We start from the raw sequence: 72,089 nt of genomic DNA, 5'->3' as shown, positions 1-72,089 counted from the left end.
TGTAAACTAACTCAAAGGGGGACATACCAATGGATTTCTTTTGACTCACTCGATCTACCCAAAGTGCATGGACTAGCTTCTTATGCCAACTTTTCTTGTTTATTTCCAGCATCTTCTTAATGATATTAACCAAGGACTTGTTAGAAGACTCCGTCAATCCATTGCCTTGTGGATGATAAGCGGTTGAGTGCCCCAACGTAATATGATATTTACTACAAAACTCAGCCATCCGCTTTGACTTGAAAGCTGCTGCATTATCAGTGGTTAACTTATTCGGGCAACCAAAACGAGACAAAATATTGTTCTCAAGGAATGAAATTATTACCGCATCCGCAGTTTGACTAGTGGGAATTGCTTCAATCCACTTCGTGAAGTAATCTGTCGTTGTGAGGATCCATCTATGCTGACCTGAAGAAGAAGGATGAATTTCACCAATGAAATCCAACTCCCACTATTGAAAAGGGGCACTCACCTCAATGGGCTTAAGCGGCAAAGGCTGTAATTTCTGTTTTCCTTCAAAAATCTGGCAGTTATGACAGCTCTTGACAGTCTTGAACACATCAGCAAACAATGTCGGCCAATAGTATCCAGCCCTCAGAATTTTGTTTGTCGTTGTTTTCCAAAAAAGGTGACCGCCACAATCTCCTTTATGAAAATCCTCCATGACCTGCTTCGCTTCTTCCTCCACCAAACAATTTAACAAAACACCATCGAGATCTTTCCAATAAAGTGCAGAATTTAAAATACAAAACTTAGCAGCCTTTAACTTAAGAGTTCTAGCTTTGTTTCTAGCCATACTAGGCAGCGCAGACAAATTCTGAAGGACATATATGATATCTGGATACCATGGAGAAAGAACAAACATTTCTGATACCTAAAGTGACGAACTGTCCTCATTTTCATCGGACATAGCAGCGATCAGATTTATGTCTAAGATGTGCAGATTTGATTTAGCCATCAACTTTGCCAATCCCTAACCTTTAACAAGCTTTGTGGGACTTATCTCCACATCATACTCCAACAAAGTTGCTATCCACTTGCCACGTCTTCCTTCAAGATTGGTCTGGACCAAAACATCTTTGGGAACATCATTAGAAACATAAGATAAAATATGGGAATGCAGAATGTACACACGGAAATCTTTCAGTGCTTTTACAAGTACAAGGGCTTGCTTCTCGATAATGTTGTATTTCAACACAGCATCTCTTATAGTCCAGCTGAAGAAAGCAATGGGTCTCTCATGCTCATCTTTTTTCTGCATTAATACAGCTGCCATAGTATGCTCCGAAGCAAAAGAAAACAATATAAAATCCTGAGTATAGTCCAGGATGATTAGAACTGGAGCTGAAGAAAGAGCCAATTTTACTAAATTGAAAGATTTTATAGCCTCTTCCGTCCACGAAACTTGGTTGTCCTTCTTAAGCACGTTTGTAATTTCCCTAAGATGTTCAGGAAGATTAGGAACAAAGCGGCGCAGAAAATTCATCTTACCATTAAATGATTGAATCTCCTTCTTATTCCGGGGCAGGTCGATTTGTTGAATTGCTTCCACATGAGCTAGATCAGTACGGATGCCATCTTTTGAGATAATGTGCCCAAGTAGTTTGCCTTCATCCATGGCAAACAAGCTCTTCTTAGGATTCAACGACACACCATATTTTCTGCACTTTTCAAAGACGATTTTCAAATGATACAAGTGTTCTTCATCTGATTTGGAAAACACGGTCAAATCATCAAGGTACACAACCAAGAAGATATCCTTCTCATTTGCGAAAGCCAAGTCCATTACCCACTGAAAAGTGGCAACCACATTCTTCAAACCGAAAGGCATTTTTGCATAATCAAATGTTCCCCACAGAGTGGTGAACGCTGCTTTGTCTCGGTCGTCTTCATGGACTAAAATTTAGTTATATCCGGAATAACCATCGAGTAGTGACATGCGAGATGCTCCAACTACTCGCTGAAGTATGTGATCCATTTTTGGCAGCGGATAATTATCCTTCAATGAAACTTTGTTGAGATTCCGAAAATCAATGCACGAACGAATTTCACGGTCTTCTTTCACACGGGCACCAAATTAGATATCCAATCAGAAAAACGGATGGGAACAATGATTCCTGATTTGTACAACCGATTGATCTCCTTCTCAATTGATGGCAGCAATTTTGGATTAAGCCTTCTTAACTTCTGTCTGAAAGGTTTTTGATTAGGCTTAATAGGAATAGTGTGCTGAATTATATTTGTATCATATGTCTTCAAATCAGAATAGTCCCAAGCAAACACATTGGCAAAAGATGACAAAAAACTGATATATTTGTCCTTTACCTTCGGTGGCAATGTTTTGGACAGCTTTACCATCTTCGGATGCTCGGCTGTTCCAATATTCACGTCTTCGACTCCCTTCTCTGTTGGCTGCAATGTTGGTTTGCGGGCTACGTCATCATGATCAAAGAGTTCTTCTAAAGGTATCAAGCCTTTAGGAATCACATTATCCTTGAGCTGCAACACTTCCATTTGATTGATCTGCACATCATCTTTTCCGTCATCATGCTGTACATCAATTGAGGTATCTTTGAATTTACCTTTATTTTGTGGAAAATCATTAATCTCCTCATCATCTTGGAAAACTTGTCAATATCTTTGATTGTCCGGGACAGTCGGACGATGCTTCACATGGATTTCAAATTTATTGCTTGAGTTCATAGGAATCTTCAAATTACTTGCTGCCTTAGCAAGTGCATCAGCAATACTATTCTGAATACGAGGCACACATGTCAAAGTGTAATCTGAAAACAACTTCAAAATGTCTAGAACAGCATTCCGGTATGCCCGCATCTGAGGATGCTTTGCTTGATATTCGCCTTTAACTTGCTTAATCACTAATTCCAAGTCGCCATATACAACAATCCTCTTAGCATTCAGCTTTCTTAGGATCTTTAGGCCAGCAATCAAAGCCTCATACTCAGCTTCATTGTTTGAGCAATCAAAAGCAAGTTTGTAAGAACATACCCGCACATTGCTCGGCACTTTGTTTGGAGCAGAAAAAGGACTGCGTACCCAAATTCCAATTCCAGCACCATCATTTACCACTGCGCCATCGAAATCCATGGTCCACAGACCATCTTCCTCTTCTTCTAAGTGCTAATACTCTTTTTCCTCTGTTTTTTCTGCTTGCTGTCCATCATCTTTTTCTGATTGCTGAAAGGTATTTCCATGTTCTTGTCCTTCTCTCTTCAAAACTTCTCTGAAATTTTTTGCTATTTTTGGAATATCATCTGCTACAACTAACTGGATATCAATATCATTGAAACTATCTGAATACAAAACAGAATACTCTAGATCTATATGTACATAATTAATCGGATGATTAATTGATTTCTCCTTGCTTGTAATCATGTATTTCATTTTCTGTTCATGATACAATTTTCTCATTTGGCCAAACACTGGAATCGTTGCATAGGGGAAATCAAGCTGCATAGTTCCTTTGATCTTTGCTCCCCAAGACCTTGAAAGAAGCATACTGTATCGGGGAGGAATGTCTGCCACAACAACATCCATCAAAATATTCTTAGCCGGAATCTGATCCAAACTAACCACCAAGTCTTTAATAAGCCCAATACATCTCACCCTGCTGGAATCAAATGAATACAGATCATGATATTTCCTTGTGATATCTAAACCCAAATTCTCCATGATGGCTTTCGGCATAAGATTGTGGGAAGCGCCAGAATCAAACATAGCATTGTGCAACACAAACTCATGCACTCTCAAACTGATATAAAAAGGAGGCACATCATTGTCTGGAGACTCACCATTCAATGCTGGTCCAAAAATCAGTTCAGGTTTATCATCTTCCACACTCACCATATCAGATATTGGATCAAAATTCAAAATTTTGGAAACCTGACCTCTATAACTGCTGTTCTTCATCATCTCTGTCAAGGGAATGGATACCTTCAATTTAGAAATTTCATTTTCTAAACTAAAAGTGGAAGTCTTCTCTACCTCTTTCGCTAGAACCTCTTTCTTCTCAACTTTGTCTTTCGGTACAATGGGCTGATTGACTCATTCACTTGCTGATGGAGATTTGTTAGGCATAGGGTCAGCAACTTCTTTGCCTTTATTTGGTGCAACTAGTGACTCATTCTTTGATGTTGGACCTTCCTTTCTCTTTTGGATTGGATTGATGGGTACATTTCTATTTCTTAATGAATATTGATGCTGCTGGGTGGACAAAGCATGCATATACCCTCTTTGATACTCATCTAACTCTTCTTCAAGAGCTGTGTCATTCGACAAGATAAAATCTGCATCATGATGTACAACTGAACTTTCTGCATACTCATCATCTTCAGTGAAAAATGTGGGCATATCATGAGGAGTAAAGAAGTGATTTTCTTCTCCTATTACATGGTCTTCATCATTAGATTCAGGGCCAAAAAAATTATGCTGAAGAGGTGTCTTTATTTGCTGCTGTTGTGATGCCATTTCTTGTGCTCGCTCCTCACGCTGTTTGATCTTGAATTGTGGCTGCTGCTGGCCACGGAAATTAGGATTCTAGATCTACGGTTCCGGCTTATCAAGTGTCAACCTTTCAATCATTTTTTCTACCTTGCGTAGCACCTGATCTGAGGTAGAGGCTTCTTCTTTTATTGAGACTTTCTTTTCATCTTTCATTCTAGCTCTCTTGTCATTCAGATTTGCCTCAACACTAACAACAATTTTCTGAATTTCTTCTAAGGTAGCTGGATCCTCTCCCTTAATTGATAAGCCATGTCTGGATCAAAACCATTCGGGAACTTAAGCAAAGCTGATCTTCTAGTTGGCTTTAAGTCATCCGGAATTGCATTATATACTACATTGAATCTAATACAATAGTCTTGAATGGACTCACCAGCATTTCGCTTGATCTTGGTATATTCAGAAGTGATTTGCAGAGGATCTTTCTTTACTTCCCAGCGTTCCAAAAACTGTCTTTTAAGCTCTTCTAATGTAGGAATACTTCTGGATGGAAAAGCTCTGAACCATTTACTTACCTCGCCACCGAAAGTCTGCACGAGTAACCTCATGGTCACGTTTTCCTCATCGATCTCATGGAGATCAAAGAAATCTGTCATTTTGTCGACATGTTGCTGAGTTGTGATACCCTGAGGCGTGCCATCAAATAAAGGAATTTTTCTCTGATAATCTGTGGGCATGTCATTCAAAACTTGAGGCAGCGCGAGAGGTGCAAACCGAGCAGCCATTACTCTTGGTGGATTTCGTCTAGGGGATGATGGAGGAGTGGGAGCATCTGATGTGTGAGGTGTATGAGGAGGTGTGTGAGGAGGTGAAGCAATTTTGGATGTATAAGGAGTAGACGGAGGTGAATTTACAACAGACTTTTGATCAGAAATGTTAGGCTGTGGAGGAAGGGTGGGAATGAAAGGCGGCTCCGTGGGAACACTTGAGCTAGGTGGGGTTGAGACAGCTCCAAGAGTTGCAGATGCAGCTTCTAGGAAATCAATAATATTTGCACCCTCAATGTTAGTTTGGAGTTGTCTTAGAATGAAATTTTCAATGGACTTATTAGATTTTTCAATGTTTAGAGCAGCCAGAAAGTCCAGATTCGGGACAATAGACTCAAGAGCGCTTTCAGACTTGGTTTTAAACAATGATAATTCAAACTTTTCATCAAAATCAAGCTCTTCAAGATACTTAAAAATGGCCGGGCATGAACGAGATCTAAACACGAGAGTGACAGAGCTCTCTTGGTGAATAATTCTTGAAATCAGATTAAGATTTTCATAGAAAGGGGGAGGATTTGGATCTGGGTTAGCTCTTGTATATCTCTTTGAAGCCAGCGTGTTATTTTCAAGAAATCAAAGGAACAAAAACAACTTGATCAGCCTATCAAATTTTAAACTTATCATCCAAAGCTTAGGATTCTCAGATGTACTGGGGTGATTTGCAAATCAAGTGTCACGATTACAAGCTAGACCGGAGATTGACTGAAGCAGCGTTTATCTACTTGCGCCAATCCAAAGCAAAAGCATTTCGAAGGCTACCTGGCATAACTTCAGGCTCTGTCTGTAGCTTAGAAAACCAATGACATCAATAAGCAAGCCATTTTCTTCCCCAGTACGGTCGCCACTATGTTAGAGCCTAGATTTGTCTCAGGCTGAAAAGACAAGGTTCTAGGTCCACATCAAACCATGCTCAGCCTCGTAGCCAGCCCTACGAGGACAGGAGAGGGCTCTCTCCGGTTCAATATCAGCAAAAGATACTCAATGGGCTGCAGATGACTGATTTAGAAATTGATTTTAGGCTAGGTATTAAGTGCAAAGGATTTGATTTGAGTTTTTTACGGTTTTGTTGAAAAGATGGCAAAGGCAAATTTGGGCTCGGGGATGAGGCACAGTTTTCTGTAGAGGTCTGATTGGGGCAAGGAAGGCGATCATTTTGGTGCTTTAAAGTGAGTGAGATGGATAGATCAGGTTGGTGAGGAGCTAAGGAGAGCAAGTGAGTCTCAAGAATTCTCCTTAAATAGATGAAAACATGAAAATTTAAACAAATTCAAAGGCAGAGCATAACAGTTATGGATTCTACCTTAATAACTCATTTGTTCAAATTCAGAAGAAAAGAGAGGAAAATGATACACATAACACTAATGAACTTACAATTACTGAGAGAAGCACACCATCAAAAAATAAAGCCACATGGATCCCAAACAGTTCTGCAATACCCTGGTCTTTCCTTAGCCAAAAATGCAGAGATAGAATGTACAATGATATGCCAAAGCAATCCCAAGTGTCCAACCTTGAAAATGACTTAGAAATTACATAATATAGGCAAGCCAACCTATTCCCTTGCCTCTAGGGGTCGATCTCATCATTCTAGGAGCTGTTTCAACGAATTCTAAACAAAGCTCTAAAATCTAGGCAGTCAAAACAACTTGCCTCTATAAGGTAGGAAACTGATTCATTCATTAAATTTTCACCTTTTAGAGAATGAATCCTCTAGAACAAGTAACTAAGTGCCAAAATTACATCATGTTCACTCAATTACATCAAGATAAGTCAAGAACTACATCACAAAGCAAAACTAGTCAAACTGGCCGAATTTCTGAGCTGGAAGGTGAAAAACTGGGCAAAAAACCTTTGTGTGCCGCGCTAATTTCTGTATGCGTCTCCCACTTTGGTGCTGATTTTGAGGCACTTGATGAAGTCCAAATTGAGCCCAAGTGTGCTTCTGGGAAAGCCCTGCCTGTCTACTTTCCAACCCAAGTGGAATTTCTGAATTGGGTGCCCATTTGCCCCTCCAAAACTTCAATCTCCCAAGACTGCTTCCTGTGTGTGAAAATAGGGGCAGAGAGGTCATTTTTAGGGTGTTTTTGACCTCCTGAGGACTCAAAACTTTCCCAAACTTCTTGGCCATGTACCAACAGTCATGATTTTTCATGAAAAATCTAAAACTATAAACGTTTTTGCATTTGGAGCCTCCTATCGTAAGCGCGCGCCATGTGGCACGGCTCACAGGGAGAAAAAACCCTGTTTTTTGCACAAAAATTTACAAAAGTACCAAAAATGCCCCAAATTTCTTGAAATTTGGGCTGGAGCTTCTTTATCAAGTGTTATGCTGGGCTAAAGAGGCCTTGACCAATATCTGAAGATGATCGAGCTCCCTTTGCCTCTTTTGCTTCTTTATTGCCTTTTTCAATTTCGCCTTCAAATTCCTGATTTGGGCCTTGCACACCTTGTTTCGTGCCATGTAGTGGAAAGCCATGTGTCTAAGCAAAGCATGGTATTTGTTAGCCTTGTCCAACAGCCTCTCTAAGTGCTTGTTAACTCTCTTGAGATTGGTCTCCCGATCCTCATTAATCTCTTGCTCCAATGATGTGAGCTCAACTCTTCTCCTTTGTGCAGCTTGGCGATGCTCACGAATGTTTTGTAGCTCCATGATTGCCTACTGATCTTCAAGTTGTTTGTTCCTCTGCTCCAAGTACTTCATGGTCCACTTAGCCCTCTCCAAGTCAAGGGATAAGGCTTCGATCTCTGTTTGCTACCCCTAGATAATCTCTCTAAGTTTAGCGCTTTGTGGACCTGTATCTGTATCTGTATCATGAATGAGAATGAAGTCGGTCTCTTGTTCACCTGATGGCTCACCTGAAGGCCCCTCATCCTGCATTGGCCTCTTGCCTTTGTCCTGTACCTGTGATGCTGATGGAGGAAGCGAGGCCCCTTCCACCCCAGGTGGAGATAACACTCGCTTTGCCGCTGCAAACAAATGTCTAGTGCCTCTCTGATATGTGATGAAAACTGGCACACTAGCAGTCTCATGGCGCTCATACTGATGAGAAGGTTCACCTTCATGCTTAACCTCTGATAATCTCTGTGAAGCTCTGAAGAAGTCACGAGAGATGAAATCATCCCAAGTGATGCCCTGCAATCCAAGTTGATGAACCACCAAAATCTTAATAAGAGCAAAATGATAGACACTGTTAAGTTGTTGCTGAGGGGTTTTATGCTTTATAAAGGTGGTCATCCTCTCTATGTTCTAGCAAATGAAATACGGAATGTTCATCATCCGTACCCTGGTGAAATGCATGAGCAACCTGATGTGATAAGCATAAAGACAAGAGAACCTTCCCTCACAGCTGAAATATTTCATGATCAATCTCATTAGTGGAGCATATTCATCTTTCAGATACTGGAATGGGAACACTCTCTTGAGCTGCCTCAAGAAATTGGTTTTAATGTACGGCTCATAATGCTGCCGGTCAATCTTCTGTTTCTTGTGCCATGGTTCACCAATGTTCGATATACCGGTTGCTAATGAGGCAAATTCTGGTGTAAGTGTGAAGGTGACACCAGCCAAGATAGCTTGATCTCCATGCAGGTGCAGCACAAAAAGACGAGCCAACTCATAATGAAATTGGACACTAGCCACCTTTTGACAAAACTCATAGCATGACTGATGCTGAAAACACTGCATAGCAAGAGGGCATGCCTGCAATTTTGTAAGGGTGGTTGGTTCTTCCCTAAGATGTCTGCCACTTTTATGAGGCCTCCGAGGTGCCTGCTCTTCCAAGGGAGAGTCACTTTGGGTTTCCACCTCATAGTCCGATGAATGATCAGATGCCATGACTGTTGTACAATATACCTTGAAGAAAAGATGCTACTGTATATGAACTATGTTTGGACTGCTCTTTAGGATGCAAAGTCTGCCACCAAAGGGAAAAAAAAACCAAATGCAACAGGGACTGTTAGGAAGGGGAAACAATAGTGAGGAATGGGAATTATTGGGAGAAATTTAATAGGGAAATATGGGAGAGGGTTTGAGGGTTTGATGTATGGGAATAGGGTTTAGGGTTTGGGATTATTGTATAGGTTTTGAGGTGTGAGGTTGGGGGATTTAGGACAGAGCATATAGGAGAAAGGAATAATGAATTTAGGTGATAGGGAATTAGGGATTGATGAAGACAATGGGAACAATGGGAAGGAGAAATGATTTGGTGACAAAAGTGTGAGTTCTGAAACCCTGGCAGCAAGTTTGCTTGTGTTTATAGAAAGAGGGTTTCATATGTGTGTTCACCCATTGTTACCCATAAATCACCATCACTGATTACAAAATTTGATGAAACATCAAGAAGAAGACCCTACCTGGCAAATCCACGCAAGAAATGAGCAATTTGAAAAGATTTGAAACAATTTCGGGCTTTGGGCTATATGCGTCGCGCTAAGAGCCCAGTGCGCTGCGCGCTCCCTATGCGTCGCGCCCGTTCAGAATAACACTGGGCAAGAACTCCCAGTGCGCCGCACGCTTTCAGTGCGCTGCGCCACCTTCTCTGTGCGTTGCATCGATTAGCTGCAAGCAATTCCTCTCCAAAACACGCACTTGCTCACCCAATTCGCCTTGAAACACTTTTCTCCAACCTTGGCATGCAGAATGACATTCATCTTCATGGAAAAACCTTTATAAAGACATCAATTTGATTTTTGGTTCTCCAAAACCCATTTTTGTAGTGTTTTGCAATTGGTACTTTTTCACAATTAATAAAACTTTGACTTTTTGTTTCCTCCTTGATTTTTGGTTGAAATGAGGAATTTTTTGGCAACTTTTTGCAGGAATAGCTGACATGGAATTTGGCAAAGGAGACCAGGGATGCACCTGAAGAATTCCAGAACTAAAAATTTTGGAAAATTATTACAAAAAACAAAATGTCGACTTGTCTTCAAAACAGAGTTTTGAAGAAAAGTCATAATCCATCCATATGACGATAAAAACCTTTGAAATAACAACTTATCAAGGACCTCCCTCTAGCCAGCTGGCTTTATTAGACTTTGTGAAGACACAACTTGACTAACCCCAGACCTAATGACTAAAATCACTGTTATGACCTAAAAACTGAAACAGGACTGCAAATGATTTTTAAGACTTGATTTTGATGAACAAACTTGAGCCAGCAGTGTAAAGCATGAGGGGGATGAATGACAAAAGCCCTTCTAACATATTTATGGCATGCTCCTAATGGAATGCAATTGATCGAGCGAGATGGGACACCTAAACATGAAATGCCAAAAGAGTTTTGATCTCTGACGGAGGGATGACCAGACCGACTCTAACAGATATGTTATGATATAGAGAACCATGTTCCACAGCTCCCTCAATAGATTACCTTTCTTATTCATGTAATCATTAACAAGAATACCATCCACCGCATTGTCATTGATGAAGGTTCTTCTACCTACATCATGTAAACTACATGTCGGGAGGCTATTGGTTCCCCTACATTGAACCAGTCTCCAAACACTTTGGAAGCTTTCGATGGGCGTGATTCATGACCCTTCGGTGTCTTACCCAACCTTGCCATCACCCTGGAAGGCAAGATAGTGCAAGTTGAAGTAGAGATTGTTGATGCCAATCTCAATTATAATCTTCTACTTGGCCAAAGTTGGACTCATGCCATGCATGCCATGGCCTCCTCTTTGTTTCACATGATCCGTTTTCCCCATCAAGGGAAAATTGTCACCGTCAATCAACTGTATTTCTTTGCCTCTTCCTCCTCAGATGGCAATGTTCCATACATCAAGCACTCTGGTGCTCCCTATGAGATTGTGGGGGTGGGTCTCTTAAAATATTCTACCTTAATGGGAATTTTTCCACTCCCACCTCCTCATGGCCTCTGTCAACATGGTCTCGGTAAAATCTAATCCTTGGGTCATACCTACACCAGACCCTGTTGATTCTTGGGGCGAGGTCATGCCACTTAGTCTCGCCGAAGTCAATTATGGGGAAATTGTTTTGGCTTTGAATTCTCCATCCTCTAATTCCCATAGGTCAAAGACCTCTCTCAATATGTATTCTCAATCCCCTTGGTTTGGCACTTTGGAATCATCCGATCCCTTAGCTGAGACCTTCTTCGGTGATGAAGGTATCATGGAAATCATGTCTCTCGAGGAACCACCATGGATCGATGCTCATCATCGCTCCTCGTTCCTGCCTCGCTCGACAGTCATGTCTACCACTTTCGAAGAGTCCTCTTCTCCATTTCCGCCATTGACTATTACTCATGAAGTATGGTCGGAAGGAAATTTGGGTAATATTACCCAAACGATGCCGATTGACATTTCTATCAAACCCAGTGTCATTGAACACATTCATATTGGTGTATCTTGTTCTCCGGATGAGATCAAGACATATACTTGTCTATTTCAAGAATTTCGTGATGTGTTTGCATTGTCTTATGAATAAATGCCTGGCATCGATCCTAGCATTGTGTTGCATGAAATACCAATGTATCTGCACGTGAAGCCCATTCGCTAACAGCTTCATCCAGTGCACCCTAGGAAGGCCGCTGCTATTATGGGTGAATTCAGAAAGCTTCTCACAGCTAGGTTCATTTACCCATCCCCTTTATAGATTGGGTGTCCAATATTGTCTTGTTGACTAAAAAGCAAGGCACGATCCGTGTTTGCGTAGATTATCGAGACCTTAATCATGCCTATCCTAATGATAACTATCCTACTCCCTTGATTGATCAAATCATTGATGAATGTGTCGAGAGCGAGATCTTTTCCTTTATGGACTGTTTTTATGGTTATAACTAGATTAACATTGTGCTAGCTGACCAAGAAAAGATAGCCTTTATCTTCCCATGGGGTACGTTCATGTACAAGAAGCTCCCTTTCGACCTCAAAAATGCTAGAGCCACATTTCAACGGGCAATGTCCTATGCATTTCATCATATTCACAACATTGTCCAGCCTTACTTGGATTACCTTCCTGCCCATTCTCGTAAGCATCAAGATCACCCAAACCATCTTTAGCAGATTTTTCTACGCTACAGACACTATAACATTCGGTTAAATCCACACAAATGTGTTTTCTGCATGGAATCAGGACGACTCCTTGGCTTCATCGTTTCCAAGGATAGGATTCACCTAGATCTGCTAAAAGTCGAGGCCATTGTAAATCTACCCCCTCCATATTCACTACACCAACTCCAGAGCCTCCAAGGAAAGGCCAACTTTCTCCGTCGTTTTATACCCAACTATGCCAAGCTAGCTACAAGATTTACCCGGTTGCTCAAACAAGGAATGCCATTTGCATGGGACGGGGTGGCCCAAAAATCTTTTGATGATCTTAAGGCCATCCACATAAATGATCTTCTATTGCATCCACTAGACTATTATCAAAATTACTTCCTTTACTTAGTCGCAACCCCTAGCACTATTGCTATGGTGTTGGTTCAAGATGACAATGAAGGCAGCCAACATGTGATCTACTACCTTAGTCGGAATCTCCTTGAAACTAAAATGCATTATGAACATGTCGAGAAGCTAGCTTTGGCTGTCGTTTAGGCTGTTCAATGTTTTCCACACTATATTATTTTACGTACGACTACAGTGATTTTTGAATGCAACCTTATGACCTACATCCTGACTTGTTAGTTGCTAGGGGGCAAGTAAATGGATTGTTGTCCTGCAAGAATTCAATTTGGTCTTCACTATGGCCAAATCTAAGAAGTCACTTATTTTCACTGAATTTATTTGTTCCCTTCCCTCCAAATCTCTCCCTACTAGTGCAGATGAACAACTTCCAGATGACACCCTTTTCCTGATTAGCACCCTTGATCCATGGTACGGTGATATCATCGTGTCTCTCCAAACCTCCACATTCCAGTCTGTGTTGACCAAGGATGATCATCAAAGGATTTGACATCATTCCCAACCCTACCATATTATTGGCGATACCTTATACCGTGTCGGCATTTCTTTGCTAATGCCTCACAATCTAGGAAGCTGAAAGAGCTCTCAATGATTGCCACTCTGGGGTATGTGGTGGTCAAATGTCTGGTTATGCTATAGCTCAGAAAATCCTTTGCGCTGGTTATTTATGGCCGTCTATATTGAAAGACTGCATTCTTGCTGTCTGCAAGTGTCGCGAATGCCAAATTTACCAATGCAAGATGCGCGCCCCACCCGCTCACCTACACCACGTCATTGCCATTGGTCCCTTTCCCAAATGGGGCATCGATTATATGACATGTAACCCTCGTTCGACCAAGGGGCATGGCTATATTATCGTCGTTTTGGATTATTTTACCAAATGGGCCGAAGCGATGCCTACATATTCTACAGATGGTAAGATGGCGACTCATTTCCTTTTTAACCATGTTATTTCAGGTTCAGAGTACCCCAAGCCATTGTCACAGACCATGGCTTTGATTTCAAAGATTACATGATGGAAGAACTGACATCTACATTGGGCTTGCGCCACAATGGCTCGACCCCATATTAACCTCAGGCCAATGGCCAAGTTGAAGCCGTGAACAAGGTTTTGGTCACCATGCTTTAGCGTACTATTGGGATGCACAAGTCAAATTGGCATCTCATGCTTTTTTCAGCTTTATAGAGCTACTGAACTTCAACCAAAGACTCAAATGGTTTGACACCATTCTAGCTAGTCTATGGCCTGGAAGAAACATTGCCAATCAAATGTGAGATTCCTTCGCTCAATTTAACTGTTGAACTCCTCCCCGAAACATCACCTCAAGAGTAACACCTCTTATATTTAGAAAAACTGGATGAGACTCGCCGTCTCGCTACCTTGGTTATCAAGGCACAAAAGAAATGGGTCAAATCCCATTTCGACTAGTCGGTCTCCCCTTGCGCTTTCTGTGAGGGTGATTTGATCCTACTATACAAGCAAGCTAACGATAATCTGGGGGCAAGAAAGTTTGAACCTATGTGGCATGGGCCCTATATTGTAAAACTTGTTTTGCAAAAAGGAGCCTATGAGCTTATTGATTATGAAGGAAATCCTCTTGCTAAGCCCCGAAACGGGCTTTACCTAAAAAAGTACTATGTATAGGTCATCTTGCATGGTTACTTATGTACATTAGTATGTGATTCATTTTTGTATAGTGTGGTTTTGTGTGATAGTTTTCAAACAACTTTGCTATTTACTATGCTTTTCTTGCTTTGCATATGTCCACAACTCCTCATGTTGGTTTCGTCGATGGTTCTTGTTGAAGTACCTAGAACATATCATTTGCGACATGGGATATCTATAACCCTAACAGTGAGTTGATTGACCTTAAAGGTATATTCCTAGGTCATACAACCAACAATGTTGTTGAATATAGTGCGGTTATCGAACTGTTGTTAGAAGGCATCACCCTGGGTATTAGGGAATTGGTTATCAACCTAGATTCACAGCTTGTCGTCCTTCAACTCAACGGGCAATATTCCATTAGGAACCCTCAAATATTACGAATGTATCTTTGTATTCATTTGTTGGAAAGACATTTTGATTATATTATATATCATCATATTCCTAGACACATGAATACATTGATAGATGCATTAGCTAATTACGCGTTGGATAGACATTTGCGAAACATGTAAAAGATAAGACAAACCATTTGTACCATAATAGATTAAAAAATACAACATATATATATATATATATATATATATATATATATATATATATATATATATATATATATATATATAGATGTATGTATATATATACATACATATATATATATATACATACATATATATATATATATATATATATATATATATATATATATATATATACATATACATATATATATATATACATACACACACACACACACACACATATATATATATATATATATATATGTGAGAATTTTTGATACATCAGAACCCCAAAAAATAATATGTGTGTCTATAATAACATCTCCGGCTCATAGGCCTCATACATCTGTGGCATGCAGGCCTCAAAAAATATGTAAGTGATGGACCTAGGAACTACTCAGCATGGTGGTCATGATAGCACGAGATAGCTCGTGCGACACAACTCAGTAGTCGGCGGATCCGATTTGAGACTCCCACTGTGTGCCTCTGGTACCGCTGAGGCATGTCTCCTATCCGAGCATACTCCAGGATACCATGAGTCAACCCCTCGAGGTTCCTCGCGATCTCCTCCTCATTATCGCTCCCTTCCTGATAAGGGGTGAAAACATCAATAGGATGGGGATGCACCTAGCTATTAGGGACATCCCGGTTGACCGCTCTAGTCCAACATCTGCATAGACAAGAGAAATTTTATAAGAATGCATATACCAAGACAATTAAAAAAACATCAAAATCAAAAATTTGATTTTTTACCTTCGTCATCGAAGTCCTCTCCATCTGGTAAGGGCATATCTGGGTCTCCACGGAAATCAGTGCCACTGTACGGCCAGTCCTCCATGATGATCTTCTATCATCATAACCATGAGAAGAATGTCAGTTGGTATGACATATGCTGACCCCTAGTGATCCTGGGCATCAGACGACTCCAACAAGCCATCTGCGGATCACGTGGTGCAGGAGGATCGACCTCAGTCAATTGATACTGGAACAGTGGCACTTATTCCAAGAAAAAGGTCACAAGTACTGATCCGAAGCCAAATTGCTTCAGATTCCCCACCTTGGCCTTAGACAACTGGCGCTTGATGTTCATCTTCATGGCCTCTGCCCAGTTGAAGATCATAGGAGCTGTGTAGTCAATAGCATAAAGGAACTTCAACTTGTTAGTCTCATGTTCCACCTGGGACCCCGCCACTTTATTGATAGTCAACATAAGCACCCTAAGTGTTAGATCACACACATTGGAAATATCTATCTTCCCACTCTTGGATTTCAAGGCCTCAGGACAGTGTTCGGAAAGTAGGGAATATATGCTTGCCCTGATCGGACGTGACCAATACAAGTTCACTGGCTCCCCTCTGCGAGACAGTCCATTGATGAAGTAGATATTGGAAGTTCTCAACTCTAGCTCCTAGTCCCCAATGACAAAAAACTCATGATTGATGTCCCAAAGGCTTATCAAGTATCGAAGCAGATCAGGTTGGGCCCGCATCCCTAGTTTAAGGAAAAAAATTGAGAATCCCATAAGCCCTCAAAGCCTCTAGGAAATTTGTATCATTCAATGCTTGGGTTCCAACCTCTTCGTCTTCTCTTTCCTTCCAATCCACCATTTTCAACAATTTCTCTCCTGCAAAAGCCATTTATTTGAGTCAATGATCAATTTTGACACATAAAACTCAAGTTTTGATGGCCAGTTCTTGAGAAAAAATGGTTTTTCACTATCCATGGCGCCAGTGTGCCTGTTTTAGAAATAGTTTCACTGGTCAGCGCAGATGGTTATGCAAATAACCCTCAGTGGTGCGATCTCCTGCTTGAAAATTGCGTCGATCGAGGGCAAAACAATTTATCAAAAACCTCCCTAAAAATCCTAAAAAATGGCTAAAACCAGGAATGAATAGCATGAAAATGGAGCTCAGGGCTTTTGCTATTACCTGGAACTAACAGCTCGTCGATTGACCTCCCGGATCTCCCGTAATCTGCTCCAGAAAAACTAGGGCAAAAGTGGGTAAAATGTCTTCACTGCAAAGGTAAAATGGTAAATGGTAAAAATATATTTACTCTTCCCCTTTTTATTCATTTTTTCATGAAAATATCAGGTTTTGTAAATATTTTAACCTATTTTACTTCAAGGTCTCGATAATACACTTTGCCTTACTTGTGCAGCATCAGGTGATGGATGTTCAACGATGGCGATGAGTCACATTTCAACTCTTTTCTCGACTCGTTAAACTCATATGAAAAATATTGCCGAGTATTTTTTCCTTTTTGACTTGTTAAAGAGAATAAAATGGGGGGTCTACTTTTAGCTCTTTTCTGACCCTTTAAAAGTGAAAATATGACCGAGCCCTTGTCATTTTGAACTTGTTAATGGATGTGAAACGTCGTGTGCCCAATATACGTTTACCCCTTTTTTGGGGCTGGGAGGTACTATTTACGAAAAAGGTACTCCTTGATTGAAATGGCCAAGCGGTTCTCTCAAGTATTGTTTTCTACCTTTCGGGGCTCAAGAGACACAAACATACAAAAAGGGACCATGTGTAGTTTTCTTTTACGTGTCTTTTTCAAAATCTCTAAACATGAAAAAGATACTAAGTTACACCTTTGTTGGACTCATTAAACTATTAAACGACATTAGATTCGACACCCGATGAACATGAGCTTCTCCTTCCTAGGGCTCCTTAAACTTACTAGGTCAGATTCATCCTAAGGATGAACTTACAGTGCAAGAATATGACATCCCCTTCAAGCTTGCGATTAAAAAATAATTGGGGTACTCGCCAGAAATGGTGGGGAGAGGGGGGGGGAATTTGGAAATCTATCAGTCGTGTCAGCAGCTCACTCTTGAACATGACACTATTTGCTTCATGTCGGGTTGGGACATCCTCCTCTGTATCATTGACCTTCCTGGGTTTGGGCCGTTCGTTTTTGCCTTCCATTTGATCTTTGTCACATCATCATGACCACCGATGCCATGTATCCAAAAGCTGCCAAACTTCCAGTTGTGTCGCTGATATGTTCAAGATTTGTCGTTCTGCAGTTACACTTACCTATGATTCTCTGTATCATCCAAAATCATTTTGCATCCTCTCATCTCACATCGATGATGTGGGATTCATTATGGCCCTCCTTTGACATGGTCGATTTCTGTCGACTTCAACTCATTATCTGGGAAGTTAATCGAGAGACTCCCTTCCAATACCTTAGAGCTTGCATGCCTCAACGGCAAGTTCTTCACACTCGACGACAATTTCACATCATTGGATTTCGATTGAGTGGTTTCACGGGTGTTCGACTCCAGTTCCTGTAGTCACATTCCGTGAATTGTGCTAATAGTACCTTGAGGGCCATTGCCATTATTAGTGGTTTCTCTCATGCTTGTTAACATTTTACATCATTGACTGGTAATCAAGCAACTTTCTAGCATGTTTGACGTGAACATATCTATTCACATTCTAGGATCTGTACTTTGATCGGGTCGTGTTGGAGCACAAGACCCTAGACTCAGATCATAAAAGTCCAGGTTGCAAAGTGATGTGACATGGTTATGATGATATGCATGTCTCTTTTAGATGGTTGGTTGCGACCAGACCATGACTTATCATATGTGATCCTTCTCATTATTGGATGGTTGTGACCATACCTTGGTTTCATTGTGATCCTCTCTGATGGATGGTTGCGCCCACACTTGGATCCATTTACATGATCATTCTCTGGATGGCTATGTCCATGCCATGATTCATGTATCATTTGACAGAGATCTCAGTTTATGTATATGTATTTATACTTGCTTGCAGGTTTTTCGATGACAGACTGGTTCCCTGCATTGATTTATAAATAATTTCATCCCTCGCTCTAGCTCGGCCTTCAAACTTTACGAGGCATATGTTACACAATATTTTTTCACTGTCCCTGTACTCCTCATTCCTTGATCTTGGGGGACCTCTACAGCGAACCCCGCATGCTTTGCCTTCATGGAGAAACTCCCATTATGTCCCTCTTCATGACCAAATCATTTCCCTTTTGCACCATTGCCCCTGAAACTTTTGTTTTGCCCAGTTTACAAGACCGATGCTAATGGCCTTTATTTCCCCTGTGCCGATGTGTAGATATTAGCACTATTCCCTGCGCCGAGCGGTGCAACTAAGCTGTGTTACATTTGTGTCGATCCTATTTTGGAAAGTTTTTTAAATTAGAGTTGAAGCTTCCAGCTCTAGAAGCTCTATAACGGAAGTCTGGTAAATGGTTTGGCCAGATGGGGTTGAGGATGACAATTTGGGCTCCTTTTTGCTATAATGATGGAATTACCTCAAGGGATAAGTCCCTCTCCCATGAGAAGAGGATCCATCTCTCATCCATATTCCCTATATAGACCTCCCTTCTTCCCAAGCACAAGATAGTTAGAGTTTTGGCTAAGTGTGAGTATACTATTTTGATTAGACAAGCAAGCTATTACTAGTTGTAGCCATCTGGTTGTGTGAGGGAGAAGTGTGTTTGGTTTGGAGTAAAGTCTAAAGGGAAGATCCTTTAAACTGTTGTTATTTGAAGCCATCATGGAATGCTAGAAGAAGTGTGTGAGAACCTGGTCTTGTCATAGGAAGACTGAGATGTCAAGACGAATGGTTGTAATCTCTCTTTGATATTAATATATGCAACTATCGATTGATTTCCTACATGTTTTGTAATATTACATATTCATGTTTTAATGCTTCCTGACTCATTAAGTAGGTTTAATTGCAATTTGTCTATTATTATGTTTCTGTGTTGTTGTTTTTTACTTGTTTCAGGAACTTGAAGAAGGAAGCGAGACATTACTAGAGCGAGCAAGTGAATACTTCATCAAACAGGATAAGCGATCAAGTGGTAGGCCCTCTTGATTGATTCTAACCTAAGGAAATCTTCCATAGAATGTATTTGTTGTGGCTAGACCCATTATCGGGCTAGAGGAATTTGTTTGTGTCTGCACTTATAATTTTACTTCACCACACAAGGATGAGAAGATAAAAGTTTAAAGGTTCATTAGTGGACTACCAATAACATTCAAGGATCATATTGAGTATGATGAGCCTCGTCCACTCGAAGAAAGCATTGGAAAGTTGAAGCACTATTAGGAGCTATCAAAGTGTAAGTTCGGGTCTAAGAAGGGTTGGAAGGAGAATGAAAAGACTAAGGGAAAGTGGGATAAGAAGCAAGGAAGACCTTAGGACGCAGGTAAAAAGGAGAATGTAGTGTCGTACAAAAAGTTTAATGAAGTTGAAAAAGGACATGGGTCTCAGTCTAAGGAGTAGAACAAAGACAATGGTAGGAAGCCCTTGCAGTGTTGGACTTGTGGTGGAGTTCATTGGAATAGATATTGTACATAATATTAGGGTGGAAGACCTCAATCTATAGTTCTGAGGAGGCATGGATAGTTGGGTTTGTTGGACAAAGCATTCCTCAGATTTATGAAACACTTGATAATAGGCAGGATGATCATCAACAATCTATTATCCAAATGGAAGGTAAGGTTTATGACAAGGTGTTTATATTTTGATTGACCCTAGATCTAAATATAGTTATACTTGTCCTGACCTGGTGGATAAGTGTTGTTTGAATAAAAAAGTGCATGGAAATTCATGGTTTGTGCATTTGGCTATAGGGACCAAGAAGAGAGTTCATCATTGGGTGGGATCTTGTACATTTGAGTTGAATGATATGTATACATCAAAACATCTAAATTTACTTCCGCTGGGATCATACATTATGTTGTTGGGTATGGATTGGTTGTACATTCATAGGACTAAGGTATATTTCTATGACAAGGCTATTGAGTTCCTGGATGATGATGGACATAAAAGAATCTTATAGGGTAGGAAAAATCCTATCTTAGTGAGAATGGTTACAACTATGCATGAGAAGCATAGTTAGAGGAAAGGGTGTGTCTTATTTACAGATCATATTTCCAGTGACAAATGGAATGATGTTGAGGATGTTGAAGTCTTGAAGATATATTTGGTTTTGCAACAATTTCCAGATGTATTTCTAGCATATATTTCAGAGTTACCACCTCAAAGGGAAGTGGATATTTATATTGAGTTGATGTCAGGAGAAACACCAACATCGAAGGCATTGTACAGGATGAGCACTCTAAATTTAGTGGAACTGAAGTTGTAGTTGATCGAAATTCTTGACAAGGTATACATTATGCCAAGTCTGTTGCCTTGGGGTGCACCACAGTTGTTTGTGAAGAAGAAGGATGGTACTCTCAGGTTGTGTATTGATTACAGACAGTTGAACAAGGTGACAATAAAGAAAAAGCATTCTTGCCATGGATTGATGACTTATTTTATCATTTGAAGGGATAAACAATGTTCTCAAAGGTTGACTTGAGATCAAGATATCATCAGGTCTACATCAAAGAATAATACATTTGCAAGACCTCAGATTGTACCAGGTATGGGCATTGTGAGTTTGTTGTGGTTACGTTTTGTTTGACTAATGCTCTAACTACTTTCATGTGTTTGATAAATAGTGTGTTGTGTCCTTATCTGGAAATTTTTGTGATAGTACTCATTGATGAAATATTGATAGATTTTAAGAATGAGGAAGAGCATGTAGAACATCTAGCAACAATGTTAAGATTGTTAAGAGAGCATCAACTATATGACAAACTTAGAAAGAAAAATTTATTTTAGACCGAAGTTCATTACTTGGGACATGTTTCCAAGGAAGGTATAGCAGTGGACACGTTAAAGATCAGAGCTATCATGGAGTGGGAAACTACTAGAAATATGGGTGAGGTTAGATCATTCATGAGATTAGGAGGTTACTATCAAAGGTTCATCAGGAACTTCTCATGGATTACCTATCTTGTTACATATTTCTGATGAAAAGGGAAGAATTTTGAATGGAATGAGGAGTGCGTAAATTATTTTGAGAAGTTGAAGTAGTTGCTTACAAATGATCCAGTGTTGAAGATTACATACCTAGATAAAGAGTTTGTGGTATGTACAGATGCTTGCAAGAGAGGACTTGGTGGATTTTTTATGCAGGAAGGATAAGTGGTATGTTATGAGTCAAGGAAGTGGAATGAGCGTGAGCATAACTATGTGACTCGCGATCTTGAGTTGGCAACTATCATTTATTCCTTGAAGATGTGGAGACATTATCTTCTTGGAAGGTGGTTTATTCTAATGGGAGATCATAGTGGACTGAGATACTTGTTTAACCAAGCTAATTTGAATGTCAAGCAAGCTAGATGGTTGGCTATAACTAGTAAGTTTGATTTTGTGATCAGGTACATCAAGGGGAAGGAGAACAAGGTTGCATATGCTCTTAGTAGAAGAGTGTAGGTGAATCACATTTCAACTATGAGTTCATGTGGGATAGACTTGCAGGAGTAGATCTTATAGGTAGGGCAAGAGGATGACAAGTACCAGTAGCTAAATCATAGGTTATAGTAACATGGTATAGGTGACTAGCATGTGTATTTTCACCTCATAGTAGATGGCTTGGTCAGATTTAGGGACAAGATCTATGTGTTGGAAAACAATGATCTCAAAAAGCTTATGTTGAGGGAATTTGAAGACGTATTTAAGTTAATTAGGATACCAGAAGACATTGACAATGATGAAGAAGTTCTACCATTGCCTGAATCTAAAGAAAGAGGTGGTTGAGTTCATCACTAGGTGTTTATATTTTCAATATGTAAAAGAAGATTGTAAGCATTGAGGTTGTTTATTGCAGCCGATTCCTATCCAAGAGTGGAAATGGGAGGTCATTTCCATGGATTTCATTACAGGTTTGCTGAGTAAATATAGAGAACAAGATTACATCATGGTTGTGGTTAACAGGTTGACAAATGTAGGTCACTTCATTCCAACAAAGTGTACTAATTTAGCTAGTGAGGCAGATCGGGTATTCAACAGAGAGATAGCGAAGTTGCATGGTATTCCTAACAAAATTGTATCTGACAGAGATTCCTAGATCACTTCTAGCTTTTGGAAGGATTTATTTGAGGGTTTGGGGAGAGAGTTGGCTTTTAGCACAACCTATCATCCACAAACAGATGGATAGATAGAGAGGGTTAATAAGATTCTTGAGGACATGTTGAGAATGTGTTTCATGCATTAGCAGAGGAAGCGGGAATAATATCTTCCACTGGTATAGTTTTCATATAATAATGGGTATCAGGAATCCTTGAAGATGATTTTGTTTAAGGCACTTTATGTTAGGGTTTGTAAAAGTCCTATCAGCTAGAGTGATCTAGTGAACAAGGTACTAATTATACCGGGCATGTTGGTAGAGATGGAACAAGAAATATAGATTATAAATAAGAATAAAAAGGTAGCACAAGAAAAGCATAAGAGTTATACATATCAATGCAGGGTATTTAAGGAGTTTCAAGTTGGGGAACATGTGTGCATGTGCATCAATCCCAAGAAGAGATCCTCGAGGATTGGATCATGTGCCAAGATGGCACCTTAGTATTGCTGGCCTTTTGAGATCCTCGAGAGGATTGGACCAGGGCCTACAGACTTGCACTTCTCCCAATAGTGAAATTCCATGATGTTTTCCATGTTTCATTGGTTAAGAAGTATGTCCAAGATTTTTTCATGTGATTGATTGGACTATATTACAGGTGGAACTAGAGGGAGAATTCCATCCAGAACGACAATGCATATTGAAGAAGAAACAAGTCATGCTTCGGAACCAATAAATCAAGAAAGTTAAAGGGAAATGGAAGCACTTTAGTCTCGATGATGTTACATGGGAGATGGATGATCAGATGAGGGCTATGTATCCTGCACTATTCACCACTTGAGCCGACGTATTCTGTCGTTACGTTTGATGTTGCGTGGATTTATGCATATGTATGTTGTAAATACCACATTGAGCTATGTTATAAAGCTCTAATACGAAGTATGGTGTTCATGTTATCATGTTCATGGTTTCAACTAGATGATATGATATAAATGTTACATTGGGTTGTGCTATAAAGCTCCATGGGAAGCATGTGTTTGTTGGATTATATGTGTCATTGAACATCGAGGAAGGTGTTCCCCCAAGGGAGAGGGGTTTGTAACGACCCCTGGTCGATTTTCCATGTAAATAAAAATAATACCAAGTTCATGGGACATGTATTCCAAGCTGAATGTTGGGAAAAACATAGCGATGGGTATCACTGGTGATTAATTAATAGCTATGGAAACTGGCGAAGGAAATGGAAAAGGAAAAGTGGAAATAATTGGAATTTTATTTATGAAATAAAGGAAAATAGGAGAAAAATGAGATGAAAGGTAACATATTTTCATGTGAGGAAAATTGGAGAAAACTGAAGGAAAATGGAGAAAATAGAGGCCTCAATGGTAAAACGGCTTCTAAGGATTAGGTCATGCCTTTTTCCAGTCTAGATTTGAGCTCTCTTCTATTCTCTCATACTCTTGCACACTTAGAGAATTCATGGATCATGCTTGTGGCACTCTAGTATTTGGAGAAAGAATAAAAAGGAAAGAAGGAAAGTGCAAGGGAACATTGGATCAATAACTACAACTAGATTGATTTTCTAGTAACAGGTTGCATCTATGATTTCCTTTATGATATATTGGATGCATGGTATATGCATGTGATTTTTTGTTTCATTGGAATGGAGGATTGCCTAGATTAATATTGGTTTTAGGCTTGCCTTTCCATTTATTGGATAGCCATGGTGTTGAGGGTTTTCCCACTTGATTGATTTATGATTGGTGCTCATAATTCCTTATGTTTGTGGGTTGGAATGAATGATATGGAAGCCATAGAACAACTTCAGTTTAATTACTAGTCCCTAGAGCTGGGTTGGACAAATGCACTAGAAACTCTGGAAGGTTGTGGGTTGAGTTACTAGTTCCTGGAGCCCTAGACAACTAGGGTAGAGACCGATCTAGTGGGTTTTAGTGATGTGAGGCCATGAGGTGGAATAACTCATTGAGGGTTGAGGTGGTTTGGCCTCTGGAAGCCTTGGTTTGGTTTTGTCATGGTTTATTCCATGAGATCCCACATTCATGCTTGGAATATGGCACATGGTGGATTGGCTAAAAGAGAGACTTGGTTCAACCCAATCTATGGTTGAGTGGTACATGGAAGTCTATGACCTGGTTGGTATTCTCACATGTTAATAAGAGACATTTTCCTATGGAGATTAATGAGTACATGCATTGATTATGATCGTAATCTTATGGTTGCTCTTCCATGGCTTATATGTTGGTTATATGATGTGTATCATTTATGGATCTTGTCATGAATCATTTATCTATTGATAGGTTGATGATTATATGGAATAATAAGTGTTTTCACAGCAATGTGGAGAGGGCAGAGAGCCTTGTTGATGATTCTCTCGTGAACTTACTCGATTAGTGAACACATGCGTATTCATAACCCTTGGTACTATGTACACAAAGTGTTTGCATAAATGAGTAATTTGGACCTCCAACTTCTCGAGGTCGTAACTTTGTAATATGATCTTCGTTTGACTATCATAATATCAAAAATTTCCATGAGGAAGTGAAGAAAAATATTTAGGAATTTTTTTGGTCACTCCAGTTTCCCAAAAATGTCATTTAGGCCCTCAAAATGACCTCAAAACTTTAGAACCTAAGAAACTGCCAAAAATAGAGAGTTTTGTTAAATTAAAGGAAATGAAGCTGAAGAAAAATAGTGTTGGGTCAAGTTAGTATTAGGTCCCTATAATAATAGTGTATTCCCCTTGTTGTTATTATTATTGTAGCTTCCTATTGTTATTTTGTACCCATGTATCCCCCATGTTGTTATTGTTGTGCCCCATAGAAGCCCACTATTGTTATTGTTCTGCCTTACATGATTATACTTATGTAGGCTCTTATTATTTTGTGGCCCCTTAGTCCTCCCCCCTTAGGAAGCAATGATCCTCTTTGTGTTGAGCTCCTCCATGAGATGGGGAAGCTTCTGTTGAACTTGATCCCTGGTGTAGGAGTTGGCCAACTTTGACAATCCGATATAGTTAGATTTTTTTCTTGCAATTTTTCTTGATCTCTGTGTCCATGATCTGATCCATTGTGGCTAGTTCCATGTAGTATGGGTTTAGATCTATTGGTGTGAGTTTTTATGCAATGTCAGATGTGTCCAACAATGGTGGAAAGTATGGTCGAAGGTGGTCCACATTGAACACTAGGTGCAAACCAAGGAAAGGTGGAATGTTGAGCTCGAAGTCATTATCCACTACAATGTTGGTGATGGTGTATGTCCCATATCGGAGCGGGAAAATCTTGTGGTGAGGTCCAACAAAGCGCTCCTTTTACAAATGTAGCTAAACTTTGTTGCCCACCTAGGTTTTGTATGACACTCGATGCTGATCATGGCATTGTTTGTACTTAGAATTGGCTTTGTCTAATATATCATGGACCTATTAGAAGATGTGTTGAATGTGCTCAATGAATTTTCTAGCATTGTCTACTTCGGAGTGGACATGAGCCAAATTTTCCTGAGTGGTGGAAAATGGTATGGACACATCTATGGGACATAATGGCTCAAATCCCTGCCCTACTTGAAAGGGGCTATGGCTTGTTGCGCTATTGAGAGCTCTTTTGTAGCTGTGTTAGACATAGGGGAGGCTTTCATTTCATGTGCATAGATTCTTCTAGTTGTACATCCACAAAATGTGTATAATCATCCTATTGACGACCTTTGTTTGGCCATCAATTTGGGAGTGGAAATCCATGGACATATTAAGTTTGGTATCTAGCATCAACCAGAGACTTGACCAAAATGCACTTAGGAATTTGCTGTCATGATTTGTGACAATGGAATGTGGGATCCCAAAGTGTTCCCATGCTCACTCAAAGAAAAGCTTAGCAGTGGCATCTTCTGTGATACTCTTCTTGCAGGATGTAATAATGGCCATATTATAGAATCTATCAATAACCACGAAAAAACACTCATTATTGTGCTTTATAGATGGAAGGCCCAACACGTAATCAATGGATATGGATTCCCAAGGTCGACTAGGAGTAGGAAAATAAGTATATAGGCCTTAATTCTTGATGGTTGGTTTGACGATGAGACAGGAAGTGCATGATCAAATGTACTTCTAAACATCCTAATGAAGGTTTGGCCAATAAAAAAACTTGTGTAGTATTTCCACAGTTTTCTCTACTCTGAAATGTCCAGTGACCCGATCATAGTGCACCTCCAAAATCATCCTGGCACGTTCACTTGAAAGAACACAAATGTGTCCTAGGTGGCCTATCAGTGCATCCTGGAGGTGAAAATTTGGAACTTGCTTACCTTCGAGGAGTGTCAGGTACGTGCTTTCAAATTTTGGATCAGTCTTGTAAAGATGTGTCCACCTTGAAGTCTCATGCCTACAGGAGTCGAACACAATGATGAATGAATGCCATGAATGGTGGTCGACTGAGGTAGTCTACAATAGTATTGGTGTTTCCCTTCTTGTACTTAATGTTCAAATAGAATTATTCTAAGTATGTGGACCATTTATGATGGTGATCATTCTACAACTTCCCTTGTGTCTGTATGGACTACAGGGGTCAGTGGTCTGTGTGGATGATCGTTTCCTTCTCCAAAATGTAATTCTTCCATTGACAGCAACCCTGCACAATGGAATAAATTTCTTTGTCATGGGTGGGATACTTTCAGACTGTGTCTGAAAGTATCTCACCGTGGTAAGCCACTCGATGCCCCTCCTGAGTAAGAACTGCACCAATAACATAGTTAGAGGCATCTATCTCAATCTCAAATGGTTGTGGGGAAATTCATCAATCCAAAAGGCATGACCAACCATTTGAAAAGGCCCTCCTTGGATTTGAAAGCAATGTTACACACATCAGAGGGTTCGATAGGTACCCTGTGATAACTAAACTTCAAATAAATATTGTTGAACTATTTGGCACCTTGAGTTGCTCCAGAAGGTCATCAATCTGTGGGATTGGGTACCTATTCTGTATAGTGATCTTCTTAAGTGCCCGATAGTCAATACAAAGTCTCCAGGTCCCATACTCCTTATGTACCAATACAATCGAGCTCCCACAGGGTGATGAGCTTTGCCTGATGTGCCCTTTATGCAACAACCCCTGAATATGCCTCTTGATCTCATCATTCTCCAGAACAAAGTTTCAATAGATCGGTCCATTGGGTAGAGGTGCGACCAGTGTCAGATTAATGGGGTGCTTGACCTGATAGAGTAGAAGAAACCTCGTAGGTGAGGAGAAAATGTCGCTATACTCCTCCATGACCTCGTCCATCTGTTGTTGTTGTGTGAAGGAGCACTATCTAGAAGGCATGGCCACAATATTCTTCTTTCCCTGAGGATAAATCATAAGGAAAACAAATTTCCTGGTCTATGAAATGATCTTACTTCATTTCTTTGTAGTGATCAAGGAAATGGCAGTAGGCAGGGCTACCTCCAATATCCTGTAAAACTTATTTCCCAAAGTAATAATCACATAGTGATGTCTAGAATCATATACAACATGTCCCTTCCATAGGTATGGTTTTCCTAATAATACATCACAAACTTCTAGAGGGGCAACATCACATAGTACCTCATCCATGAAGGGCATGATGTTGTAGGGAAGAAGGCACTGTTGGCTAATGCAGAGATCTCATCCTTAGTTAAGCCCCCCAATGGTGTACAACTGTGGATCTGCTATAGTCAGTAGGCCCAACCGCTTCATGACCACTGCTAAAATGAAGTTATTTTGGCTCCTACTATTGACAATGAACTGAAGTGGAGAACCCTTCACCCACATCTGTAAGTGGAAGAGGTTTCCCCCTCCTCTGTATCTTTAGGTTCATTCCTCTGGATCTTGGTGGTGGACATGATGGTACTAGGCTCCACATCAATGATTTGCTTCCCTTTGTCATTTCCCTTGTCGGGTTTTGACTCAAAGTTGGAACATGTGTCTAATTTGGAAGCCTTCAGCTCGGCTACCAGTGATTACTTGGCCCGACACTCACTCATGTTGTGAGTAGAGCTCTTATGGAACTTACATTGTTTTCCTATGTCCTTCTTTTCCTTCATCGTGTTGCTCTTTTTTTGCGGCTTTAGCGGGTTGTTATGGGTCGCCCCTCCTTAGCTTTGTCCTTTGCTCTATGGTTTGGGGGCACCTTTCCCTTACCTCAGATTCATAGATCCAAAGTCTCGATTCTTCTATTTGAACTTCTGCTCAATCTTGATAGCATATCAGTACATCATTTTGAGTGAGTGTTGGCTTGTTGGGGCCTGACCCAGGTTCAGAGGTGATTTAACCAAACAAATCCCAGTACTACTGGCCCTTTCGGAAACAATCCATGGAGCGCGCACTAAGGTCTCACCCGGAGTAGTATGGGAGGGTGCTAGAAATAGGTTTCCGCACCCAGGAGATGTCTGATGAGTTCAAGTGGTCCACAGTTCGATCCTATGCATAAGTCTCGATGCGCACTTACCCGATCCTTGCAATCGGAGTGTTGGGTTGTGTTATCTTCTTTCCATGACTAGCCCACGTAGTTTACCAGAGGGTTAGAAGGGGGCTGGAGCCCCCCCTTCATTGCTCTAATTATATAGTGGGGGGAGTCACAGGGGGTTTGAGGGGTGTAGGTAACCCTGCTCTATGGGGTCCGGGGTAGCGCCCCGGAAAATTTTGGTTTTGGACCCTATGTTAGGTTGGGCAGACCTACCTATGGTTTTATGCATGATTTTTCAAACATGGTTTTGGACGTGATGGTTTTTGGTCCATTGTTTTGGACACGATGGTTTTTGGTCCATGGTATTGGATGCTTAGGCATGTATAAATATGTATTGTAACATTGAAAGGAACATAATGAAAAATCAATTTGGTAGTCCTGGTTTTGGGATCCAGGGGAAATCTCTGTGTATATGTGTTTTATGTGTTATTCTCTCACATTGTTTATTTTCTGTGTTTTAGAATTCGTATGCAGGTAATTTATGTACAGGGCTAAAACCTTCATTTGATATCAGAGTTGTTTTGGCTTCAAGGGGACGGCTTTATTGCTGAGGGGTTTCGCTCGGGCCTATTTTAGACCTTGTTCAGTGAGAGATATATGAGATTGATTCTAGTGGTGAAAGAAGATGGAGAGCAATGGAAAGATAGAGATTGATAAATTTAATGGTCAGAGTTTTGAGTTGTGAAAACTCAAGATGGAGGATTTGTTGGTGGATAAAGACCAGTGGATCGCAGTAGATCTAGATACTAAACCAACGGGAGTGTCCAATGAAGAATGGAAGAAGTTGGATCAGAAGGTGTTGTGCTATACAACAACCCTCCCATTTCAAAATTTTCATCCAAAACTTTAATAAGAAATGGGTCCCCTTTTTAAGAATTAGATAAAATCAATAATTCAATAACAATCGCAAACTTTGCAAAATCCATACAACACATGAAAATCTTTATGAAAAGGTCCGATCCAATTTGAATATTAAACAAGACCTTCTCATAAAACAAATATAAAATAATGTGTCGCACCCTTTGTTTAAAGGATAGACTTAAGGCTTCCATTGGCAATTGCCGATGCGATAACGCTATCGGAAAGCACAAATCGCAAGTTATCAAGGAAATATTTCACGGATCTAGGTAAACCCACCGATGTGATAATATGATCGCAATCGGCCATCGCTAAAAACATGAAACACATAATGAATGCCCATTTGGAATCTGATGATGTGATTTCATTATTGGAAAAGTGCGCTTTTCAATAAAAGGTGAAATATCACTATTAAACCAATGTTTGCGGGTCTAAATCTTAAATCAATTATAAATGAAAAAAAAATGATTTATTCATTTCCTAAAGATTACCCCGCCTCCTTATGACAACTCACTATTTATCGCAATCGGAGCTATGTAAGGAAATAGCGAAAACATAAGGTTTGTGCCCCTTGGTCTGCGATATGATAATTTTGCTAATTGTTGATCGGGAAAGTCATGAGATTCACTTTAAAGAACTATTACTAATATGAGTGATGCAACATATCATAATGGTATTTAAGTATCATGATTGGCAGTTACGGAAATCATTAATAGAGTAGTTACGGTTGAATCCTTCGAGGATTTCATTCGTGGTAATATTAGAGTCTGTATTTATTATCACGCTTAAATTACCGTTAATCTTTTGTATTCTACATTGGCTTTGAACATATTTTTTCTTTGTTACGGTCTTCTGTTTCTTTTGCAGAACAAGTCTGAGTTTATGAATCCAGTGAAAATGATGAAGAAATCAAATAAACTAAAGGCCCCCGTCATAGCCAAAGATGAACCAGTTAAAAAGGTCTTGACAGCTAATACTACCTGCCTCGGTCTGGGCAAGGTTTCATGGGAAAGTATATACAATTCATTGGAAGCCGAGAACCTGGAAGAGCTTGAAGAAGTAAAGGCAAAAACAGATTCCAATGACAGGTCAAAGAATACTCTTAAGGATTTGGCCAGCTCTTACCTTCACAGAATAATAGCCCATGCCAAAGAATTACCCTACAATGACTTGGTCAGATGGGTGATTGAAAGTATCAACATAATAGATAGAACATTCTTTACCGCTGATGGAAGGATGTTTGGGTCGTTCAGAGCGGAAGATATAAAAAAGATGTACCATTTGCGTGAACCATAGAAGAAATACAACAAAGCATTTTTGGAAGCCTTTGCCAAGGAAAATGTTGTGGAGTCAAACCCTATCAGATAGTGGAGGCATTACCCAAACAAATAGAAGCATGAATCATTGGTTATGTACTCCATAGACTCATTAGCATCTCCTTACTGTTATGTTGGTGCTATGATATGCAGACTCTTTGGAGTCCATGATTTAGGCAGGTTTTCTATAGAGATGGAACCTTTAATGGAGGCTTCAGTTAACTCTTATATCATGGATTGGGCAACCATTTTGTTTGATAAAATGGCTAACCAAATCCTTGATTATAGGGAAAACAGGTTTGTGACTACCTGGGTAATACCCCCATTTTATATGAGTGCCTACATTTTGGACACTATCTATTTCAATTATGATTATCCAATTTTAGGTTGGAAATGGACTCCACAGGACCCCAACCCAATTCATATCTATCATAAGGAATTGTGGAAAGCCCATTATAAAAATCATCTTTATAGAATCTATCATGGTTTCATCCTGCCCGTTCATTATGCTATATTCAATAGACCCGCTCCTAGGTTGTCAAATGAAGCCAGTGTCAATTTAACATCAATTGGTAGTTGGTTTGGTGAAGAGAAGTTCACCTACATCAGAATTTTTGGTAGCACTACTGACCCTCATGTCCTTCCCTTATACATCCTTGATAAGTTATTTGCCAGAGAAATAGCATATCAGATAACAGTACAAGGGATGCCAAGGAATCTAAAGGAGTCCAAAAAATAGATGTGGCCTTCATTCCCCCTCCGATGTGGTACTTTGATGCTGCATGACTTCAAACATGCAAAGAAGGAAGGTGAGAAAATTAAAATGTTAAAGTTAGCAGTCATCCCAACGAGGCAGTATGATCGAAAATTTGTTGCCTACAATTTCACTTCTCATGTCAAAATTGCCAAGTTTGAACATGAGAAGGATAATTATGATGACTTGTTTGCTTCAGCCGAGTTATTCTCTCAGTGAAACAACTAGAAAAAAATAAAATTGGGAGCAGAGGGATTAGAGGAATTTTTTAAGTTCAGGACACAAAGATTGGAAACACTGCCTCTAGACTTGTTAAATACTACCTCTACAGTGCAACTGGAAGGCCACGGTGAAGGAAAAATTATGGAAAAGACTCCTCAAAAGGAAAAGACCCCAGAAAGGGAGTAGATAAAGGAAGGAACTAGTGAGACCCTTAATACAAATATCAATATTCATCCTTCTTTAATCAAAGAATGGGATCAGTTTGACCTAATCATCAAAAACCAGGGTAAATCCCAAGAGCTCACTACACCAAAATTGCCTACAGTACAAAAGCCTGAAGTTATTAGTGTTCCAATTGAAGGGACAAGAACCTACCAAGAATTCAACAGGACATAGAAATCATCCTCGAAAATCCTATAAAGGAGATTTTACTAAGAACAGAAGAGATACCACCCTTAGATGTATTCTACAGTCCAAAGCACAAGGCTGTAGTTAAAAGACAGAGGAAAAGGAGAAAAATTGATCAAAGTCCTCTTCTAACTCCTTAGGTAGAAATGATGAATGTGGTATGGAAAGTAGAAGTCAATCCCTCTGAGGATTTAACAAAGCTATCTCAGTATGCAAGAGCTTACACAACAATGACAATGAACAAAGCCTAAGAGTTCAGTCAACTGATCAGGAAAAAGATCTGAGGATCAGTCAACTTGAGGTGCAATTGGCAGAAGGACAACAAAGGCTTAGTCAGCTTGAACACTAACTAGAAGAGTAGAGACAAAAAAATGAACAACTAAGAGAGCAGATGAAACTAGAGAAACAGAGGATTGATGAGCAGACTCTCCATAAAGAACAGGAGTTGTCTCAAGAGTTAAGCAACCTTCAGATGATAAATGAGCAAGAAAAGAAGGCAAGGGAAGATCAAATTGCACAATTGAAAGAACAGATAGAAAGGTACAGGGGTTATCCACAGGTTAGTGAATTCAGAAAAGAAGCCTTGGAGATAACCAGAGCCTTGTCCCAATAGTTGAACATTCTTTGCCACGACATATCATTGGCCAACGCATTGTGTGATATCTCTACATCACTAATTGAGAAGGCAGTGGATGCCAGACTGGAATTGGAAAAAACAGATGAAAGGATAACAATTTTTTTGTCTTGTCAAGATTCCATAGAAGGAATGGCTGCCAACTTGCCAAAAATACAAGAATTGCACAAGGAAATCCTGTTTTTGGAATGGGAGTCCTAGTTAATGAAAGCCGAAAGAGCGGATTCTAGATGCAGAGCTTCAACGAACAATTTGATCGAATTAGTAAATAACAGTTTACATATGTCTAATTTGATCTCCGATTGCTCTCCTGGTAAACTTCCAAAAGCAAAGGCACTGGAACATTATTGGAAATAGGATCTGGTGAATAGAGAAAAACAGATTGGAGAATTCCAAAACATGACATGGGAAACATTCTGGTTTTTTCTAGTCAAGCCACATAGCTAACAGATGGCCATGAAATTCCTTTCTGACGTGGTCAACTGTATGATTCCTGAACTCTCCGATGCCACCTACACATCCCAACTACACTACAGGATGAGTCAACCTCCAGAAATCTAGCAAATGCTTGCAATCTGTTAGTTGCAATCACAAGAAAAGAAGCCAATTCAGTGAATTCATTCAACCGCTACTGCACTGCTATTTTTATAGTGAATCCCAGATTTTCATGTCTATAGTTATAACAGCACATAGCAATTTTTATTGATAGTTAGTTTTTATTTTTAGTATTTAAGACCCTTTGATGTATTTAGAAAGGTTCCTCAATTTGTATTAAAACTTGACTTGGGAGTTGCACTTCTGTACTTCTAATATTTGTTTTATCAAAAGTGGACTAAAGTTCTGCATTTTTGTGAAAGAAGCTTTTGCAAGACTTGCACTTTTGCATCTTCTAAAGGTTTTCTCAAATAGGAAAGCAGAATATGAGTGTTTTTTACATCGGGAGAATTCAAATGCATATGGTACTATTATCTCTTTTTTTGTCTTAGTTCTCTATGTGAATGAACATTTATTAAAACTTGCTATTATTGATTTTTGACACCTAATCATCAGGATTGGGTGAATAAGTATAACTGATGTAAATAAATAATGGAAAATATGAAGAGTCACCAGGATATGAAATGAACAGTATCTCCCTCATGTATATAATAAAGACCGGCCTGAATGAATATAAGGAATTGATTTTGAGGAGTTACTGCCTAGTCTGACATGGTATCAGAGCCAGCTCCCAAAATTAGCTTTTGTGTAACTCCTGGTGTCATTTTCCTGCCTATGTTCTGCCTATTTTGCAAAATTCACACCTCTGCTCTGACATGTTATAATATAATACGTTGCCCATCCTCCAATTCAGTTTCCCATATAATACACTGCCCATTTCACAGAATTTAGTTTCCCATATATACGCTGCCCCTTGCTCTAATACACAACCATCTCTCATATAATCTGTGGTGTCAGTTGCATAAAGCCTGCTCCACCTGCTATTCACCATTATTCTCACTGCTCCTGTTGCTGCTCCGTTGGATAACTTTGGTTTTTACACGAGGAGAATGGCACTAGCGTTTTGATGGTACGTTCATGGGACGTGTCTTCAAGGAAAGGCCGTAACATAATATCATTTGATTGTTTTCTGTTATGTTCATCGAAAAAAATCTGTGTATCTCTGTACCTCATCGCCATTTTCTTGTTGGCCCGCATTACATGAGACATTGTCACACGTCTTTCTAGACCTTTCTCTACCTTTTTGTTTGCATATTCCAATGTACTTCTTGGTTTTTAAGTGTTAATATATGATACAAGTGTACAACAATTTTGGAAATTCCATAGCAGATTCAAAAAATACAGTATTTTCCATGTTAAAATGTGAAGAAAATGTATGTTGCACCCAGATATTGCAACACAAAATTGAAGCCTTATACAGTCTTAATGAGTCTCTGTGTTGATTACAAGAAGTCTGCCATTTCTAAATTCCATCCCATAGAAAACTCACCATCAAGGGACATGTCTTGGCTCACAAAGTCTTTGTTCATATAATATTGTAGCTCACTTGCTTCACAGGCTCATGAAACAAGTCGTGTGAATCTCCATAGTGGTCTCCATCCCACGCATTTAATCTTTCGAGCTATCTTCACTTAGTTTTTTCCTTCCATGCATATCTGGTAAATCGATGGTTTGGGTATAGAAAACTTAAATCTCATTTCATTGGGCACTGCTACGATAGCATTACTATCTAGAGCCTATGCATGAGAGCCTCCTCTCTTGCACAAATTTTTTAGCACATATTTTTTCTCTCAACAGAAGTATTTTTCTCTCTGTAGAAGTATTTTTTTCTATCAATAGAAGTATTTTTACAACACTCAGATTTTACAATGCATTCAATCATATCTATTGTGGGAATAGTTCTCACTAGCAAGGAGAACTATCTTGAGTGGTATCGGATGATAAAACACACCCTCATTTTCAACGAGTTGTGGAAAGGAGTATGTGTTGGAGACGGAGACAAAGAGCCAGAACAACCTACCTCAAACAAAGATTTTTCCATTTGGGAAAATAAGAACAACAAAGCCTATGCATTAATTGCAGCATCTATAAGTGAAGAGGTGAGTCGCCATATTTTACCATTTTCAACTACTTTCGAAGCCTTAAAAAAGCTGAAAGAACTCTATGACCCACATTCTGCACTTGAAGTTGTTCAACTCATGATTAAACTCTTCACTCTTGAATTACAAAATAATGTTCCTCTTTCTCTTACATCCAAAGTAAAATCTATAATGCATGATATCAAACCACTAAGGTTGAATTGGATATTCCTCTTATCTCTTTTCTCAAGGCACTTTATCCTACTTACTCCAATTATCTTGAGTCATTGCAAGCAAATGGAAATCTCAAAGATATTACCTTTGACTCTCTTGTGAAAAAATTTGTTGAAAGAGAGAAAGTTGTTGGAAAGAAGACAACCCCTGATCTTCTGAAGAGGCTGTGTGCCTTGATCATAAAGAAAAGAACCTTGCCCAAGATTCTTCTAGAGGATGAGGTGGTCGAAGAGGAAGAGGAAGATATTTCAGAGGCAGGGGGGGTAGACACTCTCAAGGAGAAAAGTTAGATCTGCACTACATACGCTGCAAAAGAAATGGATCACATGATGCCTCTACATGCAGGTTACCTTGGGACAAAATTGAGCAGTAAAGAAACCAACAAAAAGGTAAAACTAATGACACAGAAAAAGGTAAAGCACCTAAATCCACTCATTATGTTGTGGCACAATGTAATACTAGAGTAAATGAAGATTTATTTAATGCTTCACTTGCTTCTTGGAAAAATGATTGGTTGCTTGATTCAAGAGCAACTTGCCACATGACTCATAGAAAATATTTTTTTGAAGAATATACTGACAATGTTGATGAAGTAGTATACTTGGCACAATCAAGCTCAAATTGCCTGGTCTTCCAGACTTTCTTCTGCATCATGTTCTATATCTCCCACAACTGAAGAGAAACTTGTTGTCCTTGGTCCACATCCACCAACAAGGTCACTCCATTCATATGTTTGATGGCAAGCTTGAGGTGAGAAAAGCATCTAACCACTCACTTGTCATGAGGGGGATAGAAGAAGAAAGGCTTCTCAAGCTGCAGGTTACCTCTGCTCATGCACAACATTTCTCATACAACTCTCATTATGAAGAAGGTACACTTCCATCAAGTTTATTATGGCATGCTAGATTTGGACATTTGAACTATGACAGCCTCCACTTGTTGAAGAAAAATGGTGTTGCTGGTTTTCCTACAATTCCTAGGAAACTTAAGCAATGTGATGCTTGTATTCTAGGAAAGCATAGCAAATAGTCTTTTCATGATTCACATTCAAGAGCACATAGAAAACTTGAACTCATTCATTCAAATTTATGTGGTCCAATGCTTGTTCCTTCTGCAAATGGAAATAAATATATGATGACATTTATTGATGACTACACCAGAATGTGTTGGGTTTATTTATTGAAGAACAAATATGATGCTTTTCAAAAATTCAAGAACTTTCATACATGGATTGAAAATGATGCACAATCTCATATTGGCTCTATTCACACTAATAATGGAAAAGAATATACTTCAAATGAATTTGAAAACTATCTTCACCAACATGGGATCAAACATCAAACAACTGTGCCTTATAATCCCCAACAGAATAGTTTAGATGAAAGAATGAATAGGACAATCTTAAATATGGTACGCACCATGATGTTTTTCAAAAATGTAAAATTGATGTTTTGGGCTGATGCAGTTCTATGTGTTGTATATATAAAGAATAGATGTCCATCTAATGCTATCAGAAACAAGACTCCCTATGAAATGTGGTATGGGCATGTTCCTTTGGTAAAGCATCTTAGGGTCTTTGGTTCCACCTGTTATGCCTTGACACCAAAGGTACATAGAAACAAACTTGGTGCAAGAAGTCATAAGTGTATCTTCCTGGGGTATTCAAACACCTCCAAAGCATATCGTCTCTATGATGAAGTCAATAAAAAATTTGTTGTATCTAAAGATGTAATCTTTATTGAATCATCCAAAACTGACAATGTTGTTGAGCGACAACTTGATCGCTTGGATAGATTCACAAATGCAAAATCATTTCAAAAATTTGATAATCAGATTCCACATCTTGAAGGGGGGATTCCTATACTAGATCAACCTGTGGAATCTTCTTCTGAAGAACTCTCTCCCTCGCATGAAACTCCAACAATGGATGATACCTTAAGTGATGTGATTGATAGAATTGGGAGACTCAATCTTGATTCAGTCCCAACTCAATCAATGGAGTAGCCTGAACCATCTGAGAAAGGTCCCCCAAAGTGGCTGACAAAGACACTTGAAAGTGTTCATATTGATGAAGTTGGAAAGACATGAACTAGAAATTCAAACCGGAAAAATGGAGGTGTTGTAGATGAATCTGATTCACTTGTTGATATGGATGTTTCTTATGATTGTGAATCGAATTTGTATACAAATTTCAAACCAACTTCCTTCAAATAAACTGCTTCTCATGATGAATGGAAAGAAGCGATGCAAAAGGAGTATGATGCCCTGATAAAGAATGGCACTTGGAAGCTGGTTGATCATCCATTAGGAACCAAACCAATTGGCTACAAGTGGGTCTACACGAACAAATATAAAGCAGATGGCTCACTTGACAAGCACAAATTCAAGCTTGTGGAAAAAGGTTTTGTAGAGAAGGAAGGGGTTGATTATGAGGAGACTTTTGCCCCCACATCAAAATGGGCCACCACCCGGACACTCTTCATCCTAGCATCTCAGAATGGTTGGAAAGTCCATCAAATGGATTTAAAAACTGCTTTCTTGAATGGAGATCTAAAAGAGAATGTTTTTATGTCCTAGCCTGAAGGATTTGCTGTGAAAGGACATGAGCATAAAGTATGAAAACATTTGAAATCCTTGTATGGCCTCAAACAAGAACCGCGAGCCTGGTATGAAAAACTAACTGAGCATCTTCTGAAACTCAATTTCAAACATTATGATCTTGATGATGCAACTTTATTTGTCAAGAAAGTTGGTAAAATGGTTGTATATCTTGTGGTATATGTAGATGATCTTTTGATGATAGGGAATAATGAAAGCTACATTGCATCCATAAAGAAGGAATTGAGGAAAGGTTTTGAAATGAATGACTTGGGCTATGTTCATTACTATATTAGTATTGAAGTAACTCAACATCTGAAGTCCATATTTGTTTCTCAAAAGAAGTACATTGGAAATCTGTTGAACAGGTTTGGCATGACAGAATGCAATCCTCTTACTACTCCAATGGAACAAAACTTAAAGCTCACATCCATTGAAGGAAAAGAATTTGAGGATGGAACAAAGTACAGACAACTTGTAGGAAGTCTCAACTACCTAACTACTACCAGTCCAGACATTTCGTTTGCTGTTGGAATCCTCTCTAGCTTTATGAAAAAGCCTTGTGAGGGACATTGGTCTGCTACAAAAAGAGTTCTAAGGTACTTGAAGGGAACTCAAGACTTTGGAATCAAGTATACACAGGTGGACAACTTCAACTTGATTGTATACTCTGATTCAGACTTCGATGGAGACAAAGAAACTGGGGTATCTACTTCAAGTTATGTTATGAGTCTTGGATAAGGAGTTGTCTCCTAGAGATCACGCAAACAATCAGTTCCAACAAATTCCACAATAGAAGAAAAATATGTGGCAGCAGCTGAGGCAACAAAAGAAATTGTGTGGCTCAAGAAAATTCTTGAAGATTTGCAGGTAAAACAAGTACAATCGACTCCACTCATGATTGACAATACCTCAGCAATAAAATTGGCCAAGAACCCAAAGTTCCATGATCGAACGAAGCACATCAATACTAAATATCATTTGATTCGACATCATGTTGAGGCAAAAACAATCCATCTCCGCCATTGTTCCACTAATGAGAAAATTGCAAACATCTTCACCAAAGTGCTTGGAAGAGAAAATATTGAAAGATTCAGAACAATGCTTGGATTCACCAACATCCCTTTAGATTAATGGGGGGAATGTTGATACCTAATCATTAGGATTGGGTGAATAAGTGTAACTGATGTAAATAAATAATGGAAAATATGAAGATTCACTGGGAGATGAAATGAACAGTCTCTCCCTCATGTATATAATAAAGACCAACCTGAATGAATATAACGAATTGATTTTGAGGAGTTATTGCCTGGTCTGACATTGATATATGTATGTTTTCAAACAATTCTTTAGCATATCATTTCATAAGGTTTTAGAATTGTTATCATTTGGATATATATGTCAGTGGTATATATTGTGATCATTGCGATAATGTTTTTATAATTACTTTGTTTAACTTCTTAAACAAAGTAATCATTATATGAATGCATCTTTCTATTTTACGAATAAGACATCTTTATGATTATTTCTCTAATAAAAATAATCAAAAATCATGTTGTTAACAAGATACACGGGTTAGATTAGTTATATTTGTATATTTTTGAATTGTAGGATAAAACACTTATCACCTTCATTACACACTACAAAAAAATCACCCATCAACTCATACATCAATAGGAAATTGGTCCCATTATATACAGTCGGAGCCACCACACCAAATGGAAAAGGAGCTGCACTAAGGTCCGGACCAGGTGGTTTTTCCCAATGTTGATGAAGCAATTTTAGAGGCATCAACATTTTTGGTGCTAGAAGGAGGGCATGAACTGTGAATGGCAAGAAAATATAAATCCATAGCCCATTCTAAGCGTAAATATCCCTCACCATCTCCTCCAACTTCTTCCTCGCATTCTAAATCTCCAATTTTCAAGTGAGCAGTTGAAAAGATAACACCCACTGCTGAAAACTTGAACATATCAGACAATTCTTCCCTTGAACCCCTTGAAGTTCAATCTCTAATTCATAAACTTCAAGGGTTTTCAATATCTTAAGAAAAGTATGAGTTATCTCAAGGCAGTGTGACTTCACAATACATTCCTTCTCAGCCTCTTACAAGATTACAAAGCGAAAATCTTGGTATTGAACCAACACAATTTCCTCTCCCTAGTCGGAAAAGAGCTAGGAAGACACCTGTAGAGTTTGACAGTGAGACTCTTTCATCATCATCATCCATTTCATCCAATCCATTGCAAAGTCAACCATCCACTCCCCAACTTCATATCATAGTTCAATAGGGTACAAGCACCCCGACATCCCCTACACAGTTTTGTCATTGGAGGAAACTGAAGAAGATGAGATAGTTGAATGTCACGGCATGTGGGACTTCATTTTGTCTAATTTTGATACTGAAAATGAACAGGAATCTCTCCCAGTAAATGCCAGAAGTAAAGTTGCTATAGAGCCTGTTCAATCTAATCAAAAGAAAAAAAATGCAAGCCCTACTACCAAAGATAAGGCTCCTATGAAGAAAACTCCAGTGTTGCCTACCCAAAATTAGCCATCATCTTCCAATCTGCCCTCATCATCCAAGACATTAGTAGTCTCTGACTCTATGGACTACAACATTATTTAAGACATGAAGAAGACTAGAGCGAATATTTCTTTATTTGAGCTTAGCAAGCTCAAACATCAACTGAAATTGTTGCTCAAGGAGTTAAATGCAGTACCTTCTTCTCCTCTTCTAAATGCTATATTATCCAAGGTGGCTAAAGGAACAGGTAAGCCACCATCAAATAAAGTGAATGCTACTGATGCTATTTTGATTGGAGATAGATCTAATTATCCTACTCCTCCTTTTCTCTTGACCTATGAGATCTATAATAAAAATCTGCACAACTGCTTAATAGATTCAGGGGCTTCATCAAACATAATGCCAGCCTCAGTTTGCTCAAAATTAAATATTGAGCCCCAAAAATTTGTAGTACATATTGTTCAGTTAGATCGAACTAAGGTTCAAGTCTTAGGAGAGATTAATTTAGTCACCATTAGGTTATCAGCTAATCCTAGAGTAGTCCAGAGAATCAATATATTGATTGCTGACATCCTTGAGTTTTATGAGTTAATTTTAAGCAGGGATTGGTCTAAGAAACTCCATGGTTATATTTCTACTGATTGGTCTCATATGTGGCTTCCGTATAAAGGGAAACCAAATCAAATTAAAATTGATCGGGAGAAGCACATGACCCATACTGTAACGGAGTTTGCGCAGGAAAATCAACCCATAGCTTTCAATAACAACATTCTCAGAAATTACTCAACCGAATCATTCTTTGGTAATTTTAATGCTCAATCATCACCTTTTTTTGTTAATAGTTTCACATCACAGATAAAAAACAATTCTCATACAAATACATCAAGGTGTGTTACTATTGCTGAAGAAATTGTAAATAAACCTGTAGATAAGCCTGTATTTTAGACTTTATATTTTTATGGATCAAAATCCAATGACAGGGCAGGAGCAGGATTTATTTTAGTTAGTCATGAAGGGGAAGAAACTATGTTATCATGCAGACTAGAATTTGAGTGTACAAATAATACTGTTGAATATGAGGCATTGATTCAAGGGATTTATAAAGTGATAGGCCTAAAAATTCAATATCTAAAAGTATTTGGTGATTCTGAGATTGTCATCAAATAGGTAAGGAATACTATCCATTGCCTTTCAGGACATCTCAAGCATTATCAGTCCTTGGTTCAAGACCTCATATCTCATTTTCTAGCATTTAATATTTCTCCTATTCCCAGATCTCATAATGCAGCAGTTGATTTATTAGCTAATGTTGCTTCTAAGCTCCTTCCATCCGAGGATTACAGTCCTGATAGGTTTTCAGTTGAATTAATTTTTAGACCATCTGTTCCAGACAATGTCACCAATTTGTGGGTATTTAATCATGACGAAGACATTTTGAATTTCTTAACTTCTGAGAAATCTTACGATGACCAGATTATTGATGAGAATGATCATGATCTTCAAATAAAACAAAGACAGAATGAGAATTCCATACCTAAATCTGTGGTCAAACTTGAAGATCTTTATGATATCAAGTATAGGTTTAAACAAGTCACTAATTCAAAACTTCAAAGTTCTACTTTGAGGTTTGAATTAATAAATCTTGGCATTGAGGCCAAACCACAAAACATTAATCTGGGACTAGGGCTCACTTCAGAAGAAAGATTTTCTTTTATCAGATTGTTGAACAAATATAAAAATATTTTTGCTTGGAATTATGACGATCTAAAAATGCATGATACTTCTATCATACAACACACAATTCCAATGATTTATGAGGAGAAACCTGTGCAAAAAAATTGAGGAAAATTCACCCAAATCTGGAGAGCCAGATCAAAGTAGAGTTCAATAAACTCTTGAAAGCTAAGATAATTTTCCCAGACAGACATTCTAAATGGGTTTCTGACTAGGTACTTGTTAGGAAGAAGAATGGTGATATTAGGATTTGCATTGATTTTAGAAATATCAATAAGGCATGCCAAAAAGATAATTTACCATTACCAACAACGGAGCAGACACTTCATTCAGTTGTTAGTTCAGAGTTAATGTCTTTTCTGGATGGTTTTTCTGGATATAACCAAATACTGGTGCATCCAAATGACAGACTGACGACTACATTCAAAACAAAATGGGGAACATATGCTTACTAGAAAATGTCTTTCAATTTGATTAATTCTGGAGCTACTTTCCAAAGAGCAATGGATATAGCATTCAAGGATTTTATTAACAGGTCAGTCGTTGTCTACGTAGATAACATAATTGTCTTCTCCAAGAAAAGAGAAAATCATTTACATGATTTGAAACAAATCTTTGAACGCTATAAAAAGTATGGGATTTCATTAAATCTGAAGAAATCATTCTTCACTCTTGATGAAGGTAAACTCTTAGGGATTATCATATCTAAAAATGGCATTTATATTGATCCAGAAAGGATCAAGGAGATTTCTGATATTCCTCTGCCACACAATAAAAAATCAATGCAATCATTTTTAGGTCAAATAAATTTTGTAAAAAGATTTGTTCCTGATTTTTCGCAGATTGTTTTACCTTTACAGACCATGATTAAGAAAAATTCAATTTTCAAATGGGGACATAATGAAAAAGAAGCCTTTGATTCAATCAAACAGGCAGTCATTAATGCTCCTGCATTAAATACTCCAAATTTTTCTAATCATTTTATTTTGTATACTTTAGCATCCGAAACATCTTATGCAGCTATGTTAACACAAATCGATGATAAACAAGTTGAAGCACCCATATCTTTCTTTAGTTCTAATTTACAAGGTGATGAACTTAATTATTCCAAAGTAGAAAAATAATCTTTCGTTGTGTTTAAATATATTTAAGAGAGGATTTAAATTAAAATATTCTGCAAACTACTACCCTCAATGTAATGGTTTGGAAAAATCAACCAATAAAAATCTTATTAAGATTATTAAAAGAACTGTTCACCAGAATCAAAAGAAGTGGCACAAGTCTTTGATATTTGCATTATGGGTAGACCACATAACTCAGAAGGCCTGAATAGGTACTTCTCCATTCATGTTAGTGTATGGGAAAGAAGTTGTAATACCAACAAACTTAGCACTCCAATCTCTAGCCCTAGTGCAATTTATTGAAGAAAATCCTCATCTTCTATTCAATTAAGATATGATCAAATTCTTAAATTAGAAGAGGAAAGGGAAAACGCCAAAATTACACATGCAAAACATCAATAGGTCATTAAATCTTCTTTTGATGCAAATTCTACCGGCCCAAAATTTTTACAAATCGGTGATCTTGTTTTGAAATGGGACAAAGCGCACGAAGACAAAGGCAAACATACTAAATTTCAAAAAATGTGGCTTGCACCGTTTCAAATCATTGAGAAGATAGGCTCATCAACATTCATATTGCAAGACCTATCAGGAAAAAGAGATTCTCTTCCTGTCAATGGGCTTATCTTGAAGAAATGATTTACTTAAAGAGGTAACCCCTTCTTACATGTAAATATTCATTATGCAATTGTGTTTATTTTAAAATTTTATGTGTAGAAAATAAAGTTGTAAATAGTCTTCCATTAACCTTTTACTATTGGAAAGTTATTTAAGGAAATATTGTAAATACTTACTTTTGATAGATGGAAACCTTTAAGGAAAAGATTATAGTTTTAGAAAGTTAGATAAAACACAAAACTCTGAGAACCTCTTTTAGATTTGTAAAATCTTCACAAGCCTTGAAAATATTGTAAATCATTCCAAGTTTTAAAGAGCTGAGAGAGGTTATTTGTAAGAAAGTAAATACTTTTCCAAAATTAGCATCTACAACTCTAAAATTGTCATCCATAAACTCTTAAGGAGAAAGTCATTCACTCCATCCATTAAGTTTATGCTTTTTCATACTGTAATTCTAAAATATGTCTGATATAAAAGATAACGGGTTTCATCATGAGCCTGCTTACCATGATCATAGGGAACTAATTAAACTGACATTACCAATACTGAATATCAAAATAGGGTAATGGCTTATAATCATCAGACAAGGGGTCTCATCACAAGCCATCTTGTTCAGTTCAATTATAACCAGTGAATGGCATTGTCAATAGTTGGCCACCAAAACAGGACAATGGCTTTTGATCTTTTAAAGAAATTGAAAGAATAGAAAACACAAAAAAGAAAAAATATGTATTTACATATCTTTTTGAATTTACCTTTCAAAAATTATACTCTTATATGGATGGGACAATGAATGATTAAATTGTTAAAAGGTAACCCTGTCGAGACTATAAATGTCTACTGGCAACAGAGGTACTACCTGTGACAATAGAGTAAACTTAAAAGCTAAGATGGAGAAGCCTCCTGCTTTATCTATACCAACCAATCAAAGATTTAATAAGCCCATAATGTCTTTATTTTTAACATTGGAAAAGGAATTACAAAAAATCGTCATTATATTCAGAGTTAATTTTTATTTAACTATTCTTATATTGTTTTCTTTATCCACAATGGTTTCCAAATTAAAAAAGTTATATATATTGGACTACTTTCTCAGAGATAATTGTTTCTCCGAGTGAATCGCCAATTGTTGTGCTATACAAAAACCCTCCCCATTTCAAAATTTTCATCCAAAACTTTAACAAGAAATGGGTCCCATTTTTAAGAATTAGATAAAATCAATAATTCAATAACAATCTCAAACTTTGCAAAATCCATACAACACATGAAAATATTTATGAAAAGGTATGATCCAATTTGAATATTAAACAAGACCTTCTCATAAAACAAATATAAAATAATGTGTCGCACCCTTTGTTTAAAGGATAGACTTAAGGCTTCCATTGGCAATTGCCAATGCAATAATGCTATTGGAAAGCGCAAATCGCAATTTATCAAGGAAATATTCCATGAGTCTATGTAAATCTCCCAATGTGATAATCTGATCGCAATCAGCCATCGCTGAAAACATGAAACACATAACGAATGCCCATTTGGAATCTACCAATGCGATTTCTTTATTGGAAAAGTGAGCTTTTCAATAAAAGGTGAAATATGTCTGTTAAACCAATGTTTGTGGGTCTAAAGCTTAAATCAATTATAAATGAAAAACAAAAGATTTATTCATTTCCTAAATATTACCCCACCTCCTTATGACAACTCACTATTTATTGCAATCAGAGCTATGTAAGGAAACAACAAAAACATAAGGTTTGTGCCCCCTGATCTGCAATATGCGATTTTCACTAATCGCTGATTGGGAAAGTCAAGAGATTCACTTTAAAGAAATGTTACTAATATGAGCAATGCAACATATCATAATGGCATTTAAGTATCACAATTGGCAGTTACGGAAATCATTAATATAGTAGTTATGGTTGAATCCTTCAAGGATTTCATCCGTGGTAATATTAGAGTTCGTATTATTTATCACGTTTAAATTACCATTAATCTTTTATATTTTGTGTTGGCTTTGAACATATTTTTTCTCTATTATGGTGTTCTATTTCTTTTGCAGAACAAGTCTGAGTTTATGAATCTAGCAAAAATGACGAAGAAATCAAAGAAACCAAAGGCCCCCATCATAGCCAAAGAGGAACTAGTTAAAAAGGTCTTGATAGCTGATACTACCTACCTCGGTTTGGGCAAGGCTTCATGGGAAAGTATATACAATTTACTGGAAGCTGAGGACCCGAAAGAGATCGAAGAAGTAAAGACAACAATAGATTCCAATGATAAGTTAGAGAATACTCTTAAGGATTTGGCCAGCTCTTACCTTCATAGAATAGCAGCCCATGTCAAAGTATTACCCTACAATGACTTGGTCAGATGGATGATCGAAAGTATCAACATAACAGACAAAACATTGTTTATGGCTGATGGAAGGATGTTTGGGTTGTTCAGAGCATAAGATATCAAAAATATGTACCATTTTACTGAAGCACAGAAGTAGTACAACAAAGCATTTTTGGAAGCCTTCGCCAAGGAAAATGCTGTGGAGTCAGACCCTATTAGACAGTGGAGGCATTACCCAAACAAATACAAGCATGAATCATCGGGTATGTACTTCGTAGACTCATTAGCATCTCCTTACTGTTATGCTGTTGCTATGATATGCAGACTCTTTGAAGTCCATGATTCAACCAGGTTTTCTATAGAGATGGTACCTTTAATGGAGGCTGTAGTTAACTCTTATATCATGGGTTGGGTGACCATTTTGTTTGATAAAATGGCCAACCAAATCCTTGATTATAGGAAAAAGAGGTTTGTGACTATCGGGGTAATATCCCTATTTTATATGAGTGCCTACATTTTGGACACTATTTGTTTCAATTCTGATTATCCCATTTTAGGTTGGAAATGGACTCCACAGGACCCTAACCCCATTAATATCTATCATAAGGAATTATGGAAAGCTCATTATAAAAATCATCTTTATAGAATCTGTCATGGTTTCATCCTGCCTGTTCATTATGCTATATTCAATAGACTCGCTTCTAGTTTGTTAGATGAAGTCAGTGTTGATTTAACATCAATTGTTAGTTGGTTTGGTGAAGAGAAGTTCACCTACATCAGACTTTTTGGTAGCACTATTGATCCTCATGTCCTTCCCTTATACATCCCTGATAAGTTATTTGCCAGAGAAATAACATATCAGATAACAAGACAAGGGATGTCAAGGAACCTAAAGGAGTCCAAAAAACAGATGTGGCCTTCATTCCCCCTTCAATGTGGTACTTTCACACTGCATGACTTAAAACATGCAGAGAAGGAAGCTGAGAAAATTAAAATGTTAAAGTTAGCAGTCATCTCAAAGAGGCAGTATGATCCAAAATCTGTTTCCTACAATTTCACTTCTCATGTCAAAATTGCCAGGTTTGAACATGATAAGGATAATTATGATGATTCGTTTGCTTTAGTTAAGTTATTCTCTCAAGTGAAACAACTGGCAAAAATCAAATTGGGAGCAGAGGGATTAGAGGAAGTTTTTATGTTCAGGACACAGAGATTTGAAACACTACCTCTGGACTTGTTAAATAATACCTCTATGGTGCAACTAGAAGGCCACGGTGAAGAAAAATCATGGAAAGGACTTCTGAAAAGGAAAAGACCCCAGAAAGGGAGTAGATAAAGGAAGGAACTAGTGAGACCCTTGATAAGAATATCAATATTATTCCTACTTTAATCGAGTAATGGGAGCAGTTTGACCTAATCATCAAAAACCAAAGTAAATCCTAAGAGCTCACTACACCAAAATTGCCTATAGTATAAAAACCTAAAGTTATTAGTGTTCCAATTGAAGGAACAAGCGGCATACCTAGAATTCAGTAGGACATAGAAATCATCCCCGAAAATCCTACAGAGGTGATTGTACTAAGAATAGAAGAGATACCACCCTTAGATGTATTCTACAGTACAAAGCATAGGACTATAGTTAAAAGACAGAGGAAAAGGAGGAAATTTGATCAAAGTCCTCTTCTAACTCCTCAGGCAGAAATGACGAATGTGGTATGGAAAGCAAAAGTCAATCCCTCTAAGGATTTAACAAAGCTATCTCAGTATGTAGGAGCTTACACAACAATAACAATGGACAAAGCCTCAGAGGTCAGTCAACTGATTAGGGAAAAATATCAGAGGATCAGTCAACTTGAAGTGCAATCGGCAGAAGGACAACAAAGGCTTAGTCAGCTTGAACAACAACTACCAGAGCAGAGATAGAAAAATGAGCGACTAAGAGAGCAGTTGAAACTGGAGAAATAGAGGATTGATGAGCAGACTCTCCATAAACAACAGGAATTGTCTCAAGAGTTAAGCAGGCTTCAGATGATAAGTGAGTAAAAAACGAAGGCAAAGGAAGATCAAATTGCACAATTGTAAGAACAAATAGAAAGGTACATGGGTTATCCACAAGTTAGTGAATTCATAAAAGAAGCCTTGGAGATAACCAAAGCCTTGTCCCAACAGTTGAACATTCTTTGCCACAACATATCATTGGCCAACCCATTGTGCGATATCTCTACATCACTAATTGAGAAGCCAGTGGATGCCAGACTGGAATTGGAAAAAACATATGAAAGAATAACAAATTTTCTGTCTTGGAAAGATTCCATAGAAGGAATGGCTGCCAACTTGGCAAAAATATAAGAATCACACAAGGAAATTCTATTTTTGAAATGGGAGTCCCAGTTGATGAAAGCCAAAAGAGCAACTTCTAGATGCATAGCTTCAACGAACAATTTTATCAAATTAGTAAATAATAGTTTACATATGTCTAATTTGATCTCCGATTGCTCCCCTGGTAAACTTCGAAAAGCAAAGGCATTGGAACATCATTGGAAACAGGATTTGGCGAACAAAGAAAAATAGATCGAAGAAGTCCAAAACTTGACATGGGAAACATTCTGGTCTTTTCTAGTCAAACCACATAGCCAACAAATGGCCATGAAATGCCTTTCTAATGCAGTCAAATGTATGATTCCTGAACTCTCCGATGCCACCTACACATCCCAGCTACACTACAGGATGAGTCAACCTCCAGAAATCCATCAAATGCTCACAATCTCATCTGCAATCACAAGAAAAGAATTCAATTCAGTGGATTTGTTCAACCGCTACTGCACTGCTATTTTTGTAGTGAATCCCACATTTTCATGTCTATAGTTATAACAACACATAGTGATTTTTATTGATAGTTAGTTTTTATTTTTAGTATTTAAGACCCTTTCATGTATTTAGAAAGAGTCCTGAATTTTTATTAAAACTTGACTTGGTAGTTGCACTTCTGTACTTCTAATATATTGTTTTTATCAAAAGTTGATCGAAGTTCTGCATTTTTGTGAAAGAAGCTTTTGCAAGACTCGCACTTTTGCATCTCTTGAAGGTTTTTTCAAATAGGAAAGTAGAATTTGAGTGTTGTTTACATCGGGAGAATTCAAATGCATATGGTACTATTATCTTTGTTTTTGTCTTATTTCTCTATGTGAATGAACATTTATTAAAACTTGCTATTGTTGATATATGTATGTTTTTCAAACAATTCTTTAGCATATCATTTCTGAAGGTTTTAGAATTGTTATCATTTGGATATATATGTCAATGATATATATTGTGATCAATGCGATAATGTTTTTATGATTACTTCGTTTAACTTCTTAACAAAGTAATCATTATATGAATGCATCTTTCTATTTTATGAATAAGCCATCTTTATGATTATTTGTCTAATAGAAATAATCAAAAATCGTGTTGTTAACAAGATACCTAGGTTAGATTAGTTATATTTGTATATTTTCGAATTTTTGGATAAAGCACTTATCACCTTCAATACACACTACAAAACAATCACCCATCAAGTAATACATCATTGGGAAACTAGTCCCATTATATCCAGTTGGAGCCACCACACCAAAGGGAAAAGGAGTTGCACTAAGGTCCGGACCGGGTGGTTTTCCCCAATGTTGATGTAGCGATTTTAGAGGCATCAACAGAAGGCAAAGAGCACAATACGATTGTGTGTCTCAGATTTAGTATTTATAAATGTATCAGGGGAAGCTATGGCGAAGGCTTTGTGGGACATGTTAGGGACTTTGTACCATTCTAAGTCTCTGGTGAATAAACTGTTCTTACGGAAAAAGTTGTATAACCTGATGATGAAAGATGGAGACTCGGTGACTGAACATATCAATGCAATTAGTACGGTGGTAAGTCAGTTATCGTCTGTTGATATTAAAATTTTAGATGAAGATAAGTGCATTAGTTTGTTGTGTTTCTACGAGATTCATGGGATAGCCTGGTTATTGCAATAGGTAGCAATACAACTGCATTTCAGTTTGATGAAATAGTATCATCCTTGCTGACGGAGGAGATGAGATGGAAAAATATGAAGAGCTACAATAGTGATGCCTTGTCTACATGAAGACGGTCCCAGAACAGAAACAAAAATAAGTCATTGAGTGAGAGATCTAAATCTAGAGCGAGATATAAATCTAGAGGGAGATTTAAATCTCCAGGAAAACTTGTAAAGGTGGTGTGCTAGAAATGCGAAAAGGAAGGGCACTACAAAAGGGACTATAAATCTAAAGCTCCTAAGAAAGGAAAGGGATCCGATGATGCTCCTTTTGTAGAGGTGAAAACCACCTCAGGTGAATGTGGGGATGTGTACTTGGCTTCTTCAAGTACACATGTAGATCATGAGGCATGGTTGATTAACTCAGGTGCATCCTTTTACTTCACTCCCCATAGAGAGTGGTTCTACGAGTATGAGAGATACGATGGTGGTGATGTCTTCTTAGGGGATGATAGGAAGGCTAGAATCATTGGTCGCGGAAAAGTAAAGTTGAAGTTGCAAGGTGGAGGGGTTAGAACACTTCCAGGTGTTCTACATATTCCTGCAATGGCCAGAAATCTGATTTCTATAAGTAAGTTGGATGATGCAAGTGTAAAACCAGTGTTCGAGAAGGATACGTGCAAGATGGTTAGGGGGGCACTGGTATTGATGTGGGGAGTTCAGATTGGAACTCTGTACAAGCTTCAAGGTAGCACTGTTGTTGATGGGTGCAACAGTTCAGTGGTTCCTAAAAGTGGAGTAGAAAATCTAGTGGTCTCTGGAGAGAAGACCATGCTGTGGCATCGAATACTTGGACATATTGGAGAAAAGGACCTTCAAATACTTCATGGTAAAGGTATGGTAGAAGGTATGAGTAATAGCTCTCTAGATTTTGATTTCTGTGAAAATTGTGTATATGGGAAGCATAATTGGGCGAGTTTACCCTCTGGTGGTAAGAGGGCGAAACAGATATTAGAGCTTGTGCACAGTGATGTGTTTGGAGCTGTGAAGGTTCTATCACTGGGTAAGTCTATGTACTATGTATCATTTATAGATGAATTCTCAAGGAATACATGGATATATTTCCTTAAGAAGAAATCTAAAGTCTTTGACAGGTTTAAAGAATTTAAGGCTCTAGTGGAAAACCAGACAGAGAAGAAGATAAAGGTGCCGAGGACAGATAACAGTGGAGAGTTTTGCAGTAAGGAATTTGAAGAATTATGTAAGAAGTGTGGTATAGCATGACAGAAAAATAGTCCATATACATCTAATCAAAATAGAGTTGCAGAAAGAATGAACAAGATGTTGATGGAAAGGGCAAGAAGCATGCTTAGTGGTGCCAGGTTAGGACAAGAATTCTAGGCAGAGGCTGTGGAGATACCACGTTACCTGATCAATAGATCACCTTCATCAACGTTGGAGGATAAGACTCCACAAGAGGTATGGAATGGTAAGAAACCCTCTCTTTCACATCAGAGGGTATTTGGATGTGATGCATATGTAAATGTTCCAAAGGAGAAACAAACCAAGTTGGATAGTAAATCTGAAAAGTGCATCATTATTGGGTATAAGGATGGTTTAAAAGGTTATAAGCTTTGGAGCCTAGTAACAAGGAAGGTTGTGTACAATCGAGATGTGGTTTTTAGAGAGGTGAAAGATGTTATTAAACATGAAGTCCAACCAAAGGAACCTGAGAAGATAGAGTTTGAGCTAAAGGAGAAAGAATCAGACTCTATAGCAAAGAAGGAATTAGAAGATGAAGAGCCACAAACTCTGGGTGTGAGAAGATTAGTTCGAGAAAGAAGGTAGCCAGAAAGGTATAGTCCATATTCTTTCTATTCAAATTTTTCTTTATCTATTACTGATGATGATCCAAGAACTGTGAAGGAAGCAGTAGATTTAGAGGATGGAAAACTATGGAAAGAGGCCATGGTTGATGAAATGGCATCTTTGCACAAAAATGAGTCTTGGGATATGGTGGAGTTTCCACCTGGAAGGAAACCCATTAGCAACAAATGGGTGTTCAAGAAGAATACAAATGAAAAAGGAAAGGTGGAGAAATACAAAGCTCAGTTGGTAGCAAAAGGTTATTCCTAGGCACCGGGAATTGATTTTGGTGATATTTGTTCTCCTGTTGCCAAGGTAGCTTCTATTAGATTACTTTTATCTGTTGCTGCTGCTTTTTATTTTGAGGTAGAATAGATGGATGTGAAGACAACATTTCTTCATGGGGATCTGGAAGAGGAGATCTACATGAAGCAACCTGAAGACTTTGCTATGAAGGGTAAGAAATAACTGGTATGCAAGTTAAAGAAGTCTCTGTATGGGTTAAAACAGTCACCAAGGATGCAGTATCGGAAATTTGATACATTTATATAGGGACTTGGCTTCACTAGAAGCAAAGCAGATCACTGTGTGTATTTTAAATTAATTGGTGACCATGTTATTTATCTGGTCTTGTATGTGGATGATATGTTGCTGGTTGGAAATGACGAAGAAATTATCCAGGATTTGAAGACCCATTTGTCCTACAAATTCAACATGAAAGATCTTGGTGCTGTAAATTATATTTGGGCATGGAAATTAAAAGAGATTGGGCAAAGAGGAAGCTCTGGTTAAACCAGAGGAAGTATGTTGAGACAATATTGCAAAGGTTTAATATGCAAGATAGTAAACTAGTGAAGGTTCCTATTCTTGTAGGTGTAAAGTTATCTGTTGAACAGTGTCCCAAGACACAAGAAGAGGAAGAGGACATGTCCCGTGTTCCATATGCAAGTGCAGTCGGTAGCCTGAAGTATGTGATGGTCTGTACTAGAACAGACATTGCACATGCAGTGGGAGTATTGAGCAGGTTTATGTAAAAACTATGGAAGGAGAATTAGACTGCAGTGAAGCAGGTTTTCAGGTATTTGCATGGCACTAGTGATTATGGTTTGTGCTACCAAGGAAGACCAGGATTGGACAGAGTGTTGGATATTCGTGGCTTTGTTGATGCAGACTAGGCTGGAGATCTAGATCAGAGAAGATCTACAAGTGGGTATGTGTTTAACCTATTTGAAGGTGTAGTCACTTGGATGAGTAAGAAACAATCTGTAGTGGCACTATTAACTACAGAGGCAAAATACATGGTAGCCACTAATGCAAGAAAGGAAGCATTTTGGTTGTAGAGATTGTGTTCAAGTATGGGGTTAGTACAGGGAGCTATAAGGATAGACTGTGATAGCAAAAGTGCAATTTTCTTGGCAAAGAACCCTGCATATCATTCAAAGACAAAGCACATTGATGTTAAGTATCACTTTGTGATGGATATGATAGAAGACAAAAAGGTGTTGCTGGTAAAGGTGGACACTTTTAAGAATACTGCAGATGCATTGAAAAAATCTGTGAGCTCTAAGAAGTTCTCTTGGTGTAGAGAAACAATGGGCATTGTAGAGCTGGATAAATGACTAAGCTCTCTTATGGCCCCCTGTGGAAAGAAAACAACAAGTGGGAGAATGTTGCGTTGTGTTATATTATTTCCACGATTAGCCAATGTAGTTAACCAGGGGGTTAGAAGGGGGGTGGAGCCCCCCCTTCGTTTTTCTGATTGCGTAGCGGGGGGAGTCACAAGGGTTTGGAGGGGTGTAGGTAACCCCACTTTATGGGGTCTGGGGTAGCACCTTGGAAAATTTTGGTTTTGGACCCTATATTAGGTTGGGCAGACCTATCTATGGTTTTGTGCATGATTTTTTGCACATGGTTTTGGACGCGATGGTTTTCGGTCCATGGTTTTGGACATGATGGTTTTCAGTCCATGGTATTAGATGCTTTGACATGTACAAATATGTATTATAACATTGAAAGGAACATAATGAAAAATCAATCTGGTAGTCCCGATTTTGGGATCCAGGGGAAAATCTCTGTGTATATGTGTTTTATGTGTTATTCTCTCGCATTGTTTATTTTCTGTGTTTTAGAATTCGTATGCAGGTAATTTCTGTACGAGGTTAAAACCTTCACTGAGGTGCTGCCTTCGCATAGCCCTACTTGGGGGCCTAACACTGGTATTTACCCAATTCCTTACTAGTAATCTAACATTAGTTGATTAGCTTAGCTTATCTGTATGCTTTTCAGTTATACTTAACAATATTCACAATTCATACAAGTGCATGCAATAAATGAATAGTATAATTGCAATTCATATTCAACAGATAATAACCCAAGAACAAATACACATAACTAAGACAAATATTTTCTTTATTATTCCCTTCCTTCAGTTATAGAATCTACTCTGCCCTGCGCACTCAGCTACAGAGCCTTTTCCTACTCTACAGCCCAAGACGCCTTTAGACTCTTGCTCTATGCTTCGCTATCTCATTCTATCCATCGGATTGTCTAATCCCTTTTTTTTCCGAGGAAAAATTCAAAACTTTTTATTAAGGACCATAAAAAGTTTTACAAGCAATAATGGTCTAAAGCCAACACTGGTGGCTCAGAAAATTGCTGTTCTGCTCAACGATTAGGAGCTTTTCTGCTGTTCGATGAATTTGGAACCTGTACAAACTTCCTCCCTATGGAGGCAAACATGTGATCCCTGGAGATAGTATAAAAACATAAAACTGGGGCGTCCTTCAAACGAAAGGAAAACAACCCCATACAGACAAAAAATAGTATAAGTTTTATAGCCCGGAAGGAAAACCAAAGGAAAGTATATGTCTGAAACTGTATGCTGTAGTAAAAAAAACTGAAAGCAAAGGAAACTATGAACAGTAAAACTGGAGAAAAAAATTATATATACAGAACTATATATATCCGCTAGAAAACTGCTGTCAAAAAAGATGATGAAAGACTGTGGTCAAAGAGACAGTGCATAAGGAGGCCGATGAGATATGACCGACTGCCCCTGTCTGATCTCCTCTATGGTCCAGCTGCCCATATCCTGTTGTAAACCAGCCTTAGATAGCTGGTCTGCTTCCCCGTTCTTGTCCCTGTAAATGTGGCAAATAGAGAAAATATTAAAGGATGCCTTTAATAAAGAAATTTCTTCAACAAGAGTCCTCAAAATCTGATTTTGACAAGATTCCTTTCCATTGACCCAATTTATGACATTTAGAGAATCCCCAAAAATCTGGATAGAATTTAAGTTTCTGTGAAGAAGCCAGCATAGTAGGAAGCGCAGAGTAGATAATTCAGCGAAGTTATTAGTGCCTGTGCCCAGCCCAACAGAAGCTTTTAGTGAGTGTTCCGGATTGATATGAATACACAAGTCAGCTCTAGCCCTATTGTTTTGGGAAGCTCCATCAAAGAAGCCACAAGGGATGCCTTCCTGAATGTTGATTTGATTTTGTTTTGTATTAGGATTTTTAGACTCAGGTGGCGGTAATGCAGTGTATATGGCAGCAATGTTAATGGCAGTGATGGTAGTGGGGGTGTCCTTTTCTTGAAAAATACTTTTATTTCTGGCAAGCCATATTCCTCAACAAAAAATCAGAGGCAAATTTCTCATGTTTCCCTCCGGAAAGTCTTGCCACCATTTCCTCCAAGCTGTCTCCAATGAATCTTGCCCCCACTGAGCTCTTGTCTTGAGCAACACAGTGACCTCCTCCCAGATCTGTCTTGAGACAGCACAAGATATGAAAAGATGATTTATAGATTCTTCTTCTAACTTGCACAGGGGGCATCTACCAGGCCCAACTAAGAACCTTGCCTGTAAAATTTCCCATGTTGGGACCTTTCTTTTAAGGATACACCAAAGAAAAAGCCTTGCCTTTGCTGGGCTTTTGAGTTTCCAAATATTTTTGGCCCACCAATCAGGAACACCCCAGCCTTTCTTTCCCATTAAGAAGAGATATCCATCCTTTGGTGAGTATTCCCCTGATTTACTCTGAGCCCACATCAAGCAGTCAGGTTCATCTTTTATCCTCACATTTGAGCGTTGTAATTCTTTAATGTATCCCTCCCACTCATCCTTCCATCTGGCATTTATCCCCAGGTCAACATCATCCTTCCAAGCCTGTCCCCAAATAGTAGACTGACCGACCTTCTCCAATTGATTTAATGCTGTAATACCTTTACTATCCAGATGTCTGAGTAGCCCTGGTGATAAGGCAAAAACCTCATTGCATCCTACCCAAGGATCTCTGCCAATCCTGACCAGTCTACCATCTCCAACTTTCCAAGCTAATCCTTGTTCAATCACAAAGAAAGCTTCCACAGTGGCCTTCCATATGGCTGATGTATTTTTTGTCTTCTTGTTTTGACTCCTAATCCAGTCTTCCATAGGGATGGGATCAATGTACTTCCTTTTCACCACTCTTGTCCATAGATTTTCCAGAGTCATTAGCCTCCAGCCGGATTTTGCAGCTAAAGAGAGACTAAAATCGGGGAGTCTTTTGATGCCCCATCCTCCCCATTCTTTTGGTCTAGCCACTTTGTCCCAGGCTACCCAAGGTATCACTGAGGACTCCTTTGAACCAGCCCATAAAAATCTACAGCAAATTCTCCTGATTTTCTCCAGCACGCCTTTAGGAATCCAAGTCAGGGCGGCCCAATAAACCGGAATGGCTAGAAGAACTGATTTAATAAGAGTCAGCCTCCCAGCTCTGGATAGCCATCTGAAGCTCCAATGTGATAATCTGGCTTCTATCTTGGCAATGAGCCAGTTCCAGTCTTCTTTTTTGTATCCAACTGGCTTTAACCAGAAACCCAAATATTTTAAAGGAATATCCAGTGGCTGTATGGGGAAAGGGAATAAATTTGCCAGACTATTCCTTTCTCTTCTTTCAAAATCAGCCACACATGCTTGGGACTTTCTAGAGTTTATCTGCATTCCAGTGGCTTTTAAAAAAAGATCAAAAATGATTTTTAACTCCTTTAGTTCATTGGAAGAGCCATTAGTGAAAATCAAAATGTCATCAACAAAAAGAAGGTGAGTGATGAAGAGATTGATTGCTACCTCGATACCCTTTACCTTCTCCGCTCTTCTGGCTTTATGAATCAGTCTGCTTAGCCCTTCTGCCACAAGAAGAAACAGAAGAGGGGATAGGGGGCAACCTTGCCTGAGACCTCTCTGACTGTTGAAAAAAGAGGAGGCTGCACCGTTAACCAGAACTGCAAAGCTGACATTTGTGATGCACCCCATGATCCAGCTGGTAAAGGAATAGCTGAAACCTAGTTGTGTCAACAACATCCGCAAATAGAGCCAGCTGATCCGATCATATGCTTTTGATAAGTCAATTTTGAGCACAGCCCCCTTCTTTTTCTTCAATCTGATACTATGTATAACCTCCTGGGCTACACCAATGGCTTCATGAATTTGTCTTCCATCCAGGAAACCAAATTGTTCCATCGATATATTTTGGGATAGGATTGGAGCAAGTCTGAGGGCAATGACCTTTGCTATAATCTTGTAAATACAGTTGCATAAGGATATTGGTCTGAAGTCTTCAAAACTCTCCGGATCATCCTTCTTCGGAATAAGGGCAATAAAAGTTGAGTTGAAAGGTCTATAGACTTCTCCTTTCTGTCTCGACTCTTCAACTACTTCAGTAATTTCAGATCCTAACTGGTCAAAGAAATGGAGAAACAGTTCAATGGTCCAGCCATCTGGGCCTGGGCTCTTATCCTTGCCCATGAGCTTCATAGCTGCTTCAACCTCCTCCTTTGAGACCGGGATTGTCAAATCTTCTGCTTCATCAACCTCAATGAACCTAGGAAAACTTTGCACCGTTTGGAAAACTTCTGCAATAGTAGCCTCCCCAGGATCTGAGAAAATTTTCTGAAAATGTCTTTTTCCTAACCCAGATAAATCTGGGAAGGAATTAACAACCCTCCCTTCTTCGTCTTTAAGGCGCCATATAGTATTTGCAGCTTTCCTACCTTTTGCAAAATTATGAAAAAACCTAGTATTCTCATCCCCAGATTTTAACCATATTGCTCTACTTTTTATCCTCCATTCTTCTTCCTTATCCAAAAGAATTTTATTTTGCTGCTTCTCCAAATGGAGGATTCTTTCTTTGGAGGACTGTGATTGATAACCATCTACCTCCATGCTTTCCAACTGCTCCAGTTCCTCCCTAATTTTAGCCATCTCCTCATTTTGTTTCAGTTTTCTTTCCTTTGCCCAAGAGATTGTGGCTTTCTTCAGTCTTTTGAGGTTCTCCATGAACAAAAAACCTTTATCCTCATCTGAATTATGTGCAGGGTGAATCCAAGTGGCATTAAACAGATTGCAGAATGAGGGTTCTTGGAGCCAAGCAGGATTGAACTTGAAAGGAGCAGGAGGTTTGGGAGGAGGGAGGGAGAGGTCTAGGAAAACAGGGAAATGGTCCGAATTTCCTCTTTCCTCAACCCACTGCCTGAGCATGGGAATTTTGGTAGTCAAAGACTCAGCAACCAGGAAGCGGTCAAGTCTTTTTGCAATTCGGTCTTCCCCAATTCTTCGGTTTCTCCAAGAAGGCTTTAGTTTGATCGGAGAAGGATCTGTGAGGTTTTTATCCGAGATGAGGGTTAGGAAGAAGTCTGAAAGAGGGTCTTCTCTAGCAGATGGCCCCCAAGCTTCAGCTCTGCCTATGGAAAAATTTAAATCACCACCCATAACCAACGATGGGCTCTTCATCACAGATTTCGACATCAGATCTTCCCAAAAAGATTCCCTGCCTTGACAAGGGCCATAGACATTTACCAAAGAGATAGGAAAAGAGAAATCAGGAGAGATACCCTCCATGCCCATAACATTTTTCATCCCCCACTAGTTTATGACTTTTACACGTCCTTCTTTAATACCAATAGCAATGCCCCCCGAGTGACCAGTGGAGTCTACAGCAGAAAAGATCCACCCAGGAAAAGAATTTTTAGCATGGCTTCGATCTCGAGGGCCCTCCCCAAAGTTTCTTGCAAGAAGATAACATCTAGATTAGAGTTATTTATCCACTCTTTCAAGGCCAGTTTTTTAGGTTTGCTGGCCAAACCTCTGCAATTCCAGGATGCCAATATCATTTTATAACACTCTCAGGGGGATGGGCTGCTCTAAGAACCCCCAGAATAGAGTATTGTTTACCATCTGCAACATCAAGCTTAGCTTTAAGTTTTTCTTTGGACATATCCGATTTCCTACCTCTCTTATTTTTAGAGCAACTTTGTGAAGAGGTCTGTCCCAATCCACCTAAAGTCCCCGAGACACTATGATTCCCTCCCATAGATCTCAGGTTATAAGGGCAGGATGTTCGAGAAGCAGAGGGTGGGAGGGGAGGCCAATGTTCTTCACAGTTTATATCCAAAGCCGGTAGAGCTTCTGCAATAGTGTCTACATTTGGGGATATTGTATTGTGTTCAATAATTTTATCAACATTATATTCTTGAACATGACAATTAGAGAACGAAACATGCGAAGGAACAGGAATATGCTCGGGAGAAATATGAGAAGAACAAGGGGTCCTTAACATACCCTTTTCTTCATCTTCGTGTTGGTCATGTTGTGTCAAATTTGCCTTGACGTTCTCCTCCGCGACCTCCACTGCTTTATCAATTTCCTCCACAGTAACCGCCGGACCATTGACGATTCCCGGGACTTCCTCATGATTCGGAACAGCTTCATTCGCAGGGTCCTTAACAGTCACCTCTGCCTCCATGCTCTCTGCTCCTTGCATCTCCAGATTTTCATTTTCCATGGGCATCTGAACAGGGTTTTGAACATTTCCTCTGTTCGCTGTGGATCGCCGGAAATGTCTCCTTCTTCTCATCTGTGGGCAGTCTTTTGCCAAATGCCCGTACTCATGACAGATATGGCATCTGAACGGGAGATATTCATAGTCTAATATCTGCTCAAAAACGTATTCCTTATACTGGAGATTTATTTTTTGTGCCAGGCCTCTGCTCGGGTTAAGGAAGACCAGAATACGCGCCATCGTTCTATCCTTTGTTTTCAAAAAAGACATATCTGCCTCCATATACACCCCCAGCTTATTACCAATGGATTTAAACACTTCTTCAGTCCACAGGAAGGAAGGTAAGCCCAGGACACGAACCCACACAGGGAACTCATCCGTTCTCTCCTTGAACGCATCAAACATGGGAGTCCATTTCTTTAACAGAATAGGAATATTCCCAATATGCCAATTGCGCTGAAAAACCCAATCTGCCGAGACTTTATCTACAAAACTGAGCTTAAACCAGCCCTTCCCTAGTACTTGGGCTTCAAACGGGATCGGTCTATCCGTCACAAAACAAGACTCACCCCATGCTTGCAGAAATTCAGAAGAGTATTTCTTACCTCGTGCTCTGCCGACCAAAGTACAGTCCGCGACAGCTAGGGTTTCTTCGATAGACACCTCCATCCCAAGGACCAAATTGCCTTCAATCTCCTGAGATCCAATGGGCCTTTGCGGTTTCCTCTTTGCCCCTTTGAATCTTAAATCTTCCCCCTGAGAACCATAGTCCCCTCGGCCATCATTTCTTTCTGTATTTTCCTGCGAGATGCCCCCAGTAGTTTCTATCTCCGGCTGTGTCGAGTTTTGTCTCGCCAATCCCGCTTCAAAGTTCCCCAAAGATGGAAAGCCCTTAGCCAGACCATCAGAGCCTGCTTGTCCCCCAACTGGAAGATCTCCGGAGCCATTTGCAGTAGACCCTTTTAAAGAGAGGGATTCCCTTGGCAGAGAAACCCTAGTAATCGAAGGAAAACCCCCAGAGGCCCTTACCAGACTATTACCTGCAGAAAGCCCTAAAATGGGTAGCTCTTCAAACCCCTTGGAAGGCGGAAAACGCGGAGGAGCTTCTTTACCCTTTGGGTCTATGGGCAACCCTTCCGCTTCTGCTCCTCCGGGAACAGCATCGATACCAACCAGATTGGAGACGGCCGCTATGCCTATATTATGGTCCACATTACCCGCATCCTTTTCTACTAAACGGAACAAAGGAGTATCAAACTGATTTAAATCCCCCTGCTTAGACAGTTCGAACGCCCCAAAATAATGCTCTACATTCTGAGCGTTGGGGTCCTTCCCCCACATGGACAGGATGTCCTCAAATGCCGGGTCCAGATCTACTAATTCTGCGGGATTAACCATAGTTACAACCCGTTCCCAGTAAAAGCAACAGTCGGTGGTCAAAGGTAGGAGCCTTCATGGTTCTTGTTGATGGAAACGTAAAAAATGTTGGTAAACAGACTGTAGGAAACAGTGTTAAGGTAAATCATGAAAAGACAAAAAACCCTGGCCTGACACCAGCTTTTACCTCCAACTGTCAGTCATCTGAGAACCCGCGTCGGCAGCTGTTCTGAGACCCATTGACCTGCTCTACCTACCCATGGCCCTTGCGAGGTTCCGACCTGCTTCCTGATGATGAAACCCTAACCAACTCCATCGCTCTACTCCGCCTTCAGAAGCAGATTAGTAGGACCTTCTCCTAATCCCTTTACAACTTAGAGCCTCACTCTATTTATACATTCCCATGGTATGTGGACCATGGGTAGGCCACCATTACATTCAAAACTTAGGGCAGACAACCCTATGAATCTAACATACATTTCGTGCTCCGCGCCTGCAATTCGTGGATTCTTTAAAAAAACATCAACTCAAAACTTGCACTTTGAGCCCCAAAACATGTCGTGAGGGGATTCCATGCCCAACTCGCCCTCGAGTCACTCTGTCAGTGCGACGTTCTCGTGGAGTCCCTCCAACTGTTCTCGAATGGTACTGATGTCTGTAACATAATGAGCTGCTGCTTATTGAACCTGCTGCATCCATTCTTCTGAGACCTCTATGTCTAGCGTGTTGCCCTGCATCTATGCATGCATCCCCTGTATGTGCACAAGCTTCCATTCAATATTTGTCTTGATTGTGAAGGCCTCGTCAATCCATGGCTAAATGTGCACTTTAACAACTGCTTCCTTATGGTGTGCCGCATCCACCTACTCCTTTAATGCCTTAGCTTGCTACTGGAGTTCGCGCGATTTTATCTCCAGGATCTGGATGTTGGAGTCCTCCTACAATGTCATGAGGACCTCAAGTGCTTGTCCCAACATGTTAGTACAGTCACACACTACTCCTCCAATTTCTTCCAACCCTGATGCGATAGTGCTAGTGCGTTTTTCTCTAATTTCCAGGGGATTGGAAGGCTGCGCCTTCAAACGCAGCTCTGCGATCTAAATATTTAGCTCCAGCTGAATCTTTGTCGTCTCTTCTCTAGCCTCGTCAAATCCAGTTTTCAAACTATGTATCCACATTTCTACGGTTGATCTATTGCGATGGCCAACTCTGGGACATGTCAGCAAGCGTTATCTACCGTCTGCACCAATTGTTGATTCTGCAACACCAATTCGTCGTGCTGCAAGCTGAGCTATTCTATGTTTATCTTTTGCTCATTAAGAACCTCGATCATGTGGCTCTCCTTGGCCTGCAGCTCTACCATTATCCCATCCTGTAACTGATACAACATATCCCGAGGAAGGGTAGCCAGATTAAGGCCAAGGCCTTTCATCATGCTAATCGACAATCGATCCATCACATTTGATGAAACTATAGCTCCCTCTGCCAACACTATTGTGTTTTCCATCCTTGCATGCAACATCTACTCTGCTGCTGAAGTTCCTGCTATGACGTGGGTTGACAGGGTACCTTCTTGAGGGGGGCACACCTGTAACTCCTACAGCTGCACTCTAAAGGCCCACAACATAGTCTAATGCTCCTGCATGAACTCCTGAAGTGCTTCACTTGTGACATCGCAGACCATTTCACCGATGTCGTGGAGATCACCTTCGGTTAAGGTGATCAGGTCAATGGCCGAATTCGAGGCCTTGACCTTCTTCCTTAGTCCCAATCTCTTTGCGATACGTAGGCGCTTTAATTGTGTGGACGCAGTCCCTAGGTCCGCAGTCCCTTCTGCTATTTCTATTTCCTATACCTCCTATCCTAAGGACGTTTCTTGGCCCTCGTCTTCCTTTGTTGTTGCAGACTTTGCTACCTATGCTGCTGCTACTGCTTCTGTAGCCTTCTGCTACTCTACGTGTTTCTATGTCACTTCTCACACTACCCCATCCTTAGTTGCGGCAGTTTCCTTCCACCTTTTATTGACCAATTAGGTGACACGCAGCTTGGCATCATCCTTCTTTTTATGCGCTTCCGCCTTCTCCAGTTCTGCCAAATCTGGGGCACACCACTCTAGTGGCCATGTCTCGAAGACAATAAAAATCACGTCGTTAGTGGTTACAAAAGGTAGCTTCATCCACTGCTTTGCCAGATCCTTTTGCGCCCTGTTGTGGTCACCAACAACCCCCCCTCTTTGCTTGATATTAGCAATAACGTCGAGCAAAGGGGGGACCCTGAACAAAAAATCCCAAAAAAAGTATTTGGTTAAATTTTTGTATTTTTCTCCCTAAGGCTTAAAACGCATCGCAAGGAAAGGTCGAAGTGTTGCTGAAAGCGCGAAAAGTAAAACTGCGAGATAGCAACGCGAAGTTCATCGCGTCGCATACATCCCAAGCGCGTGCCCTAAAGGAAATTAATGACCGCATGCTTGAGTATCAAGGAATGATTGCATCGCATTTATCGAAGAGTCAAGTCATGATGCATGTCAGGATTATGCATTCATTAGAGTTTAATGCTGTTATGTCAATCTTTTCATTTCCCTTCTTCTTTGCGTAGACTGCAAGGCACGCAACTGATATAAATCTATATGCAGGAAACATCTGAAAGAAAGGGGAAAGCGCCAATCAAATAGCAGAGAGAAGATGCCTCCGCAAACGAACGCCGCATGCAGCAGGACCGCGGATTCCAGACTATCAGACAACCGGCACTGATGAAATTAGACTATCTAGGACTCAGAGTCAAAAGCGCACAAAAGCAGCGTGTTCAGAAAAGATCTTAAAGCTCAGGCTGGGTAAAGCAAAAAGAAAAACGCAAGGGAAGGAGGACGCTCCAGAAAAGCCTGGAACAAAGAGCGGAAACAATTCTCGAAATAGGGGATTGTCCATACAGCGCGACTCCTAACCCACTCAGTCATTCGCGCAACCGGAAACCAAAACAGCAACAGCAAAATCAGTTCGAGAAGAACCTGGGTTGTGCTAAGTATACACGCGGCGAATACACCCAGCTAGAGAAAGGTTTTCGAAAATATCTTCTGGTCTGTCAGAAGGAGGTGCCAGCTCTTGTCATTTCCACTTTTATCTCCCGAGTAAAAGAAGAAGGCAGCCAGCCAACTCTTCCCAGGAAAGCGTTGCACAGTTGACAGCACTAAAGAGAATATACAGAAACGGTCAGAAATTAGATTTAAAGTTTTAGAAATAAATTTGCTTTTAGTGAAGGGCGGTCATTTGAAGCCGATTCCCTAGATTCGTGTAATTAATATCAATTAGCTAGTAGTATTTAACGCTTCTCATGGCATTTGGAGAAGGGTCCGGAAATCTGTCAAAAAACTTATCCTCAGAACATGCACTTCTGCACCGTCAGAGGAGGTTTTTGATGAATGGATGGATCGAGATTTATTTATGTTTGCATTTTAATGTCTGTTACTGATGTTGCACTTCTGTACTCTTAACAGATATTAGAACAAGTAGAAGTAAATCATTATTGCTTGAAGTTTATCAGTGAAATCAGTCATAAATGATACTTTTATCTCAAGACTAAATTCTGCTAGTATCCCTAAAGTGATATACAACTGAGTTCTTTATATGTTACTGTATGAATGTCTGTATTACCATTTGGCACTTCTGTACGGTGGAGTCTTTTATTTATGCTTGACATATAGAAAACTGATTATGCGATATGCTGTTCACAACTACTCTGCCTAACTTCTTATGCAGAATGGTTTATCTTTATCGATTTATATTCTGATAACAGTTGAATGATCTTTATTACCAGCTGTTGTTAGAAATCTTTCTAGATCGCATAACAAAAGAGAACACCCCGGGTTAGCATAGATTAGATGTATTGTTTCTCTCCATTAGATAACATTAGTATAGAAGTAGTTTAGTTGTTAGAATTAAGACTAGTTCAGAGAAACCTTTTAGATTAATATCATCAAACTCTACACACACACGCACACCCTTCACATTGGGAAACTGGTCCCATTACCCCCAGTCGGACCCGCTACTCCAAACGGGCAAGGAGCCGCCAACCAGGTTCCGGACCGGGTGGGTATCCCCCTTGTTGTTGACCCGACTTCGGGGCCCTCAACATTTCTGGCGCTAGAAGGAGGGCTCGAGCTATGAATGGCGCATAATTCAAAATCCAAATACCATTCTGAGAGAAAATCACCCTCACCAACTTCCCCGACTTCTCCAGTGCGACTAAACTCAGAACTTGAAGTCGCTCGGACATCCACCGATGCTATACACCCCGATACATCAGACCGTCCTATTATCGATCCCCCTGAAGTTCAAACGTTGATCCGTAAACTCCAGGGATTCTCTATCTTCACCCACAAGTCTGATAAATCTAAAGGCAGCCTGACTTCGCAATACAACCCTGCTTATCCCCTGACCCGATTGAAGAGTGAAAAGTTTGGCATCCAGCCAACTGAAACCCCTCTCCCTACTAGGAAAAGAGCAAGGAAAGCACTTCCAGAGTCTGACAGAGAGACTCTTTCATCCACTTCGTCCATCTCAACTCCCTCTCCGCGAAGTCTACCACCCACGTCGTCACCTCAAAACACTCATCCATCTCCTACAACCCTTCCTCCGCAATCGTCGAAGGTCGTAACATCTCCATCTTCTCAACATCAAAGATCATCTTCTGCACTTTTGTTGACTAGTCACTCAGCGATGGCCCAATCTCCATGGAACAATCCTGGGGCGGTTTTAATGCCACCACCCCTAAGTCCAATACCTGCCCATCCTGAGAAATGGCTGCCGAAATTCAATCCGGAAACAGGAATGCTAGCTGAAGAACATATCAATAATTTCATGCTTTTCGTTAATCTCAACGGAGTTACCAACGAAGATGCCGTGGTCCGACTTTTCCCCTATACAATGCAAGGGACAGCCGGGTCATGGTACTTTTCGCTGCCCTCCGGATCTATCACCAGCTGGGACATTTTTCAAAATCAATTTCTCACCAAATTCGGCGATGATAGATCTACAGCGACACTAATCAACGATTTATCCAATCTCAAAGCTGAGGCTAGAGAACCCATTAAAGATTTTAACTTACGGTTCAACAAGATCCTCAACAAAATCCCCGCTGCTTCTCAACCCAGCGAGGAAGTAAGATGCGAATGGTACATCACGGCCTTACCTTCAAACTTGGCCATCTTCGTAGATAGGGCGAGCAAGACAACCTTAGTCGAAAACTTGGCTGAGGCGTTAGCAGTTGAAAGACGCGTAGTAGCCCTAGAAAAGAGATCTACAATCGAAGAGCGTAAATCTAAGAAAATCTCTTTCAAAGAAGACACCAAGAAGAAGCAGACGAAAGATCCTTTCGACATGGAAGGATTACAAAAAGTATTAAAGGCCATGTCCAATGAGATGATTGATATAAGGAAACAAGTAGCAGAATCGTCCCCAAGAAAGCCTTTTAGGAGTTTTAAGAGAAATCCTCCTGTGGAGACGAAGCCACCCAACGTGGTCTCAAACGTGGAATCTGAAGAAGAAGAAGAAGAGAGCACCATCGAAATGCAGACCGACGATGAAGAAGTGGTGGAACTGCAAGGAATGTGGGATTTCATCCTCCCACAAGAGGAAGATCAAGAGGCACTTCCGGTCAGCACATGAAGCAAAAATCAGCTTGATCCTCCCAAGAATATCCCAAAACAGAAGGGCGCAAGCCCTGCAGCAAAAGAAAGGGTCGCACCAAAGAAAACAACTGCTAAAGCGACCTCTTTTAGCCCAGTCCAATCAGAGCAAACGCCTCCATCAAAGACACTAATAGTGTCGGATGAAATGGAGTATAACATCATCGACGACATGAAAAAGACTAGGGCTAATATCACCCTGTACGAGTTGAGCAAATTGAAACACCAACAGAAAATCATGATGAAAGAGTTACACATCGTACCTACTACGCCTTTACCTACATCCGTAGCTTCCCATAATATAGGAAGACCTCCAATCAACACGATCAATAAAATCGATCCAAATGACATCGCTTTGATTGGAGGGAGATCTAGATCTCATACTCCTCCTTTCCTCCTCACTTATGAAATCTTTAACAGAAACGTGCACAACTGCTTGGTTGATTCTGGTGCGTCAACCAATATTCTACCCAAGTCAATATGTGCCAAACTCAACGTTCAACCGCAAAAATCCGCAGTGCGCATAGTTCAACTTGATCGATCACAAGTCGAAGTGATAGGCGAACTGAATCAAGTGACCATAAGACTGTCGTCTAATCCCAAGGTATACCAAGTTATCGACATCCTAGTGGCTGACATCCCTGAATTTTATGGTCTGATTCTTAGCAGGGACTGGTCCGAGAAACTCCACGGATACTTTTCAACCGACTAGTCGCACATGTGGTTACCCTTCAACGGGAAACCAAATCAAATAAAGGTTGAACGAGAATTGCACCAAAAATACATAGTGACGGATTTGGAAGGAGAGAATGAAGCCATAGCATACAACAACAGCATCATAGGCAACTACTCGGTAGACTCTTTCCTCGGAAATTTCAATGCTCACATATCACCATATTTAGAAAATTCAGTTTTGTTCCAAATAGAAAACCTTTCCCAGACTGATGATTCAAAATGTGTTAGTTTCTTAGATAACCCTGTAAATACTTCTTTATTTTGGAAATTATATTTTGATGGCTCTAAGTCCAACGAGGGAGCGGGAGCAGGATGCATTTTGATTAGCCCTGACGGAAATAAGACCATGCTCACATGCAGACTGGAGTTCGATTGCACGAGCAACACAGCGGAATACAAAGCCTTGGTGCAAGGCCTATACAAAGCAATCGGCTGCAACGTCAAATATCTTCAAGTCTTTGGAGATTCCGAGATCGTCGTCAAATAGGTACGTAACACCATACACTGCTTGTCTAGTCATTTAAAGCATTACCAATCTTTAGTACAAGATCTCACTGCACATTTTACAGCGTTCAATATTTCGTCAATCCCGAGACTTCACAACGCAAGCGCAGACCTGTTAGCTAACGTAGCCTCCAGACTCATTCCCTCCGAAGACTTTAGTCCAGATAGGTTTTCGATAGAATTGATTTTTAAACCGTCTATTCCTGACAACATCACTAACTGGAGAGTATTCAACGACGACCCAGACATCGTAAGTTTCCTCACATCCGAAGGATCCTACTCAAACCAGATAATCGACGAAGACTGTCATGACCACCAGATACAACAAAATAGCACTGATAATGCTATACCCAAATCGGTGGTCAAACTAGAAGATTTATACGACTTGAAAAGTCGGTTCAAAAGGTCAGCTAATGCCAAACTTTACAGTTTGACTATGAACTATGAATCAGTAAACCTAGGAACCGACGAGAAGCCGTAAAACGTTAATCTAGGCCAAGGCCTGGCTCCTGAAGAAAAATCAGCATATATCCGTCTTCTACGACAGTACAAAAACGTCTTCACCTGGAATTACGATGAGCTGAAGACCTAAAACACTTCTATCATCCAACACACTATCCCCATGATTGACAACGAGAAACCTGTCCAGCAGAAGCTCAGGAAAATCCACCCCAACTTGGAAAGTCAGATAAAAACTGAGCTGAATAAATTGTTGAGAGCCAGAATAATCTTCCCGGTCAGACATTCCAAATGGGTATCTAATATGGTACCCGGTAGGAAGAAAAACAGAGATATTAGAATCTGCATCGACTTCCGGAACCTCAACAAAGCCTGTCAGAAAGACAATTTTCCCCTCCCACCGATGGAGCAAGTATTACAGGCGGTCGCAGGCTCAGAGTTAATGTCTTTCCTGGACGGATTTTCAGGATATAACCAAGTGTTGGTACACCCAGATGATCAGTTAAAAACCACCTTCCGAACTAAATGGGGTACCTACGCGTATCGGAAAATGTCGTTCGGTCTGATCAACGCCGGCGCTACTTTTCAAAGGGCTATGGACATCGCGTTTAAAGGTTTAGTCAACAAATCGGTAGTGATTTACCTGGATGATATAACTGTGTACTCCAAGAACCGAAACGACCACCTCAAAGATTTGAAGCAAATCTTCCAGAGATGTTTAAGATATGGGATCTCGCTTAACCCGAAGAAATCTTTTTTCGCGTTGAGTGAAGGAAAATTACTAGGATTCATAGTGTCCAAATCTGGCATTCACATTGAACCGGACAGAATCAAAGAAATTTCCGAGATATCCATGCCCCATAACAAAAAGACCATGCAATCTTTCCTAGGACAGATCAATTTTGTCAAAAGGTTTGTCCCAGATTTTTCACGTATTATTTCTCCTTTACAAAAAATGATAAAAAAGAATTCAAACTTTAAATGGGGTCTAGACGAGCATGAAGCGTTTAACTTAATCAAACAAGCCATCATCAACGCTCCATCTCTAGCAACCCCAAAATTTTCAGAGCCTTTTGTCTTATACACGTTTTCCTCAGAGAATTCTTATGCTGCAATCTTGACTCAAGCGAGTCGAGAAAAGGTGGAAGCTCCGATCGCATTCTTTAGCTCAAACTTACAAGGTGCTGAGCTGAAATATTCGGACGTAGAGAAACAGGCATATGCCGTTTTTAAAGCAATTAAATATTTCAGACCATTCTTGCTAAAGGCCCACACCAAGGTCATAGTACCATTCCCAACGGTAAGGAATCTCCTGATATAGAAGGATGTGGGCGAAAAGAGAGCGAATTGGATCACCGCCTTGCAAGAATACGACCTGGAGATCAAGCCGGCACACATCGTTCGGGGCCAAGGCTTCTGCAAGATGTTAGCTGGAGCATCGCAAATCCCCGAAGAATCATCTGAAGAGGTACACGCGTATGAGGTAAGCCTAAACGACGCATAATCATTATATGCTGACATCATTTATTTTCTAAAGAACGGGCATGCTCCATTTCACCTGGATCACATCAAGAAGAGAGCCCTGAGATTAAAATCCAAACAATACCAACTCGTGAATGATGTCCTGTTTAAAAGAAATTATGATTCTGTGCTTCTTAGATGTCTTGAGAAAACTGAAGCCGAAAAGGTTTTGCAGGAACTCCACGATGGACCAGCAGGTGGACACTATGCTGGGGAAGCCACCGCGCACAAAATCTTACGTGCAGGATACTACTGGCCCACATTGTTCAAAGACTCGTACAATCATGTAAGAAAATGCCAAGTCTACCAGACTGCTGCAGGAAAACAAAAGAAGTCATCCATGCCACTGCAGTCGGTTAACATTGAACAGCCGTTCAGCCAATGGGGCCTGGACATAATAGTTAAGATCGTTCCTCACTCCTCTAAACAACATAGGTATATCCTCACGGCAACTGACTATTTTACTAAATGGGTAGAGGCAGTTCCTCTCAAGACAGCTAATTCTGAAAATATTATTGAATTCATAGATCAGTTTATCATTACTAGGTTTGGATTGCCAACAGCCTTAATATTCGATAATGCTTCATATTTTTCTGGAAATACCATGACTGAGTTCGCGCTCAAAAGAGGGTTCAAACTTAAGTATTCTGCCAACTACTATCCGCAAGGTAATGGGTTGGCTGAATCAATGAACAAGAACCTAATCAGGATTATCAAAAAGACAGTCGACCAAAGCCAAAAGAATTGGCATAAAGCGCTAGTAAACGCCCTATGGGCAGACAGAATTACAAAGAAAGCCTCTATCGGCACTTCTCCCTTTAATTTAGTTTACGGGAGAGAAGCAGTTCTTCCTACTCACTTAG

General features: G+C 39.6%; 1 protein-coding gene across 1 annotated transcript; it reads right to left on the bottom strand.

The window, feature by feature from the left end:
- Positions 1-56,761: 56,761 nt before the first annotated feature.
- On the bottom strand, positions 56,762-60,010 carry LOC149243672 (uncharacterized). The gene is made up of 3 exons (XM_089371278.1): positions 58,679-60,010; positions 58,339-58,455; positions 56,762-58,108 (listed from the first exon to the last, which is right to left on the bottom strand). The coding sequence occupies exons 1-3, from the start codon at positions 60,008-60,010 to the stop codon at positions 56,762-56,764; spliced, it is 2,796 nt and encodes a 931-aa protein (XP_089227404.1).
- Positions 60,011-72,089: the final 12,079 nt, after the last annotated feature.

The sequence above is a fragment of the Pinus tabuliformis genome, chromosome 8, assembly GCF_031772625.1.
Source record: "Pinus tabuliformis cultivar Carrire ecotype Pingquan chromosome 8, CPIR1, whole genome shotgun sequence".
Classification (NCBI taxonomy): domain Eukaryota; kingdom Viridiplantae; phylum Streptophyta; class Pinopsida; order Pinales; family Pinaceae; genus Pinus; species Pinus tabuliformis.
Note: the sequence above shows the minus strand (reverse complement) of the source record. Positions and strands in the feature narration are given on the sequence as shown.

What these genes read in the sequence shown, in the direction of transcription:
- LOC149243672 (XM_089371278.1), bottom strand. Translation starts at nt 60,010, where the DNA reads ATGGAGGGTATCTCTCCTGATTTCTCTTTTCCTATCTCTTTGGTAAAT. An exon ending in TTTACAAGATTATAGCAAAG is followed by an intron (nt 58,456 to 58,678) that starts GTCATTGCCCTC and finishes TGACACAACTAG; the next exon opens with GTTTCAGCTATTCCTTTACC. An exon ending in TCAGAGAGGTCTCAGGCAAG is followed by an intron (nt 58,109 to 58,338) that starts GTTGCCCCCTAT and finishes ACTGGAATGCAG; the next exon opens with ATAAACTCTAGAAAGTCCCA.